The sequence below is a fragment of the Triturus cristatus genome, chromosome 3_1 (genome assembly GCF_964204655.1).
Source record: "Triturus cristatus chromosome 3_1, aTriCri1.1, whole genome shotgun sequence".
NCBI lineage: Eukaryota > Metazoa > Chordata > Amphibia > Caudata > Salamandridae > Triturus > Triturus cristatus.
Window position 1 is genome coordinate 1,133,041,790 of NC_140583.1, and position 72,089 is coordinate 1,133,113,878.

Below are 72,089 nucleotides of genomic sequence, written 5' to 3' on the forward strand. Positions count from 1 at the left end.
CTCGTCTTCAGAGTCTGAGCTGTCAGAAATCTGCAGTCTTCTTCCCAGAGAGACACGTCTGGGGACTAGAATCTGTTTTGGTTCATTTTCCCCCCTTTCAGGATTTTCTCGTGTTTTTGGTTCTTCTTTGTCTGATTCAGTACTTGACTCTGATTCGTCATAGTACTCTTTCTCCTTGCAATCCACTGGATTCGGTATTCTCAGGGTATGGCTGGCATGAATCCAATTTTTCAGTCCAGCGCACTTCACAGCTGTTGTCGTGGTCAGAATGACTTGTCTTGGTTTTCCCCACCTGGGAACCAAACAGTTTCTTTTTCTGTGGACCTTTATCCTCACCCAATCCCCTGGGTTTAGATCATGGGCTGGCTTCTTTTCAAGGGTGGTGGCATCCGCTCCAACCTGATGAAACACAGAATGAACTGCGTCAGCCAGGCCTTTACAGTACTCCAACACCAAGTCATCAGAAATCGTCATCAGTTTGTTGACTGGTATATAAGCATGCCTCATTGCACGTCCCATGATTATTTCATGAGGACTTAACCCTGTAGTTCTATCTGGGGTTGCACGTATGGTCATCAAAACTAGAGGCAAGGCATCAGGCCATTTCATTCCTGTGGCCAAACACATTTTCCCAAGTCTGTTTTTGATTGTACCATTCATTTGCTCAACCACACCAGAAGCCTCTGGTTGGTAGGCACAGTGCAGTTTCTGTTGTACATTCAATGCTTCACTGACCAATTTCACAATCTCATTATAGATATGCCCTCCTCTGTCTGATTCAAGGGTTACTGGGAACCCGAACCTGCGGATGAATTTTCTCAAAAGCAGCTTTGCTACTGTCAATCCATCATTTCTCCTTGTCGGGTATGCTTCTACCCATCTGGAGAATAGGCAGACTATGACCAGAACGTACCATAATCTGTTACATGTTGGCATCTCAATAAAATCTATCTGCATTCTGGTAAAAGGCCCTCCTTCTCGGCCTATAGTTCCTAGGCTCACCACTGTCTTTCTCCCAGGATTGTATTGCTGACAAATTAAACATCTCTGACATGGGCTCTCTGATATAATTCTGAATTTTGGGTTGTACCAGGTCTGCTTAAACGACCTGATCATAGCATCTCTCCCTATGTGTCCCTGGCCATGATACATCCGTGCCATGGTAGACAACATGCTATCAGGCATGACTGGTCTTCCATCTCGATAGACCCACACATGATCCTTTTCCCTTGGTGCACATCCAGCTTTTACCCACTGCCTTGTTTCCTCATCTCCTGCTACCTCCTGCAATTGTCTCACTTCTTCCCATGTCCCTACAACGTTAGTAAACATTAAGGAATAGGAAGTCATTTCTTTCTCCTTTGCCCGATTGACTGAATACTGATTTCTGGCACAGTACTGCACCATGTCATTGGCGTATCTGTTGCTGACAGTAACGTAATCTTCCCCTTGGTTATGGGCAGCACATTTTACCACAGCCAATTGTTTAGGCAGCTGTATCGCCTCAATCAACTTTCCAACCACTTCAGCATTCTTTATAGGAGTTCCACTTGACGTTAGGAATCCTCTTTGTAGCCACAACTGGCCAAAATCGTGGACAACTCCGAAGCCGTACTGGCTGTCAGTTATCACAGTCACTCTCACACCTTTCCCAATTTTGCATGCTCGAGTCAGAGCCATTAATTCTGCTACTTGGGCAGACTTTACTCCTTTTAGATAGGATGCTTCCATCACTGCTGAAACCGTGCACACTGCATATGCTGCACTCAACACCCCTTCTTCTGTTCTCAAACATGACCCATCAACAAACATTACATAATCATTTTCTGCCAAAGGTACATCTTTTATGTCTGGTTGTGGTTTCGTACAATACTCAAGCACATCCAAACAATCATGATCTGCTTCATCTCTCACTTCCACATTCTCAGCATCTAGTAACAACGTTGCTGGATTCACATTCACACATCTTGCAAGGCTCACATTCGTTGCACCTAATATGACTTTCTCATACTTAGTCAGCCGACTATGTGTCATATACTGAGTACGACTCCTTGTTAAAAGAATCGCCACATCATGAGGTACAAACACTTTCAAAGGATATCCCATCACAATTCCTTCACTCTGCTCCAAACTTCGACATGTTGCAGCTACTGCTTTCAGACAACCAGGTAAGCCTACGGCTACTGGATCAAGCATTGATGAATAATATGCAATCGGTCTCCTCAATCTTCCATGCTTCTGGATTAACACAGAAAGTGCACATCCATTTCTTTCACTTCAATATAACTCAAATTCTTTTTCATAATCAGGCATACTCAATGCTGGGGCTTCACACAATACTTCTTTCAATTTTCTGAATGCTGCTAATTCTTCCTTGTTCAATTCAAGGGGATCTTTTACATCACTCCTTGTTAGCCGTACCAGAGGTTTTGCAATCAGCAAAAAGTTGCTGATCCACTGGTGGCAGTACCCTACCATTCCCAGAAACTTTCTCACTTCTGTTTGAGTCATGGGGGCTCTCATTCCTTTTATGATTCTGATTCTGTCTATTGTTATTTTCCTCAGTCCTTTTTCAATGTTATGTCCCAAATACTGTACTTCTTTCTTACAATACTGCAATTTGGCTGGGGACACTTTTAATCCTCCATCTGCCAGGTGATTTAGTAAGGCTATAGTGTCTACCTCACAAGCTTCACAAGTTTTCGATGCCACAAGGAGGTCGTCGATATACTGTACTAGTACTGAACTTTCGGGCATTTGCAGACTTTCCAATGACTTTTTCAACAACTGATTAAATATTGAGGGGCTTTCTGTATACCCCTGTGGGATTCGGCACCATGCCAAAATACGGTCTCCAAACCGAAACGCAAAAATTTGCTGACTGTCGTGATATAATGGAATAGAAAAGAACGCATGGCACAAATCAATTACTGTATACCATTCTGCATCATGGGGAATCTGATACAAAATCACTGATGGATTTGGTACAATGGGCCAACATGGTACAACGATTTTGTTTACCTTTCTCAGGTCTTGCACTATTCTGAACTTCCCATTTGGCTTTTTCAGGCCCATTATGGGTGAGTTACATGGACTGCTCATTATCTCTCTCAGAATTCCTTGCTTGATCATTTTTTCAATTATTGGAGTTACTCCTTCAATTATTTCAGGTGTCAATCTATACTGGAGAATGTTTGGATAGCTAACTACATCTTTGACAGTAATTTTTAGTGGGTCTACGTTTCTCATTAGCCCTACATCTTCTCCGGTAAAATCCCAAACCTCTGCTTTTACAGACAGTTTCAATTCTTTAGGCAGTTTATCTGGATTAAATACTGCATATGTTCCAATATTCTCACATTCTCTGTTAGCTATGGTCATTTTATACAATACATCCTCATCTGGTGTTTCAAAAGCTATTCCATCCGGAGTACAAAATATAGTGCAATTCATCTTGCACAACAGGTCCCTACCTAGCAAGTTTACAGGACTAGTGTCACACACCACAAATCGGTGCATTTCAGAAAATTTCCCTATACTAACTTTTACGGGTTCTGTAAGGAATGTTTTTAACTGTTGGGTAGATACACCAACTACTTGGATTGTTTCATCCGAAAGAGGAAGATTCTTAACATCAGCTGATCTAACAGTAGATCGAGTAGCGCCAATGTCCACTAGGAAAATAATGTTATCATCATTAATCTTCCCATCTACAAATGGTCCTGTCTGGTCTACTTCTAGAGTTGCGCCAAGTACGCACTCTTCTTCCTCCCTTCGGCACCGTCAATAATCCATTTCTGAATCACTCTCATCATGTTGCAGACAATACTGCCAAACAGTGCGAGCGCGTGATGGTTTATTTACCTGTTCTTCATTGTAGAATCCCGATTCCTTACTATACTTCTGTGAGTTTCTGTTCTGTGGAAAAGGTGGTTTTGGCACCTGATTCTGGGAAGTAACCACCTGCTGCTGTTGCTGCAGTTGACCACCCACCTCTTTCTGCACCTGTGGATTCAACGATCGATTTTCAATATTAGTATTTGGAGGGTTTTTACACTCGGATTTCCAATGCCCTAACTCACCGCAATTGTGACATGGAAATTTCTTTTTAGCTTCTTCTATATTACCTTTCCCTTTCCCTGGACCAAATCTTTGTCTTGCTCCTGGATTGTTTGCTTGTTCTACCAACTGAGCTTCCAGTCGTTCGGCTACCTTTACCTGTACCCACATTGCCTTTTCTTTCAGTTTCTGCTGTTTTGCCTCAATCTCATTGCTGAAATATTTTGCATGTCTCAAAACTTCATCTATTTTCTTATTTTGCCAATCAACTGTATGCTGCTTTATCATATCACCGATTTCTGGGCGTAAACCATATACAAATCTGTATACGAAGTGACTCAAATCTTTATCACTCAGGTTCTCATCTCCACTGAACTGTTTAAAAGCCTGAATTAGCCTCTCATAATATGCATGCACTGACTCCTTGCTTTCCTGTTGGGTTCTGTCAATTTTTACCCAATCGGTCTCTTTAGGGGGTACCTTATTTTTCAGAAATGCCATAACCTGATCATATTTCTTCATTACTTCTGGATCAGGAGCTCCCGTCTTAGGGTCCCTAGGATACTCCTGAGTAGGCCAATTTATCATCAGCTTACATTCTGTCCACAAATCTGCTGGTACTATTATATCGAATAGACTATTCAAATCTATCCATAATACCTTTGCCAATTTTACAAATCTGTCTACCTGTCGGTACCACTCGACGGGCTTTTCGCGTAGTCGAGGGAAATCATTTGTGAAAGACAAAATGTCCTGTCTTGTCCATGGAACATGTACATACCCTCCTCCTGGAATCTCTCTCATGGGGTATTCCGTTGTTACCTTTTCTTTCTCTCTAACGGGAAATGCTGAAACTATCTTTTCTGTAATATTATCACGTCTTCTACACCACTTACTTCTCCATCTGTCCACATCTCCCCATTTTCTCAACAAACCGATTATGTCCTTAATTTGACCTATCCTTCCTGTGGTATTCATGTTCTCTATATCCTTCTCAGTGAAATCAACTCGATAGGATTTTTGCAATGCTTTTACCTTGTCAAAATCTATACCCATTTCGTTTGCAATTTCCTCTAATCTTTCATGCAAGTTTTTCGCTCTCCAGGTTGCACTCTTACAGAGAAACAACAATTCCTCATCCTGGTAGTTTTTCAATTTCTCAGTCGGGATAGTTCCTACTATTAATTCTTCTAATACCATTCGTAATTTGGCCACATCTATTGACTGGGATTCTTGATCCTTTTTCTGTAAGTCTCTGAGCCATTCGCTTAATTCTTCTACGGAAGTTCCTGCTGGGTTGTCTACATTATTTTGTTCTGGGGCCTTTTGTGGTTCTAATAATGTTTCCATTGTCATTCTGCTCTTTTCAGCATAAATTTGGTTTACAAATGGATTATTTGAAACGCCCGGTTCAAACATATTTATTGTCGGTCCCCACGGATTCTCAATTTGACTCCGTTCAGCATTTTCAATTAGATTTTAGCTTTTGTACGGCACTGTCAAACAATGTTCAGTATCTTTTTGTTTCTCAAATATGGGCATTACTGGACCTAGCGTTACTGGAACTGTTACGGCTTCTAGAGTTTTGGTCAATTCTCTTATTTTCTCGGTTAATTCTAGGGTAGTTTTGGCCAGTTCTACTGAATTCTCACCATTTACCCTACTTTCTGTCTGTTTCTCTATCTCTCTTGCACAGTAACTTTTCCCTAATTCTGGTGACATAGTCTCTGCTTTAATTATTCGTAATGTTTCTCTCGTTGGGGCACTTGGTGACAATGCTTCTGGTGCAGGTCTATACGGTGGTGGGTTTTTGTAAAACACCTCATCAAGAACATCATCTTCTGATTCATTCACTTCATACCCATTCAAATCCACATTACGCCTTTTCTCAGTTCTTTTTCTCCCTTCATTCTCTCCTACCATTCTCACAGGATACATACCCTCAGTCATACTTGCATTCCGCCACCTTTTCATCCTGTTGTCATGTGTCTCATGTCCGTATGATCTACCGAACATATATCGGTAACCCCTACCACTTCTCTGCTTTTCTCATTCATGCATTTCGTCTTCCCATTCCATCAATGCCTCAAACTGCGTCGGTCTAGGTCTTGGTTCTAAGTCTATAATTTTGTCTCGAAGATTCCTCAAAACAGCCAAATTACAGGAACCATGTTCTGGAAACGCCAGGACTCCGTCGTCCTTAGTGTATTTTACCCAATTATCTAACCAAATACAAGTATGATACCCATATTTCGCAATCATTGTAGATGCGGGTGTTTTCGGTGGAGGAAGTAATTGTCCTTCCCTAGTCTCAACTACTTTATCTTTCTTGAACCACCTTTTAATTTTCCCAAACCACGATTTCTTCTTTTCTAGTGGTTGGTAATACATTTTCTCGATTTCCGTGTACCGTTTAATCTTCTTACAATGGTACCGCTATTCTGTCCACTCACAGCGCGACTCTTACTAACGCACCAATCAGGAGAGTCTACGTCACTATCACAATCCTCCAATCTCAGCGCGACTCTTACTAACACACCAATCAGGGAGTTTCTACGTCACACTGTATTTCTCCACTCCTAGCGCGGCTTTACACTAACGCACCAATCCGGAGCGTTTTACGCCTCCAACCTACTGTCCAATCCCAGCGGGATTGTTCTGACATCAGCAGCCGCTGCGGCAGCTTCTGCTCTCCTCTCGTCTCCCCCTCCTTTACAAGACCGCTCCGTGAACTCTTACTGCAACTTTTACGATTCGATTAGTAACAACACTAAAACATCTCCATTGCCTGATTCGCTAACCAAAGAACAGCAAAAGACCTTTCTCACGAGAATCCCGCCTTTCCCGAGAACAGCTCTTACCTCTGTCCTACTACGGAATTAGTACTTTCGTTGATAAAGTAGCACATCCCTCTACTTCACCCTTCTATCAAGCATCAACTAACCGCTTCTCTAGGATTAATTAACACTAGAGTTTCGCCATTAATCAAAATTCCTTTTTCATACACACTCTGCCATACAGGGAAAATGTAGATCATTCATGCAGACTTCTGTCTTTCTCGAGAGCAGCGCTTACCTCTGCCCTACTAGAGAACATACCATTAGTTAACAAAGCAGCGCTTCCCTCTACTTTGTCCTTCTAGCAAGCTCAGAATATACCTGCTACCTTTTCAGTGATAAGCGTTATCGGTATGCCAATTGGTTTCCTGGTACCTAAGACCAAAATTTCACAGATAACCCTTTGCTAACATTCATACTTCTCTCACACGGAGAATATCACTAATGACAACACACGATGATGCTGCCGAATCGAACCCAGACAATGCGCCGTGCAACTTCGATTACTACACGTTTTCTTTCCCGTGTACCTACGGGCAACCACAATCCCGTCTTTCCCGAGAGCAGCGCTTACCTCTGCTCTACTACAGAACTGTTACAAACTTCCGACTTCCTACATCCCAGAAGCCGTGCAACAACATATAACTCGACGCAACTCAACATAGAGTGTTAGTACATAAACCAACACCAATCAATAATCAATAAGCTATTTACAAGCAATCGTCACTAAACCCAAAACAATAGCAAACCATCATTCTGCTACCAGAAAAACTGCTCCAGCGCCGAATACCAAGAATCCCCTCACTACGTCACAGACCACGGATCTTCTTCAACAACCACATTCATTCACTCATTCACCGGTGGGGCCCATAACACCAATCATTTATTCTACTTTAGATCAATGGTCCTCAAGAGAGAGAGAGAGAGGGGAATTCCTTTCACTTATTCCATGCGCTGGAAATGGGAGGCAACAACATACAAGTTCCCTGATGAGTAACACGTTCACCTATTCCTCCCTACCTCACCAGGGCCTCATACTTTTATAATCTAGCAGTTCCTCCCATACTATAGGCTATGGATCAGCCAGTTGCTGGGTAAAGCGACATCTTATTCTTCTAAACAATATACATCAAAACACTTCAAATAATAACCCGACACAGTTCTTAAATGAATTAATATGTTTATCTAATTAAGCATAAGAAAATCATGAAGCATTCAATATTTTGGTTTGCATATTTACCTAATCTGGCTAAATGGCGTCCTCTATGTCAAATTCAGATCTTTTGTCCCTTATGCCCATTAATCGATTAACCAGTTCGTAAATTAATTGGCATCTGATCAGTCCGTCAGAGTCTCTGGCAAGCAGCTGTCCAGCAGTGTCACTGTCCTCTCCGTCAGCATAACGTCAGGAAATCAAGTAAGCGACTCGCCTAAAAGCCTATGGACCTTCTCTAGTCTACTTCTTTTATAATAAATTCATCAACAAATGTTACAATATATGTTTTAGAACAAATCCGATTGGTGGAACCAGGATCATTCTTCCTGATTACCATGCATTCAATGTTACATTAGATGTAATTCTCAATTTATTAATAAATTGCAACAGTTTCTAGTCCATTCAGGGCATGTTCATTCCCATACGGGTTTGTGTCCATGGTGTCATCAATTATAACAGTTCTTAATTTAAGGATGTCCATTGTTTGAGGGTTGGCACTCCTCCCGGTGCGACCTTCACGAGTACAGTCTGCCTGGGGTCAGGACGAGGTTATTGTTGCTCATCTTTTAGCGCAGGTGCACTTCACTCAGTGACTTCTGTATCTCGTCTGTCCGTCAAAATAGGGATGGCAGCCATTTTGTGGCCACTCCAGAAAGGTCAACTTAAGCAAAGAGACACAAACGTAATTGGAAATGACTATTAAAATGTTATTCCCTCACTAAACCCTCTATGTGTATGTATTTATCTAGCAAAAGCAACACGCATTGCGGTTTATACTCACAATTTAAAGCACGATTCACAAATCACATCACAAAAGCAACATATAACATGCAAATTCTAAATATCTGACATTAGTATGCATACAAAATTAGTTTACATATTAATCAGGCCATGCAAATGCGCTTCCCATGTGTATTTTCAAATTAGTAATGTTGATTAAATCAAGCACAGCAAACCAATAATACTATTAATAATAGTCAATTATTCTTTTTAATTCAAAATAATAAAATGGCGGAGGTATACGATTCTTAGGGAAAACCTCACTCCAGCAAGAGCTCCGGCTCTTATTGTTTTGCAAATCAACCACTGGCCCATGGAATGCCTGCCCTGCTCAGAGTAAGGCAATGCAGTGATTTGCACTGTCTCACCTTCCTTTTTATGAGAGCTAATGCCTTGTGAAGGAGGCAGTCTCATCTGCCCTTTATTAACCATCCCATCCTACTTTCTGCCACCTCCCTGAGGCTCAAGCTAAAGTACCTCCTCATCCTCAGTGTTCATTGTTTCAATGTCCAAAGCAACACTGACACAGCATTTGGAGAACTGAACCATAATACAAGCAATGAATGATAGTAAAACAACCATAATAAGGGTTTAGTTTAGCCCTCACACCCCTGCCACTGCACCTACAGCATCTATAATACCTACTCCTCTGCCTACATCACTTGGCCATCACTCCTAGGCCTGAGGACCAAAGCAGGCTGTCTGCCTTTTTGTGTCATAAAACGGGAAAAAGCCCCACATCTCATCCCCGTTGCTTGGGACCTGTTCCCTGTGCAACAAGGGGGACTTGGGCACCAAAACTAACATAGCAACTGGCTCTCCACTCCCTTTTTTGCTTGAGGTCCCTCACACCAGTGTCCAAGTGCCAATACACCTACTGCACTAATGGTAGTGATGGCACTTTAACAAAATTGAGGGTCCTGTTTATCAAGAGTGACCTTACTGCACTGCATGACAGAGAAAGGGAAGGAATGCACCATATTTAACATTACACAGCACATTCCAGCAATGGTGCAAGGTTGCCTGCTTTGCAAGCAGGATTGTTTTTGTGTAGGAGGGGCACCTTCCTGCACAAAAACATTTGCCTTAGGCATTTTCGTCTTTCTTTGTGATATTTCTCCTCATTACGCACCTCCTGGTAAGGCGTAGCATTTTGGGGCATTTCCAGGTCTACCAGTAATGGTAAATCTGGATATGTGCCAAAATTCATGGGTGTTTCATGGGAGCACCCACGCACCGCCCATGGAATGCCTGCCTGTGGCCGAGTAATGCAATGCAGTGATTTGCGCAGCCTTGCATTACTCTGAATTTATCAAGCCACTTAGGGCCACTCATGGGGGTCTTGTGTGGCTTGATAAATCGCATTGTTGGGGTTGCATCACTTACGCACCACGTTGTGTAGTGCAAAAGTGATGCAACCCCTTGATAACTAGGGCCCTGAGTCCGTATTTCACAATACCTTCTTCAGAGAATCTCTTTGAGGAACTAGGGAAGCTGTCTCTGTCCATTTGTAAATAAAACAGTCCCCACATAACGCCCCTTTTCACTGGAAAATCTCTTTGACGTTATCCATGGATTTTTGTCTGTTCCACTTTCACCTGGGCCCTTACTCTGTGGCTCCATGTGTCAGGGTAATCCGGGATCTGAATCGGACCCTTTCGGCCTCCTCCCTGCCACCCCCTCAACTCTTCTGAGAGAAGACCTGGATGTAAACAGAGGTCAAAGTTGGCTAGTGTATAGTGCCCAAGGTGTGTTTAATTTGACAAAAACAGGTCTCATACATTTTGATAAAAACAACGATCTCTGAATTTTTACTGCAGAGCTGGAATCCGTGGAGCATGCTGATGGGGGACGGATGGTCTCTAAAGTGTTTTAATTTAAGGAGTCACTTGAAGTATTATGATGAAAAACATATAATATTTCTTAGAGACAATGTAGGATGCTGAATTCGGGAAAGTGTCCTTTTAATGGACGTATAAAAAAATCTGCACTAGGTACAAACCAGTTAGCTATTACTAAAATGTATTCTTGTATCATATACACTAAATCATCGTGCGGCAGCCTATCTTATACTATGTGTAATACCATTTTAAAATCATTACTTACATAGTCGCAATGCTTGCTGTTACTTGCTGGGACCTCATAGCACTATAGCAACACAAGTCACTTTGCTGCAGTGTACCAAGCAGGATTAAAAGCAGGATTCAAATCTGTGACTCTTTGCCTCTACAAAAATACATCTGCAGTGATCACATTGACCAATTGATGTTTCATAATGTAAACAAGGGCATTTCCCAACACATACTTTAATTTGCATGTATTTTTCATTTAAGGTGTGTGCATTATTTCAGTATCACACTTGCTAAAATTCTAATGTCCAGTACAAAAATTCGGAAAATCATCTAAATTTGGTGTTTTTTTCAGCTATGAGTACATACTTTAAATAGAAAATGTTAGTAGAAAACACTTTAAAATGTGTTCTACAGCTGCACCTATGATCACTGACTGATATTTAAAGTAAACAAACTCAGAAAAGCCATGTTAAGATTCAATACAGAGCAGTTCATATAAAGATCAACTTAACCATGTCTGGGCCTTTGCCAATTCATAAAACATGAACAGATATTTGGCATTTTTCTCTGTGAAAGGTGGCAACCCTAACTTCATTCGCTTCATGAAAATTGCGCTACCAAGCCATCTTTATTTAAAAGTGCTTACTGATGCATTTGTGCCCCCCTAGCACTGCTGCCATAGACCCAACAATTTGAAAATTTTCTTTCTATATTGTTATGTTTCAATAGTTGTGTTTACTGTTTGATACAGCAGCAGTTTGTTGAGTTCTAATTTTACACTGTGTTATTTATAGTTTTCTTTTTGTTTATTAGTAAGCATTATAGCTGCTGAGAACCCAGCAGATTTTTTGTTTGCTTTTTGAATTTGTCTACAAACGAGGCTCTGAGACTGTCTCTGCATCTAAGGTAGAGGTCCAAGTGCAAGATTCTGGTAATACATTTTCTGTCTGAGAGGAATCCAATATAGGCGTTGATGAAGTGCCTCATTTAGAGGCTGATGTTAGGTTTTGGGCCTTTCCTGCCATGAGTACTAGGCCTACTCACACAAGAGGCATAATATTTTTTGGGAGACCTGGGCAAAAACCACTTGGTAGGAACATTGTGGATCCCCATTGATTCCAGAACTTTCCATCATAGAAATGTGAGGAAAATGTGTATTTTAGGCACATTTTGCGTGGACTTCTGGGTGAGAAACTGTGGTGGAAGCCATGCAAGTCACCAGACACTGGATACCCCCGGGATAGGGTGCTATAATGCTGAGAACTCAGTAAGCATGTGAGAAATGTTCCTGCAGATTTTGTTGGTCACTACATTCATTTTTGTATTCTGTGAAGCTAACATTCATATTTTAAGCACTGGATTAGGACTTTACGATAAACAGTTTAAAATAGGTGGCCTGTTTACTAGTGTTATTTCAGTGCATTATTCATCTATGAAAGAGGGTATGGAGTTCCCTCATGTCATTGAACTCATCTTGTGGGATTGATTGGTACCAGAAAACACCTCCTGCACAATATTGTTTAGTGGGTGGTGTATGGGTTGCAGTCCAGCTGGGTTTCTAATTCGTATTGGTGCTTTGGCTAATTTCTTTTGCCAGGCAGCTATAAAATCAACTTCTACAATTCTGGGACGGGACCCTGGAATGTATCAGCATTTTTGTGTCACATAAAGCTAGCTGCACACTGCTTGCTGTGTCTGCATGCAGTAGTTGAATTAGAACCAAAATCCCTCATATCTCACCCATTTTGGCTGATATACCCAAAGCAGGGTCTTGTTTCCAAACCAAAAGCCTGCGCAGTATCAAGCAAAGCAATAGACCATATTACTGAACCGTTATTTGTAAAGTCAAGCAACAACGGTGTCTGGTAAACCAAGCCTAGTTAGGGTGGATTATTTTATTGCACATTTCCCCTTTACTGATTTTGCCAGACAAAGCTTCACCCTTATTTCCCTATTTGTACAGTGATATAATAATTCCCTTTATAGAGTAAACAGTTTGGTCCATCTTTTTCTTATCGTCCCATATTTCCTTTCTTCTCTCTTTTTCCTTTCTCTCTCTCCCCTCTTTTTCCTTCTTTCTTTCACTTTTTTTCCTTCTCTTCCTCTTTTCTGTTGTTTGTTTTCTCTCTCATTTTCGGTTAAAGACTACATAACTGAGGGTATGCAACAATTGAATTTTAAAGAGTGCTATGAAAAGGTACCTAGAGAAACAATTGATAAATCTAATGATTGTTACCATGAAATGTTGAACAAATGGAAAAAGCAAGGACTCATTGAGTGGGAGAAGTACATTTTCCTACTTAATGGATTTCCTAAGATAGGTGTATTCTATCTATTACCCAAGTAGCATAAGAATCGGGACAAACCACCAGGGAGATCAATTGTGTCATCAATAGGTTCTTCATTAGAACATACTTCTAAATATGTTGATTTCTTCCTACATCCTAATTTCTCTCCCATCATACACAGGTGTCAGTAAGGACTTTTTCTTTAAGATACAAGACATGAATTGGTAGTCTGATTACCTCTTGATCACATTGTGTGAGAGCAGCCTGCCCACCAGAATTAGATACGGTGATGACGTACAGGCTTGCAGATACATCCATTAGTCTTGTCCCTTGATTTATCTCCATAACACTGTAATGTTGATCTCGGTCATCAAGATCTGCCTTGAGAATAACTTCTTTCTATTCAAGATTTTTACCTACAGGCAAATACAGGTCACTGCGATGGGCACCTGCTTTGCTCCCAGTCACGCCAACGTTATGATGGGTTGGTTGGGAGCAGCAAGTGTCCAAAGGTCTTGAAGACTACAGTTCCCATGTGGTACTGTGGTCTTGGTACATCAATGGTTTATTCATTGTCTGGAAAGGAGACCATGACCAGGCACTGAAATCTATCTCAGATTTGAATAACAACACATACAATCTAAAATTTAGGGTCACATCAGCAGTATCCAGGTGGAATTCCTGGGTACTCAAATCTCGGTGGTTTGCAGCAAACTCAGATCTACATTACATCATAAAAGTACAGCAGGCAACACCCTACTTCATGCTGAAAGTAGCCATCCTACGAACTTAATTAACAGCATCCCCAACGGAGAATTTTTACAAGCTTGGAGTAGTTGCAACTCGAAGACAGTTTTCAGGATGAATGTAAAGTGATGACAGCACGTTTTAGGGAGAGAGGTTACAGGGACTTTATCTTCAATTTGGCCCTAGCAAAAGCGAGGAAGGTAAGTAGAGAGGTATCAGGCGTGTTTGTGCGTATTAGCCTGATACCACAAAAACTCCAACCATGAGATTCATTACCCCATATAACAAGTCAGTGGATGTAAGGAGGATTCTAAGCAAACACTGGGATATCCTTAAAACTGAAGCAAAATTGAAAGATGTGATAGGGGAGAGCCCAAATACAAATTTCAGGAAAAGTACTTCTCTCAGTGATAAATTGTGTAAGAGTGAAATCACTGAATGCAAGCCTGCATTGAGCAATGTGAATGTTTTTTCATGTGTACATCCTGCAAAGCCTGTAGGTACAGTAAGAATGTCAAAAAAGTGTTCTCACCTGTAACAAGTACACACTGAATTTTAGACAAACATCTGTTCTGCCTTTCAGACTATTTTGTATATATTCTCACATGTCCTTGTGAATAATCCTATGTGGGGAGCACCATGTTTCCAGTGAAGAAGAGAGTGCTAGAACACATGAGAGCTATCCAATAAAACGATAACCTATACCTGGTAGCACACCACTTTGAAGAGAAACACAACAGTAACAGAAATCTCCTATGTTTCTTTGCCACAGACCATATACCTAAACTCAGTAGAGGTGGGGATAGGGCAACGCACATATGCCAATAAGACTCTATGTACATATTAGAACTTGATAGCAAGGCATTCAATGGTTTGAACTCAGGCGAAGAATTGTCAATACACCTAGGTAAATGAGATTGATCTTGTTTACCTCTCCTGTACTGCTTCCCATTGTGTAATTTTAATATTTTGTTTATTTTTTCTATTTTGCTCCTCTATGATCTTAATGTATGACCAGTAGAGTGTTTTTTGATATATGCAAGGTTATCCCTCTTCTCTTCCCATTCTCCTCCCTTTTCAATTCTCCCTTGTTGTGTGTCCATCCTTTTCTTATCATCCCATATTTCCTTTCTTCTCTCTTCTTCGTTCCTCTCTCTCCTCTCTCCCTCTTTTCCCTTCTTTCTTTTAGTTTTTTACTTCTATTCCTCTTTTCTGTTTTCTTTCTTCTCTCTCATTTGCAGTTTAAGGTTATTTCTTCTTCTTTTTTAATCCTACTGCCCTCTCAGTAATTGGACCTCCTTTGCATTGTCTAAGGGAAGTTATCCTGGGAGATAGCAATGTATTCATTTTCTCTGAGGAATCGTTTCCAACTCAGATTGTAAATTTTGTTTTTAACTGGTTTATTTTTGTTTTGTTTGTTTCATATAGGACATGCCGTCAGATGGTTGACATCATGCGGTACAAATAGAGATCACTGCACCCAAATATTGGGGCTGCTAATCTTTTTCACCCATGCCTTGGAAGGCTGCAGAATGTTACCTCATTTAGCTTATTACTAGGATAGTATATTATCATTTGAGATCTCTGGTTTAGTTTGAGTTTAAGCATGTCATCATTATTATATTATTTACTGCAAGTTAACCAGTATTGACAAATTGGGACTGATAGATTTTGGGTTCCCTTTCTTACTAGGATGCATTCATGCAGGTACGTTTGCCCACTGGGGCAAATTGTGTTTTGATATATCTATCCACTGGGATTGTTATGCACTTTTAATTGTTGGCACCGTCTACCATTTAACCAGGGTTTGAGAGATTTTGACTATGCGGTATGTAAACATAGTCCACCTGGGCTAGAATGAACTATTTTGTATGCATTCACTTGTATCAATGCAATATTAAACTCCTGAGTATTTGTGCATAATGGTAATGCACAGTGAACATGAGCATATGCCCATTGTCTTTCTCCTCATTTAATTATTATTTATTTTTTAGGGCATTTAACCCCTGCGCCATGATTTTGATAATAGATACGCAATTTTGCTAAGCTTTGGATTTATACTCAGTTATACTTCATGTTCTGTTGGATTATTACCTCAGTTGGTAATTGTCGTTCACATTGTGTATGCAGCCATACTATGGTTCAGATAGCAACTCCTGTTAACAAACATATGCTAAGATGGCCGCCCACTTTCTGTAACCCTGTGGACGTCCTGAAGATGGTATCCTTCATATATGTGTTGTGAAACATCCTCATAATGTTTGTTTATCAAACCTGCCCTACCCATTAACAAGGTGTGTTCTATGCCAAAACATGTTGGGTTTGTTCGGCTGTATGGAATAAAAAATGAATATGTAATATCATACGGAATAACAAGCTTTCTTGGTTGATGTGAAAGACGAGTGCACACCCGAGTGTTACTGTGGGCAATACCAGAAGAGATTGCAAATATATATGTGTAGATATATATATATATATATATATATATATCTATATATATATCTATATATATATATATATGTATATATATATATATATATATATATATATATATATATTAATATATATATTCTACTGACGGTTGCCAGTAGATACTTATAGTGAGGACCATGATTCCGTAGGAAAAGCATTTTTGACTTTGCTATATCTTTGGTACCGGTTGATGAATCTTAAAAAAAAAAAATCAAAAAAATGTGAGGCTCACTTCAGCTCCTTTCTGGAAAGTTTCAGGGTGATTTGTGAAGTCGGGGTTGAGAAAAGGGAGGTGCCAAAACTTGTTTTCCTTATGTGTAATTAACATAGGGATTTTGAAAACAACTACAGTCTGAACTGCAAGTTGGCATAAATGTAGATCTTGGTCCAGAAAGCACACTTTTTGTGATTTGGTGCAAATTCATTCTATAGTTTTCGAGATATTAACCAAAATCCAAATTTGCATATCTAGGGGTGAGGACCCACGGTAGATCCACAGCTTCACGCAGCAAAGCAGGGCTGTCATTGGCTGGCCAAAACCTGATGGAAACGTTGTGGCTGCCATTTTATATATTGTGGAAATAGTCCACGGGCTGAGATCTTGCTTGAATACTAATTGAAGGGGTCAGGTCAGAGTTTTCCTGACCCCTTGTGTATTAAAAAAGAAGATAAAGCATGTGTACTGAGATTGGAAATGCCCACAAAAGGTTTTTTGCTATACACGAGATCCGTGAATCCATTGTAGGGCTCAGCGCAGCCCCTCATGTAGCTATGCAAGAGATTTGCAGATCTTGTGAGACTCAAAAAATAAATATATAAAAAAATATATATATATTTGTACACTCACTCTTATATTTATAGATACACTCTCACACCCACCCTTAAAAGAATATAAACACTGTCTCACCCACTCACATATCTATATAGACACTCACACCTACTAGCACACTCACTCACATACCCATACATACACTCTCACACCAACTCACACACCTATACAGACACTTTCACTCCCCAGATTACCCCACTGCACGTATTGTAACTGCAATCTGACTGGAATTAGCGCGATCTGAAAGTGAACTGTTTTAAAATTGTATTTGTTTTAAAATTGTGGAAAATAATTGTAATAGGTTTTGATCCTCCCAAAACTTGCACTTCCACTTAATCTGGCCAAGGTGAGCTGGTGTATGTCGCTTGTAAGAGCAGATCACTGAGCACACGCCATCTCGGTCAGCGTTCTAGTTGTTTCAGTGAAGAGGTTTCCCTCTCTTCTTAATTAGATGGTAACGCGAGCACAAGGACAGTAAGATTACCCCTCTGCATGTATTGTAACTGACATTCTGACTGGAATCAGCGCGTTCTGAAAGCGAACTGTTTTAAAATTGTATTTGTTTTAAAATTGTGGGAAATAATTGTAATAGGTTTTAATCCTCCCCAAAACTTGCACTTGCACTTAATCTGACCAAGATGAGCTGGTGCACGCCGCAGCACACGCATTCTTGGTCAGCACTCTAGTTGTTTTAGTGAAGAGGTTTCCCTCCCTACTTAAGGAGATGGAAACGAGAGAGCAGCTGGCCTTGCAGCGGGCACTTTCTGCGGGCACGCCACCGACGCCCTGCTGGCGCACCGAAGGCAAGCCCGTCTGTGCACGTCCCCGCACCGGCCACACACAGCTCCAGCATGCTGCCGGTTTGGAACACCATCCGACCAGGAATGTCAGCTACCATTATTCAAAGGAACAACTTCTGTCAATAGAGTGCAACCCCTGTGAAGAATATAGCAGAAAACCTCAATAGTGGCCTAGCCAATGTCAGATCCCTGGTGAAACATCACCAGGAGATATATATCATATTAGAATGTCACAATCTGGACGCATTATTCCTAACCAAAACTTGGACACGACCTAACTCAGAGGCTGACCTGGGGTTAGCTTGCCCTCCAGGCTATAAAGCTTTTCATAAACCACGGCCCACTGGAAGAGGAGGGGGGCTGGGAGTTATCTACAAAGACAAATGGAATTTCGCTCCTATGGATGTCGATGAAGTGGAGGGCACTGAACTCTTAGGGTTTTCCCTCAAGTATGTTAAAGGATAATTGCTTACCGGCAAAGTCTGTTATAGACCCCCTGGATTAATGAGCCCTCAGCATCAAGCGCTAATCGACATTTTCTACAATATGTCACTCACTCATTCCAGAATGATCATTCTGGGAGATTTTAATCTTTGGGAAAATGGGAATCTAGGCCCAGCCCTGAAAGATTTACTTCAAGCCTGCGAGAACTTAAACCTGCAACAGCTGGTGCTGCATCCAACACACCAGGGAGGCCATGCATTGGACTTAATATTTTGCAGATAATAAGGCTATAGAGGTAGAAGATAGACTGCCTCAATGTTGGATTGATCATTTCCTTATCCAATACTTAATATTGATTCCCAGAACAAATATTAAAACTGTTCCCACGGAAAACAATCGATGTGGAAGGGAATGGGACAAACTATTGAAAATAAAACCCTCCCCGGTATTTACAGGAGAATAACTCTTTTGATGCTAGTAAATCGATGGAGGAAAACTATCTTAGATTCTGTGATCAGATAAACCATACTCTCGACCAGCTGGCCCCAGTGAAAAATCAAAAAAATAGTTATAAATCATCAGCCCCTTGGTATAATGAGGAGCTAAAAATACTAAAGAAAGGCTGTAAACAAGCAGAACGAAAGTGTAGGAAACTTTATGTGGAAGAGGATAAAATAGCCTTAAAAGTAGCTTTGGGCATAAATAAAGGAATAATTGCCAAGGCAAAAGCCGAATACTATGCAAAAACTATTTTAAAGGTGCCCAATAGTGCCAGAACTATATTAGTGAATGACCTCTCCAAACCTGACTGTATAAAAAACAAGATCACCGCAACTCAAGACCTATGTGATGGGCTAGTAGCTTACTTCAAGGAGAAGACCACTAAAATCATTGGTGGTCTGGAATTCAACAAGGAGATTGAGACAGATGGTGGAATCGGACCATCTGAACCGATGACACCGGCGAAGCAGCGGGGGGAGTATACAAGGACAAGCCAGCAATACTGGATCACTCCCAAATTCCCACAGAGTAAGATTTTAATAAACTGGCTCTGAGTCTTTCTTCCGGGTCACCAACGCACGGTGTGGAGAGAATTTAAGGAAGAGCTATTTCCTTAGCTCCGTCAAATCCGTTGCCAATCATTGAGCAATGGAGTAGTGCCGGGTTGTTGGAAGAAGGCAATGGTGACAACTCTATTGAAGAAAACTACGCTGGATCCCCTATGTCCATCCAACTATAGACCCATGTCCCTGCTGCTCTACCCGGTAAAAATTCTAGAGCGGTTAGTTAGCAAAACTCTCTCACAAATTTTAGAAGATAATCATTAGCTAGATGACGCACAATTTGGGTTTCGTCCAGCCCATGGAACAGAAACCGCCTTAGTTACGGTCCTAGATGAACTCAGAATGAGAGCAGACACAGGCCAATCAGTTATACTAGTGTTACTAGATATCTCAGCTGCATTCGATATGATTAATCATAACATCCTTCTGAATAGACTTATGGATATCGGAATAGAGGGAATGGCACTGAATTGGTTACAATCTTACCTGTCGGGTAGACAACAGGCAGTGGCTCTACCTCCCTTTCTATCTAAACATAGTCTTATCCAGCATGGTGTACCTCAGAAATCCATGATCAGTCTAAATAAATATATATTTGAGCCCACTAATCCCCATCATCAAATCCTATGGAATTGAACTGGTGAACTCTGCAGATGATACACAACTAGTCTTCTCACTGGAAGGGAATCAAGCAGTATCACTTGACAGATTCCACGAGTATATGCAAAGAACTGCAAGCTGGCTTAGGGACAATTCCTTACAGTTCAATGGAGATAAGACAGAAATCTTGTACTGTACAGCAAATAAAGTCCCTCGTCCACTCTCGGCCAACTTCTGGCCAACCCCAACAGAAAAACCACTAATTCCATCTAAAACAGTGCTTAATCTGGGGGTGATGTTTGATGATAGACTAAAGCTAGACTCCCAAGTGAATAAAACAGTTGGAACCTGTTTTTCTCTGATAAGAGCATTACGGAAAATTCTTCCTATGTTACCAACTTCAGCCAGAGCGGTGGGGCAGAGAAGTGTTATCCTGAGTCGGTTAGACTAGTGTAACACTCTGTTACTGGGTGCACCAAATTCTTTGATAAAGAAGCTTCAAAGAATCCAGACAATAGCAGTCAAATTAGCTTTAAAGAGACAGCGTTGGTCATTTGCTTCTTTATCCCTTAAAGATCTCCACTGGCTGCCGATTATGCAAAGAATACAGTTTACGTCGCTCTGCATTGTCTTCAAGGCAGTACATGGAATGGAACCTAGACCACTGCAGAGTAAATTTACCTGGTATACCCCGACCAGAAGTCTTCAGTCATCAACAGCCAAGCTGGTGAGCACATCTAGATTTAGAAAAACCAGGATTGGAGGCAGAGCATGTAGCTCTATAGCTGCGCGACTATGGAATGAACTCCCGGTCGATCTCAGACAAACAGAGGATCTTCCTCACTTCAGAAAAAAGCTCAAAACTTGGCTGTTTCCTAGGATATAATGGATCCCAGACTCCGCTCTGAATTATTCTGCCTGGTCTGGTTGCTTATGTGCTCAGTGGAATTTAAGGTAATCTCAGCGCCAGTATATGCGTGGGGTGATAGTGCGCTTTATAATTGTGTTTTACATACATTACATTACAATACACTCACATACCCATACAGATGCTCTCACATCCAGCCACATACACAGAGATGCTCTTACACCTACTTGCACACACCTGCAGACACTGGTCCATTCCTTAACATACCCTACAGCCACTGTTGCACCCATTCACAAACCCACACAGAGACTCATACCCACAATTGCACTCACACAGATACTTTCACACACACTCAAATACCCATACAGACCCTCTCACATCCACTCCTACACTTATACAGACACTGTCACACCCGTTCACAAACCTATACTGACACTGCCACATCCATTCACATACACTACAGACACTGTGATACCCATTCACAAATCCATACAGAGACTCTCACACCCATACTTGCATCTATACAGACACTTTCACACCCTCTCACATACCCATACAAACTATCTCACATCAACTCTTACACCCGTACAGACACTGTCACAACCATTCATAAACTCATACATACACTGTCACACCAATTCACAAACCTATACAGAGACTCTCACATCCACTTACAGACACTCTCTGTCCACCCTCTCACACCCCCATACAGAGATTCTCACACCCACACTTGTACCCATACACATTCACACCCACTTGCATACCCATACAGACCCTCTCACACCCACTCTTATACCCATACAGACACTTTCACACCCATTAACAAACCCAGACAGTGCCACACCCATTCACAAGCCTATATAGACAGTGTTACACCCATTCACCAACCTTTAGAGATACGCTCACACCAACACTCACACCTATACAAACACTCTCATACCCTCTCACATACCAATTCAGACACTGTTACACCCATTCAAAAATCTATATAGAGACTCTCACACTTGCACCCATACATACGCTTTCACACCCACTCACATACCCATACAATGCTATACCCATCCACAAACCTATACAGAGCCTCTCACAGCCAGATGTACACCTATATAGATACTCTCACATCCACACTCCCTTACCTATACAAATACTCTGACACCCACTCGCATACTCCTACAGACACTGTCACTCCTATTTACAAACCCATGCAGACAGTGTCACACAAATTCACAAACCCATAGAGAGACTCTCACACTGACACTTACACCTATACAGACACTCTCACATCCACTCACATACCGATATAGACACTGTTATACCCATTCACGAATCCATACAGGGACTATCACTCCCACACCTATACCCATAAAAACACTTTCACATACATTCACATATCCATATCGACCCTCACACACCCACTCTTACACCCGTACATACACTGTCACACCTATTGACAAGCCTGTTCAGAGACTCTCACACCCCCACTTACACCTATACAGGCCCTCTCACACCCACTCACATACCCATACTGATACTCTCACACCCACTCACACACCCATATAGTAATTCTCACATACTCATACAGACACTCTAACACCCACTCTCATACCCAGACAGACACCATCACACCCATTCACAAACCTATACAGAAACCCTCACACTCATACTTACACCCATTCATATATCTATACATCCACTTTCACATCCACTCACACACCCACACAGAAACTCTCACACCTATTCACAAAGCCATACAGAGACTCTCACACCCACTCACATATGTATACAGACAGTCTTACATCCATTTACAAACCAATACAGATACTCTCACACCCACTCATATACTCATGCAGACAGTTGTACACCCACTCACATACACATGCAGACACTGTCATACCTATTGAGAAACTGATACAGATGCTCTCCCACTGAGACACATACACATACAGACACTCTCACAACAATACACAAACCCATACAGAGAATCTCACACCTACACTTACACCCATGCAGACACTCTCACACCCACTCACACACCCATACAGACAGTGTCACACCCACACTTACACATATATATACAATGTCACACCCACTCACATATCCATATAGATAGTTTCACACCCACTCATATACCTATAGAGACAGTCTTACACCCACTGAGATATGCAGGAAAGCTGTAAAGACCTGGTTGTTTAGGTCCTAGTAATTATGTGGTCTTGCTTTGTTCTTGGCTGGAACTGAATAGCTCCTAGACTACTCCGGCCAGTAGTGCACTTTACAAATCCCACTAACATAGCATAACATAACATAGCATAACATAACATAGAGGCACTTACACACCTAAAATTATACCCATATAGACACTATGATACCCACTGTGAGACCCATTTAGATTCATCTACCAGAAATATTGAATGTGCTCTTTTGCGTTAAATGTGTGCTTTTGGTTTGTGAATCCTCAATGGATGTACAGAGTCAAGAAATTAAAAAAAAAGATTTAAAATTTAAATTAACAAGTATTTGGGAAATAGGGTGGCTCTGAGAAGAGACATTGTGTTTACTGTATGTATCTGATGACTACATATATACGAGCAGATGCAGAGTTTAAAGTTCCTCAGAAGCACCCTGTTGCCTTCATCCATGGAGTGAACACCATCTCTTCTATATAGTCCATCCATGTCAAAGTGCAGGTTATTATTGTACATAGAGCCCATGATATGGTCTCTGAGGAAGGCTGAAACTGTTTTTAAACATGTTTCCTGGCTTTGTCTATCTGTGGACAAAATTCAGATGACCACTTCCATTTCCGCCGCTGGCATACTTTAAAGGACACCAAGGCAGTGTGAGGGAATTGTTTCATTAATTGTCCAACGGTACACTTCATTAGGATTTCCAGTCCTACACCCGTCAGCGTTTCCAGATCATTGCCACCACAGTGCACAATCATAAGGTCTGGATGTTGGTAATTAATAATGCTTCCAACCAATGGAAGCAATTGCTGCTATCTTAACCTTCTCTGACCAAGCCAAATAATACCCACATTAGGCAAAACTAGGTCCCTGTCAATGCCATGCTTTCTAGCATACTTTCTAGCCCAGAATACAAAGCTATGTCCGACAATCCACACTCTAACCATTATGAAGGATGGCACAGTAGCACACAGGAGAAGGCTGCAGCTGAATGAGGATGTTTTGAAAATAAAGTTAGTTATACCCTAGCAAGTAAAATTTAAAAGATCACATTTGATTGGATGGTGTAATTATAGCAGGGATTAAAACTAGGTTGTGGTATAAATTTAAAGTAACTTACTTGTTTGATCAGCAATGTGGGATATGTTTCTAATTACATGCAGTGAACCACACCTGCTGTATTCGCTTTAGGAGTTAGCATGCTGCTGTAGAGACTGTTGTGAACTTGTGACCTGTTGCTAGCAGAAAATGTTGCAATTTTGGTCAGCATATGAACAGAACTTCAGGAGCAGGGGGGAGGGAAACACGAAAGCCTACAGTGTAAATGTGAGGAGAGTGTGTTAGAAGAAATGGTGAAAAAAAGAATCTTTGTGTCTAAATTTTGGCGCAGACAATTTTTGGTTTTATTCATGTGGTCAATTATTGTCAAAGTGGTCCAGCAAATGCAAAGTTGTGTACCCCACTGCTGATCCACCAATGTAGGAAACCACCTCTCTGCACAGCGTAATAAATTGAAGTACACTATGTAGAGACTGCAAAAGACCCCCAAAAGGTAGGTAAGGGCAAAAGTAGATAATACTAACTCTCTTTTTGTAGTAGTGTGGGCGAGCATTTATGCTTCCGTGAGGGTAATGTTGAGCATTTGATGTACTCACAGAGTCAATGAATGAGACACACACTAAAGAATAAATACGAGACCCATTTGTAAAAGTAACATAGATTAGTATAAAATCTTTAAGACCATAAACACACTTCTATGGTAAGTACTGTCGGAGCTACAATTTTGAAAGTGCAGAAAATATTTCACTTTTATGGTCAATTACGCACCATAGGAAACAATGGGGAGAAAGCAGAAAAATGCATAGAAATTCAGGCAATGCTTTGCCAAAGTTCACCTTCTTGTTTTAGGATGAGGTCGGGACCATGTCCAAAGTTCCAGCAGGAGAAATTTGGGGGTATCCTGGTTTATCCTGGGGCATAAGTGCTGAGGTCTTCGAAGCTGATGTGCGAAGATGAAGGGGGAAACTTGAAAAAGCACTGCACGGAGGGACTTACAGGTAAGTCCAGTGGGTCTCCTTAGAGGGAGAGAGTTGCAAGGGCCTGGGGACCATGGGAGCAGGGTTGGTTGCTTAGTGCTGGGGCAGCTTGGATGGGAATAGAGTGAACATGTCAACGGGCATCATAAGCAGGCAACTTGGAGAGGCGATCTTGGGACAGCTGGGCCACTCAGGAAGTGGGTCTCAGGTGTATTGACGTTCCTCCATGGGAGCTTGCTTCTGGTGTTTTGGGAGTCCAGTACGCATTCTTCTTTTTGGTTTTTACCATTGGGGTCTTGTACCCTGGGTATTGATACGTTGTGGCACCGGCAGGTCCTGGTACCTCTAAATCTGGTGGGGAGGCAGATCTGGCCCTCTTGAGCTGTTGTACCTCTTCTTGCTTCAGTGTTGCATCAAGGTTATTGGAGAGCAGCAAGTCAACAAACCAGACTTCATGGGATCAATGCCTACAGTGTGCAGGGGAGTAATACCTTCACTCCAAGGGAGCTTCAGGGTGATTTCTTGAAGTCAGAAGGGGCTCCAAGGTTCTTGGAGACCTTTCAGGTTTCAGGATGATACAGCAGCATCGATTGTTAAATCCTCGGGGCAGCAGGCAGGATTTGGCAACCTTTTTTTCTGAGGCAGGGCTTAAGTTCTTGAGCAGAGGATTCTCCATGTCCTGGACTTCTCTTGCCCACCAAATCTGATGTTCAGGTCTTGGGGTGCCACCTAGATACTGAATTAATGGGTGTTACATGGGGAGACAGGTTGAAACCCTTGGCCCGCCCTACAGGTGGTGCAGGCTAAGTGGCGACCCTACTCCTCATCTAGCTAATTTTCCCACCTTTCCCCCCACCAAAAGTGAAGCAGGAAAGGAGGCCTGATCTCCCCCACTATCTGTAGGTTCCTGGGTTGGATTCGATAGTTGGAATTGCCTTTGAAGCTTCCCGCCCAGGAGGGCCTCCCTGTCCTGAAAAAGGTGTGCAGCAGCTCAGCCTCGAGCAGGCTTTTTCTCTGTACTCTGAGAGCATTGTCTCTCACCCCATAAGGCGAGAAACATCTCTGGTAGTGGCAGGCTGACTTAAACAAGTCAGGAACCACACCAGTGTGTGCTAGGTTTTCAGGTGGTCCTCTAAAAGGGTCTCCTGTGTGAATTTTTCTAATAAATCCATCACTAGCATCAGTGAGGATTTATTAATATAAGATGTTTGGTACCTGTTAGATTTGGGGGTCTCTAGTTGGCATAGGTAGGTACCTGTGACAAATAGGGACCCTTGCATCTAGTCAGGGTAAGGGGGTACACTCCTAAAATAACCCCTGCTCACCCCCTTGGTAGCTTGGCACGAGCAGACAGGATTATCTCAGAGGCAGTGTGTAAAGCATTTGTGAACACACACAGTAATCAAGTGACAACACTACAGATGGACACCACACAAGTTTTATATAAAAAATAAGTAGTCTTTATATAGATTTAACACAAAACCATGAACGACAAACATCCACAATACTTGTTACTTAAAAATGGTAGAATTTAGCTTATTTCTCTTAAGATGGTAAATGCAACACTCAGAGTTCTATGTACCTTGAGATGTGACACGCAGGGCAACTAAAGTGTTGCAAGGACAGTGATGCGTAGAAGATCTGGTGCAAATAAACAAAGATGGTGCTTTCTTCTTGATGCAACACGCTTCCCAGTGATGCGGCGGCGCCTGATGCGACGTCAATCCTCTTCTCCAGCGATGCGAGATGCTTTACACAATGCGAACTGCGAGTGGCCCTGCGACACGCTTCCCAGTGATGCGGCGGCATCTGATGCGACGTCGATCCTCTCCCCTGGCGATGCGAGTTGCTTCCACAATGATGCGAGCTGCGACAGGCCCTGCAACACTCTTCCCTTTGATGTGGCGGTGTCTGATGCAACATCGATCCTCTTCTCCGGCGATGAGTCGTGACAGGCCCTGCGATATGCTTCCCGGAGATGTGGCGGCACCTGATGCGACGCCAATCCTCTTCTCCGGTGATGAGCCGCGATAGGCCCTGTGACACGCTTCCCAGAGATGCGGCGGTGTTTGATGCGACGTCGATCCTCTTCTCCAGCGATGCGAGGCACTTCTGGGACCTGCGATGACTCAACGATTCTTCTGCGACACGCTTCCCGGTGATGCGGCGGCGGCTGATGCAACATCGATCCTCTTCTCTGGCGATGCGAGGCGCTTCGTGTTGTGAAGCGGCAGCGGCAGTTCGGTGACAAGCTTCTTGTTCTTGAGTCGTGCTTCCAGCTCCTTGCGACACGGAAATCCTCAAAAAGTCCAGCACAACTGCAGGCACTTCAAAAGAAATCTTGGGGAGCTGGTGGGTGAAGTCTGTTGGCCCTGAGACTTCAGCAGGAGGAAAGCTCTTTTCCAAGCTCATGGAGATCCTTTACAAGTTGAATAAAAGTGCACACAAAGTCCTTTCTCCTTTCTTTGGCAGTCAGGCAACCACTGCAGGCCAATCCCCCAAGCAGCACTTCAGCTTTGGGATAGTCTCTCCTCAGTTTCTTCTGGTTCCACTCCTCAACAAAGGTTTCTTCTTGTTTCCCAAAGTGATCTAAAGTTCTTGGGTTTGGGTCCCAATATTAATACGCAGTTTCTCTGTGTTCTCTGAAGGCAGAGAGGCCTTTGCCTAGTCCAAACCAGTTCTGGTCAGTCCTGGAGCGCTTTGTTGACAAGACTCCTTCTTGCCTTTCAGAGTGCAGGGCAGAGACATCAGACGCACCACAGGAGGTGGAGCCACCATTGTGGACGGAAGGCACAGCCCTATTCAGGTCCCAGGTGCAACTCCTCCCACCCATCTAGATGGAGATCTCTCTATTCAGCCCTGTTCTGACTTACCATGCTTCCTGGAATTTCCCCAGCCCCTGTCACTCAAACTCAATACAAGGAATACACAGCCTAGCAGAGGCAAGTTTGGATGGTTAGACAAGAAAATACCTACTTTCTGAAAGTGGTATTTTCAAACACAGAATGTTAAAACCAACTTCACTAAAAGATGTATTTTATTATTCTGAGTTCAAGCATACTAAACTCGAATTTCTACCATGTTCCCAGAGTCAGTTAGGATTATAAGATGTAATAATCAAACTGCCCATCCTAGCCTATGGAGAACAGGTAGCCTTGCAATAGTGAAAAATGAAAACGGCTGTAATTCACTATTAGAGCATGCCACACACACCAGGGCATGTCCTAGCTTACACTTACAATGCACCCTGTCCTTGGGCCTACCATAGGGGTGTCTGATATGAAGAAAATGGAAGGTTTAGGGACTGGCAAGTGGGTGCACTTGCCCAGTCAGCATGACAGTACCAGACTGTATGCAGGCTCTGCAATGGCAGGCCTGAGACACACTTTTACAGGCTGCTTCTGTGGGTGGCACAACCAGTGCTGCAAGCCCACCAGCAGTATTTGGATTACCAGCCCTGGGCACTCCTGGTGCACTGTACTAGGGTCTGACAGGTAAACAAAACCAATCAATCAAGGAATCACTAATTCATACATCAATTTACAATAGGCAGCACTTGCACTGTGGCACTGGACAGCAGTGGCACAGTGCCCAAAGCATCTAACACCAGCAAAAACACATGAGGCAACAGCAAAATAGTGTTTTAAATAATTTGATTTATGTGTGAATAATTTGTATACAAAATTTAGAAAATTATAATAACATTTCGAATGTTATATTGAATTTTAGGAGTGAGATGTTGTGTTATGGCGATAAGGGTGTGGAGTTTGATAAAAATTTGTAAAATGTTGGTAATATTGTATACAAACTATGTATAAATTTTGATTTGTATTGTACAATGTTAAATTTATTTGGGGCTTGGGATGTTGGCTTATAGGGGATAAGGGAGGGGAGTGTTTTAAAAATGTATTTGAAATTAGTAATATTGAGTAATTTATATTAAAATATAATATATTATAATATAATATTTTGGGATAAATTTTAGATTGGGGATTTGGATTTGTAGAGGATAAGTGTGGGAATTTTTTAATGTTAATTTATTCATAATGATTAAAACATATTGTTTTTTTATATATTTATATTTATATATTTGTATTGCAATTACTGTAAATAAATACATATTGGAGTGAGAATATAAAATTCATTAAGATTAGTATACATGATCTAGTGTAATTTAATATATTTATGAGTGGGAATACTAAATTAATTAAGTTTAGTGTTTTGCAACTACCATAATTAAATATAGATTTGAGTGAGAATAGTAAATAAATTAAGTTCAGTGTCCAGCACTTATCTTAATTTAATATAGACTGGAGTGGGAATAGTAAATTAATTCAGTTCAGTGTCCAGCACCTACCCTAATTAAATATAGATTGGAGTGAGAATAGTAAATTAATTAAGTTTAGTGTCCAGCACTTATCTTAATTTCATATAGACTGGAGTGGGAATAGTAAATTAATTCAGTTCAGTGTCCAGCACCTACCCTAATTAAATATAGATTGGAGTGAGAATAGTAAATTAATTAAGTTTAGTGTCCAGCACTTATCTTAATTTCATATAGACTGGAGTGGGAATAGTAAATTAATTCAGTTCAGTGTCCAGCACCTACCCTAATTAAATATAGATTGGAGTGAGAATAGTAAATTAATTAAGTTCAGTGTCCAGCACATACTCTAATTAAATATTGGTTGGAGTGAGAATAGTAAATTAATTGTGTTCAGTGTCCAGCACATACTCTAATTAAATATAGGTTGGAGTGAGAATAGTAAATTAATCAAGTTCAGTGTCCAGCACTTATCTTAATTAAATATAGACTGGAGTGGGAATAGTAAATTAATTCAGTTCAGTGTCCAGCACCTACCCTAATTAAATATAGACTGGAGTGGGAATAGTAAATTAATTAAGTTCAGTGTCCAGCACATACTCTAATTAAATATAGGTTGGAGTGAGAATATTAAATTAATCAAGTTCAGTGTCCAGCGCTTATCTTAATTAAATATAGACTGGAGTGGGGAAAGTAAATTAATTCAGTTCAGTGTCCAGCACCTACCCTAATTAAATATAGATTGGAGTGAGAATAGTAAATTAATTAAGTTTAGTGTCCAGCACTTATCTTAATTTCATATAGACTGGAGTGGGAATAGTAAATTAATTAAGTTCAGTGTCCAGCACATACTCTAATTAAATATAGGTTGGAGTGAGAATAGTAAATTAATTATGTTCAGTGTCCAGCACATACTCTAATTAAATATAGGTTGGAGTGAGAATAGTAAATTAATCAAGTTCACTGTCCAGCACTTATCTTAATTAAATATAGACTGGAGTGGGAATAGTAAATTAATTCAGTTCAGTGTCCAGCACTTATATTAATTAAAGATAGTCTGGAGTGGGAATAGTAAATTAATTATTTCAGTGTCCAGCACATACTCTAATTAAATATAGGTTGGAGTGAGAATAGTACATTAATTAAGTTCAGTGTCCAGCACTTATCTTAATTAAATACAGACTGGAGTGGGAATAGTAAATTAATTCAGTTCAGTGTCCAGCACCTACTCTAATTTAATATAGGTTCGAGTGAGAATAGTAAATTAATTAAGTTCAGTGTCCAGCACTTATATTAATTAAATATAGACTGGAGTGGGAATAGTAAATTAATCCAGTTCAGTGTCCAGCACCTACTCTAATTTAATATAGGTTGGAGTGAGAATAGTAAATTAATTAAGTTCAGTGTCCAGCACTTATATTAATTAAATATAGACTGCAGTGGGAATAGTAAATTAATTAAGTACAGTGTCTAGCACCTACTCTAATTTAATATAGGTTGGAGTGAGAATAGTTAATTAATTAAGTTCAGTGTCCAGCACTTATCTTAATTAAATATAGACTGGAGTGGGAATAGTAAATTAATTCAGTTCAGTGTCCAGCACCTACTCTAATTTAATATAGGTTGGAGTGAGAATAGTAAATTAATTAAGTTCAGTGTCCAGCACTTATCTTAATTAAATATAGACTGGAGTGGGAATAGTAAATTAATTCAGTTCAGTGTCCAGCACCTACTCTAATTTAATATAGGTTGGAGTGAGAATAATAAATTAATTAAGTTCAGTGTCCAGCACTTATATTAATTAAATATAGACTGGAGTGGGAATAGTAAATTAATTCAGTTCAGTGTCCAGCAACTACTCTAATTTAATATAGGTTGGAGTGAGAATAGTAAATTAATTAAATTCAGTATGTAGTGGGAGTAGTATGTTAATTAAGTTTGGTAAATAGCAAATAATAGAATTAAATATAGAGTTGAATAGGAACAGTTAAATTAATTTGTTTTAATTTACAACAAATCTGTAGATTTTAGTTTTGTTTGGATAAAAGATAGAAGTTATTTCAGAATGCAAATTCCAAATTTGTGTATAAAATAGTAGAAAGGAAAATAGGATTTGTTTTATAGTTGTTGGAATGTATATTAATTAGAGAGAAAATATTGTTTATTATTACGCATATTATAATAATTAAATTATTGAAATAAACATGTAATAACATAATTAATATTTAACATTTGTATTATTGTAATAATTTTTTTATAATGGATATATATTTGTTTAATGTATATTTTGGACATTAATATATGAACAGACAAAATAGTAAAAAAATAACAATTGTGATTTTTATAGCTGTTTAATATTTTTAAATTGATATTGTGTACTCTCAATATTTTTAGACTTTATTTGGATTTATAAGAAATTGTATGTTTTGAAATATATGATAAATATTTTTTAATTATTAATATTTATATTAGATAATTAATATTGAAATTATTTACCTTTGAGAATATTTCTTTTTATTTTTAGTTTTGGTATGTTGTAGATACAATATATTAATTATATCATGTTCATACATTTTTTTGGGTAATATATACAGTTTGATTATTATATTAATAAATATATTTTATTTATTATATTAATTTTTATAAGTTAAATAATTTTCACATATATAAAAAAAATAGGTATTTTTTTTGGGTATTTTATTCTAATGTTTTACTAATTTTTTAAGTAATGTGTAATGTTAAATAAATAGTTAGGGCATTTTTGGGGATTTTCTTAGTTGTTATGTTTGTTTGGGTCTTTTATTTAGTAACCGCTCGCTGTTGTTGTGGGTTATTTTGGTAGAATCCAGGTCGCGGTCGGGAGCTGTTTCGCGTTTGAGAAGGTAAGAGTCATTTTCTTTATTATTAAATAGTTTTAAGTGTTTTGTGGAAGTAGTAATGTTGTAATAAGTGTGTATGGATTGATGTTTTAGAAGTTAGGGTGTTAGTAATAGTTTGTATACGGTTTTATAATTTACGTTGTGTTCCGTGTTTGTGGCTTTGTTAGTGTTTTGTTATTTAGGTGTGTTAAAGTTTTATAGTGTTTGAATAATGTTTGTAGTGATGTTTTTAGGTGCATTATGTGTGTTTGTGTGTGGGTGGGAATGTTTGTTTCTCTTTTGTAGGTTTTACGGAGAAGATATTTTCGTCTCTTTCAAACACCTTTTTTTTTTTAAGGAAGTGTGGATTAGTAGTGTTTACTAATCTTTATTTTACACTTCCTTTATTGTTCGGGTTTCCAGGAGCGGTTATTTACCTTTTTAATATTTTTCGGGATTTTTATGGTTAATGGATAGTCGTTTTTTGGCGTAGACGTTTTTTTCCAAAAACAGTTGTATTTTTCCATTTTATTTGGATTTCTTTTTGATACCTATGGATTTTGAACTACCTGGATTTATTTGGAAGGAATGTTATTATCCCATTGGAACAACTACACAGGTAAGTTCATTTAAATATTTTAATTGTGGGTGGGCACATCTTATATATTTAATATTGTTGTTGTGTACTTGGTTTATTTAATTATGTTGTCTAAATATATGTAGATATAAATTATTTATATATTTTAGACCACATAATTAAATATGTGATTTAATAAAGTGGTTTATTTATGTTGTGATAGTTGTTTTAGTAGAATTGTGGGTTAATATTTTGGAAAGGGTTTAGAAGAGAGTTTGAGCTATTATATTTAAGTACTCAAGTCCTCTTGTGGATGGGTATAGCTGTACCTGTTGTTGTAGGTAATTATACATTTGAGTAGTTTGTCTAGATTGTTTTGATGTTAATTGTTGGACAGATTGTTGCATTCTTAATTCTTGGAAACTTTGTTCCTTTTGTATGGCAATTAGTAGTTTTTGTAGTGTTGGAGTTGTTCTCCCAGTAGAAGTTAGGAATGCATTATGCCAGCCCTCGACGGCGTTGTTAGTTTTGGCTTGTTGGTTGAGTGTACTTATATATACATTCCACCAAGGTATTTGGAACTTGGGCTGACGTCTATGGCCTGATCTGTGTAGTCTCCCCACCCAGGTATCCTCAAAATAATCTAAGAGGGGAGATAACTTTACTTCATTTTGTTTGTAGAATGGACTTTCTAATAAAAGATTGTAATGTTCTGCAACATCTGTGGTTGGTACATAAGCTAGGGCTGTTAGAAGTTTTATTTGATGTGCAAAACTTATGTTTGTGGCATATTCTACACTTAGTGAAGATTTTTGTAAATGTCTCCATATACATTGGTTTAGATGGAAGTAACATCCTTGGATAGCTGTATGGGGGTACAGTTTTAGAATGCAATTTATCATGGCTTGCTTAAAGTCTATGATAATTCTTTGAGGGTAAAAATCATTTGATTCTTGTTTTAGTTTTCCTAGCATTTCATTATATGTTGTGTTTTGTTTGTTAGGTAATAGTGCATAAATTAAAGGTATGGAAGTGTTGTGATATTGACCGTGTATTGTGTAAAGCTGGTAGAATGGTTTTGGGCATATTGTAAAGGTGCCATCCATCATCCATCTTTGGCATTGTTGGAGTTTAGTTATATTGTTTGCAGTAGCAAACATTATGATTCTTTTTTCAGTGCTTTTGTTTTAAAAAAAAAATAAAAGGTTCATTATTGTGGGTGATAGTTAATTCTGGTGGAATGATGATATCTTGAAAAGTTTTAGGGGATGGTATAGTTGTCGTGGTTGATTTTTTGGTCCTAGCAATTGTTCTTTTTATAGAAGTAATTGATGGTGATTGGCCTCTTGCTTCTTTGGGCACTCTAGGTAATAGTTATTTTAGGATTACACTTGTCGCAGTTTGTGAACCAGTGCTTAATTCTTTTATATTTTCAAGGGTTGATCTGACTTCTATTTCAGAGAGATTGGGTGGATGGTTATGCTCTCTTGTATATAGTACAGTTGTTTCTCTTGTTGTTGCTCGTCCGTAGCATTTGTTAGAATAATATTTAGAACACTTCCAGGTCACTTTTCGGTCCGTCTGCTTTTCTTGGGTGTATGTGTAACCCATGTAACACAATAGGAATTTTCCTTTCTGCGAAGTTATAAATTGGGCTTCTTCTGTTATCTTGATGTGTTAGAAATCTGGAAAAAATGTATATGAAAATATATGCAATTGTACCTTATAAATTTCTATAAAAATAGGAAACAAAAAACTATTTTATATATACTTACCAAGTGTTTTTGGTTGTATTTGAATGAAGATGTTCTTTGTAGACAAAATGCTGTTTAGTTGATGTAGTCTCTGAAAGTTAAAGAAGATATATTGTTTTGGTTGGTTTAGTTTTTTAAGTGGGGTGGTATTGCTGTTTGGTATAGACTATTTTTTTTTAGAAACATTTTTTATTGTTTTACAAATCAACAACTCAACAAACATTCCACTGCCTTCACCCGTCCCGGAAGTACCACACATTTATCATCAAGACCAATTATTCAGGAGAAGGAACAACTTCCCACCCAGTTCTCTATCCCCCCCTCCCCCACCCCATGTCAATGTACCCCTGTCCTCTACCCCTCTACCTATGTGCCCCTCCTCCCTAATAAATAAAATGCAGGAGCCCAACCTCGCCCTAAGCAAACGGAGCCTTCCCTAATGCCGAGTGGTATAGATTATAGGTGTTTATTTATACAGGTTTTTAAAAACTTAAAAAAGAGAACATGGATTTGTTTAGGGGTTTAGGATGTTTTGGGGTTTGAGTAGGATTTAATTAATATTTTATTAAGTATTTTGATAGTATACTTACTTTTTCGTGAGTCCTTTCTGGCAATCTTCAATATTTTGTTTAGCTGTTTTGAGTAATATCTGTAGTGGAAACATAAAGAGATGGAATATATAAGTTAGTTATTTATTTGAGTACAGATAAATTAGTGTTTTAGTTTAATTTGGTAGTTTAGTTAGAAAAGATTATTTACTTACGTTTTTAGAATAGTAGTAGGATGTAGGTTTCTTCTGTTTAGCAGAGTTTCTTCTTTGTTCAATGCTTTGGTTAAAGGCACAGTAGAAGACTTGTTTTAATTGGTTTATATAGTGGTTTTAAATTGTTTCTTGAAAGTTATTGGTTGTTTTCTGTATGTGGCCTTTCTATTGGATGGTTTGATTTTTTTCTAGTTAATTGGTTTCCTTTTATGGAAAATGCTAAGTAAGAGTATATTTAGTTTTAAAGGAGGAGAGTTTTAAATAATTATATATAAAACTATTGTTTATAATGTGTTTTAATTGTGTAAAATGTGTTCGAAATGTCTATGTGATAATTATTTAAGTGTTTTTTTATTATGTTGTTAAATATTTAGATAGTTATAAATGTAATGTTTATGTTTAAGTAGAATATAATTGGAAAATGTATGTTTTCGCAAAATATTGTATGTATGTTGTTTAAAGTATTGGTTTTATTAGTATTAGAATTGTCGATATATTTAAAAAAAACGATATTATTGATTTCTATATTTTGGTTATCGATATTTGTTACATTTGTTATATTTACTTACTTATGTCGATATTTAGTATTGCGATATTGATGTGTGCGATATTTGTGTGATCGAAATAATTGTATTACGATACTGTAGTGTCGATATTAGTGCAGTTTTTTAATTAAGTATACAATGTCGATAATTTTGATGTCGATATATTTGATGCGATATTTGTGTAGTTCGATAATGTGTCTTTCGATAATATGTCAGAGATCCGTGCCATGTTGATACAAGAGCCTTGGTGAGAGGTCCCTGGGTGGCACAACCAGTGCTGCAGCCCCAGGGGACCCTCCTCAGTACCCATGCCTTGGGTACCAGGGGTGCCATTTATTAGGGACTTACAGTTGGAAATTACATTACACATCAGACAAAAAGTGGGGGCTGACCATGTCAAAAGAGGGACATTCCTACATCTTCTAATTGTTTTGATGTATATATATATATATATATACATACACATGTATGTGGCAGGAAAAGGAAAGTGGAGCAAAAAGACCTTCTCAAATAGAAGATTAGTTAGTTATCAACCTCTCATCACAACAATTGGAAGATGTAGGAATGTCCCTCTTTTGACATGGTTATATATATATATATATATCACTGAAAAAAACATGGGTTTTACACGTTATAGTTAGGAATTAGCATTTAAAAAACCTTGCAAATTCACTGAAAAAACCATAGGTTTCACACATGTTATAGTTAGCTGTACATTTCACTCGTAAAAAACCAATGAAATTCCCCCGTTATAGTTAGTGCAGGCAACTATAACTCACGCGACCGCAATACTCTGCTGATGATGTCAGATATTACATCACTGATGACATATGTGTGTTTATAAAAAATAAATATTTGTAATATATGTATAGCTAAAGATACAGTATTAGCATCAACAGAGGATTGCGGTCGCGTGAGTTATAGTTGCCTGCACTAACTATAACGGGGGAATTTCATTGGTTTTTTACGAGTGAAATGTACAGCTAACTATAACATGTGTGAAACCTATGGTTTTTTCAGTGAATTTGCAAGGTTTTTTAAATGCTAATTCCTAACTATAACGTGTGTGAAAACCCATGGTTTTTTCAGTGAATTTGTACGGTTTTTTAAATGCAAATTTTTTTTTGTGATTTTTTGTAAACCTATGTATAAAATAATATATGTACTATATCCTGCATTATGGAAAGGTTTTTTTTTTTTTTTTGCATTTTTTTCCGTGCGCGTACGGTAAGCTGACGGTACGCGCTCCGTACGTCATAAGTACGGTGCGCGTACGTAATAGGATACGCGTACGGTAAGCTGACGCTACGCGCTCCGCACGTCATAAGTACAGCGCGCTTACGTGATATGTGCGTGACGTACGCGTACACACGGAAGCAACGTCGCGGTTACGCAGGGGCGTGTAATGCGCATGCGCGAGTGCATCTTACGTACGCGCTCCGTAAGCGCTCCGTAAGCGTCACGTTTGCGCATGCGTACTTGTTTACGAGCGCGTACCGTAAGCTTACGGATCGCGCACGGTAGGTCATGTGATCCACAAAGAACACTTTTCATTGGTTGAAATTACTTTCAGTTCCAGAAACTTCCCACAACACACCCATTCCCCTCATTACTGCTTGAAAGAACACTTTTCATTGGTTGAAACTACTTTCAGTTCCAGAAACTTCCCACACCACACCCATTCCCCTCATTACTGCTTGTGATTCTCTAGGAGCAGGAGCTGAATTGTCTTTGGGATACAATGGCAGAACAGCAGACCTCTTCTGAGAGTGAGGCTAGCAGCACCACCATCATCCAGAGAAGGAGGAAACAGAAGAATTCTTTTATATGGGAGTATTTTACTTTTCCAGAGGGGGAGAAAAAGGTCAATGCTCCACTGGTCACTTGCACACTTTGTGACCGTGTTTTATCAAGAGGAAATCCTAGGAAAAAGTATTCCTTTAGAAATCACTCTATGATGAGACACCTTAGGGATAAACATCCCAGGACCTTTGCTCGACATACTGGAGAATTCTCTTCAGTAAGTCACCAGAGCCCAGCCTCAGAAGCTCAGCCGAGTACATCATCGGCAGCTCAGCTGAGCCCTTCCTCTGAGGTGGGAGCATCACCTTCTTCTGCTCCTCTGGATGTTAACCCTCGATTTGGGAGGGTTGTAATGAGGTGTATAACATGTTCTGGTCTTATTGTTTTTGGGGAGACCAGTGTTCCCCTTATTAACAATAAGATAGACCAGCACGTTTGTAGATGCTCATAATATTCCCATTCTTTCTTTCCTCCATCCCTCTATGAACCCAACGGCTCTTTTAAGAGCCAACCTTACCTCACAATTTATTTTTTTTTTTTTAAGCTTTCCTTTTTGAAAGTTTTTTTTTACAGTGCGCGCATGGTACGCGTAATTTCGTGAATTTCGCGGAATTTTTCCGTTTACGCCGTGCGCGTACGATTTTTTAAAAAAAAATTTAAATTCATTTTTTGCCCTTGGGGGTCCTTCTAAGACCCCCTGACAAAGGCTAGGGGGTCAGGAACTGTCCAGCCTGCCCCCTTTTCACGTTATCCACCTTTGTTTTACACCCCCTCAGACTGCGAGAGACAAAATGGCGGCCGACACTTCCTGATTTCGACCGATTCGAATGTTTACTAAGATCTAACAACCAATCAGAATCGCGCCCGCGCACGGCACCGTGCACGTACGGTAAGCTTACGGTAAGCGCACGGAGCGCGCTTACAGATATATATATTGATTTAAATGCTATTTTCTCAGGACCTACTGAACAGATTTACACCAGACCTACAAAAGGCACTTCCTTGACCTGAGGACTACCTCTCTGCCAAATTTCAAGTATTCTATTCAGCCATTCGGGCTGTAGCTGTGTCTAAAGGTCCTATGGAAAAATGCATGGGGAAAACGCGTTTTGGGACCCCCCTTTTTTCTCAGCCCCCACTTGACGAATCCCCCCGAGACTTTCAGGGTAGGAGCGTAGCGCCATTAGTTTTGAAAATTTCGCGAGGATTCGTCGACCGGCGCCAAAGTTATTCCAAATAGAATGTTGCGGATTTCCTATGGAAACAGGGTCCTAACTATAACTATCTACTGGCGACCGCCAGTAGATAATATATATATATATTACGAGTGTTCCTCCGCTGACTTTCCCCAGACGGCTCTCCCGAAGGATGGACACAGACCCAAAATATGTGCAAAGTATTCCTTTATTCCATTGTCGCCATAACGCGTTTCGGCTCACCCGAGCCTTGATCACATGACAGTGGCATAATGGAGGTAACTCCCTTTTAAAGTGCAAATGCAAGTGAGCAAATGACCACGTGACAGGCATGACGTGTAGATTTCGAATGGACATAGACAAAAGCTTGACCTTGTATGCATTATGTGAAGCTTGTATAATATCTAAATGATATTTAAACATTTAATGCAATTTCACTATCAAAGGTGCACTTTAATGCCCTTTTACTTGCTTTAGTTTTCACTTGGTCATATTAATCCACTTCAGTACATCTAGGTAAAATACCGTCATTTTGTTCATAATATCCATTATTTGCCAATGCTTGTCTGAGTATAAAAGCTTCTTATAAATGTATATGTTTTTTTATAATACTCTAATACATAATTCGTGGTACATTAATTAAAAACAAAAACAATAAAAACGTTTGATAATTGTTTCTGTAAAAGTGCAAAGTGTAAAGTGCAAGATGTGTGCAAATATAGCCTAATAAATAAACCGGGTTTCAGTAGTTTATAGGACCATATGAATAGATTTCAGGAGTTCTTATAGATAATACATTATCATTTGGACTTCATTGTACTGTTTTAAGAGCTGATTTGTCATCTGTATATGTGGCGGGATTCAGAAAATGCCTCAAGTTGTTACAATCTCGTTTGAATAAAAAATAAAGATGTAAAAAATGTGCTTGTGAAATACCTAGACCTATATTCTAGTAATAATTACATTCGTTGTTAACAATAAAGTAGTTTTAATTTATGGTCATATCTTTTGTGCAAATCCTCTGTCTTGTATTGCTGATGGGTAGAAACCTTGATCAAATGCCAGGTATATCAATACTCATTCAAAATGAACCGACCGCACCTGTAAAGTGCATATGTGTCAGTGCCATTTAGTATGTGCAAAATATGCCACTAAATAGATAAAAAGGTGATTTAACCTCAAAATGATATCTATCAACCTATCTACATAGTCTCTCACCTAGATAGGTACCACTAAAGACAATTATGTTATAACCATATTAAATACAATAAAACTTTAAGTTACGAGATGTCGATAAAAACACCTTATAAAATAAATAAATAGTAAGATATCGTATTTTTTTTAAAAGACATAAGAGGATCTGTTGATAAAAGGTAAAATGACCAATGGTAAAAAATCTAAAACGAATTGTGGTAGGTATTCGAGAGCTAGGGTTGCGTCTGATTGACTTCTACTGTTTGTAAAAACATGCAAGTTTGTTGTTTCAGGTCAAACATGTATACAAGTCCTCCGTGGCATTAAGACCTGCAGGATGCTTAGTGTCCAGTTGTAGGATGTACCATGTTTCAAGTTTTCTTAATTTATTTTCACGGTCACCCCCTCTCCTGCTTGGTGGAATTGAATCTATGACAAAATATTTAAGGAAATGGTTGTCAGATTTATGTTGTTCCCTAAAGTGCCGTGCAACGGGGTACGTGTTATCCTGATTCGTGATAGCTCTTAGATGCTGGAGGATACGTTTAAAGACAGGTAATTTTGTGCTGCCTATGTACCGTAAATTACATGGGCATGAGAGGACATAAACAGCGTACTCTGTCTTACATGTTAGGAATTTAGAAATAGTGTAGTTGTAATCGCTGAAAGGGGTTTTGTATGTGCTGGTATTAACTCCCTGAATGCATGCCTTGCACGTTTTACATCTAAATAATCCTTTGACCGATTGTATCCAGCTACTGTTATTAATCACTTCAGGACTTGTGTGGACTAGTGTGTCTCTCATTGAGGGCGCCTTACTGTAAGTAATGGGCACCCTCTGCGATAGCAGGGGTCCTATTACTGGGTCACTGAGTGCCAATGGCCAATTTCGCTGAATAATTTTATTTAGACTTTTGGATAATCAGTCGGAATTCCTCTTTCGAATTTGTACTGTCTGTATTGTCCTGGGTCACATTATCAGGGTTGGCTTTCCTAGATTTATCATAAGATTTCTCATCAATTGTTTTTGTCCTTGATAGCTTCCTCCCTGCTCCAGGCCATAGACTTTTTAATAGCATTGTCAATAACACTAATTTTGTACCCACGTTGCAAAAAACGGCTCTTACTTTCATCCTGTGCCACCTTGAGGTCCTGATCATTACTACATATGCACCTTATGCGTAGCATTTCCCCGTAGGGGATACTGTTGATAAGGTGCTTAGGATGCGCACTGGATGCATGAAGGGTAGAGTTACCCGCTGTCTTTTTCCTATCGGATTTCAATTTTGTTTTTACTAATGTGGACTTGGGTATCTAGAAATTTAATCTGAGAAGGACTGACTGTGGCGGTGAAGTGCAAATTCATGTTGTTAACATTGATATTCTGAATAAACTCATTTGCTTGTTGTAATGTACCATGCCAAACTACAAACAAATCATCAATGTATCTGAGACAAATTTTGACATTGTTCATGACATTATCACCAAATTTCTTTTTGAGGACCAGCTCTTCCCATCTGCCCATGTGCAGACATGCGTAGCTGGGTGAAAAGCTGGCCCCCATAGCTACCCCTCTGGTATGCTGATATAGCTGACTATTAAACATGAAGACGTTATTGTGCAAACAGAATTCGATCATTTCCACAAGCATTTTGCTGTGTTCTAGATGTTGTGTGGATCTCTGTGCAAGATAATGTTGTATTGCTGTTAACCTATCCATATGTTTAATACTGGTGTATAAAGAGGTTACATCCAAAGCCATCAGTAAGTAATCCTCTTGCCATTCAAAGTTCGAAATTTTTCTAAGAAAGTCGCTAGTGTCCTTTACATATGACGGTAGATTCTGTACATGCTCCTGTAAATAATAGTCAATATATCTTGTTGTGTTTTCCATCAGACTATTTTTAGCACTGATTATTGGTCTTCCAGGAGGTTCATTATAGTTCTTGTGAATTTTTGGAATAAAATAGATGGTCGGTGTTGTAGGATTGTCATGTTTTAAAAATTTGAGTTCATCATTGCTAATCAGTTTCGCATTGTTCCATTTGACGAGCTTGTGATGGAATTCCTTGTGTGTGATTTTCATATTGCTCGTAGTGATCCTTGTGTAGCAGTCACGATCATTGAGTTGTTTATAAGCTTCTTTGTTGTATAATGTTATTGGCCATATTACAATGTTGCCGCCCTTATCGCTGTTGCGGATTACAATTTCCTTGTTTTTCTGCAATTTAGAAGTTAATAATCGATATTGCTGATCCACTTTATTGTAATGTCTGGTTTTGGATTGTGTCTTTTTGTGCAGTTCCTTTATTTGTGTGATTGCTGCTTCATGAAAAATGTCGATGGAATCACGAATCATTATTGGATTGAAGGAGGATTTAGGTTTGAATGGACTCACTTCCGACGTTTGATTTGTATGATTGCTTTCGTCGTTTAAATCTTCCAAAATTTGTAAAAGGGGTGCATCAGATTGTGTCAATGTCGTTGTCCCTTGTCTGATATCAGTTGTAGGAGCTTGTTTGTTAGTTGCTTGATTAAGTGTGTTGACAAGAAAATGCTTTTTCAATTTCAACTTTCGTACCCCTTTATATAAGTCCAGTCTGGTTGCTGCATAATCAAAGTTGTTTTGTGGCGCATATGAGAGGCCAAGTCTCAGTATGTTTATTTCTTGTTTCGTCAACACAACGTTGGACAAATTGATGATGGTATTTTCTACTTGTTCATCCATTATTGTTTGTTCCTCCAGTATCCCCGTCCTCTCCTTCTTGTTGGTTTTTGCTCGTTTGTTGCTGGCTTTGCGCCTCTGCCGCCGTTTGTAGTTGGAGGTTCTTGACTTGTTGGAGGTCTTGGACGCAGAGTTTGTCTGCGTTCCTGGCATAAAAAATTGAGTTCCTCTCCTGGTGATGGCTTGGAGTTAGGTCCCGCCATTGTGGGGTTGCGCATCTCCGATTCGGATTCGCTACTTCCCCCTGAGCTGATTTCCGATTGGGGGGAATTTATCCTTGGATTACATTGGCCCTCGTTGTGTTTAGACATTGTTGCTACTCCGTCAACATTGCGAAATTTCGACCTTCTCAGTGCGTCATAGCGCTTGGCAAAAGTGAAGATTTGGCACAACTCATAGTCCGTTCTATCTCTCTGAAATTTAAATGCTTTCCTGGTTTTGTTATATATATAGGCCTGGGCTAAATTTCCGTTCCGCTCGCGGAAATTGCGATAATTTGACATTTTCGCGTTCCGCGGAGAGCGCGAAAATGTCACATTTTCCGCATTCCGCAGCTTAGCGATAATTTGGTTCTTGCTCGCGCTGTAAAATAATACATTCTCGCGACAGTTCGCGCCCGCAGTAACGTCATGCGTTGCGCGATCACGTCTTTCTTCTCGCGATCATGCACCGCGAGAAGAGTGAAAACAAGATGGCCGCGCCCGCAAGCAACCGCATGGGTAAGTTGGCGAGCCGCGAACACGCAGAAAATACCGCGAACGGGCGGGAAAAAAACTCCTGCATCTTCGCGATATTTCCGCGTGTTTTAAACATTTTCGCGATAATTTGCAAAAGTCGCTTTCGCAAATTCCGCCCACCCCTATATATATATATATATATATGTATATATATATAGGCAATGAGCAGGATGATGCAAAGAGGCTATACTGAGAGGACTCTCAGGGAAGCCTACAAAAAAGTTGAAGCCATTCCCAGAGATACATTGCTAAAAGACAAATCTGCCAACATGAGTGCTGACAATGTAGCCAAGGGATTTGACAATGTATTGACAGATGCACCCCGTCTCATTACAACTTTTAACAAGCAGCATCAGAAAATCAGGGCCATTGTTAACAAAAATTGGCCGATCTTGCTCACCGATGGTGTTTTGGCCCCAACACTACCTTCTAAACCAGTACTCACGTTCAGAAGGGCCAAAACCATGAGAGAGGAACTCATGAGACCAAGTACCCCAAGCCCTGTTAGTAGTTCATGGCTTAAAGCTAAAAATTGATTTTTTAAATGCACCAGTTGCAGGGCCTGTAAATTCGGCCAAAATACCACTCAATATTCAGTTCCGTTTAGTCCTAACACCAGACAAATTAAGGGCCATTTTACCTGCAGATCTGATTTTGTGGTATATGTCCTTTACTGTACATGTGGGTTGAATTACATAGGGAGCACCAAACTGCAAGCCCATGTTAGAATTTTACAACATTTGAGGGCAATTGTGAACAATGACCCCAGCTACCCTGTAGCGAGACATTTTAAAAAACAACACAATAATGATCTCAGTTGCCTGAAATACTTTGTTATCGACAATATTCCTGCACAACGGAGAGGGGGTAACAGAGAGAAGTTACTCAGACAGCTCGAAACCAAATACATACTCGAGTTTGATAGCAAAGCACCCACAGGATTAAACAACACTGAGGACTTGCACAATTTCATTTAAGTTCTTGTAGTTTGCAGTTTGCAGTATACTATACTCACTCAAACCTTAACAGATATCTGAAGATATTTTAGTGCTAATCCATGTCATGAAATTTTGTTCGTTGTCTAATGTTAGGGGTATATTTATATATATACATATATATTATTAATTGCTCTGTCCATTTTCTGAATCCTTATCCTCATCTCTTTTAATGGTATTTGTACAGGGTTTGCTTGATGAGTACTTTACAAGAAAATCCTGGGTTTACAGCGTATAGTAATTTGTTGTTTTCTTCTCTTTTATTTCTTTACATAAAGGTAACAATCTTCCTTTTTCTGATGGTGGCGAGTTCCGGTTCCTAAAGTTAATGACCTACTCAGTTAGGCTTTTTTGTTATCCTTACCAACTATTCTCTTATGTGAGATTTTCGTAACCGGATCTGCCTAATTTTTTATCTCGTCATATGAATGGTCAGGTGGACTGGTAAATGTAAAATTCAAGGTTTAAACTTTGAATATATATACTGGCTCATTCTGTATATTATTACTATATATACATATACGTATTCTTATTTCTTTTCTCCTCTCCTTTTTCCTTTTTTTTTTTTTTACCCTATTATTATTTACACTCCTTTCACTTTAGATAAAGTTCTTTTGATGTATACATATGTATATGATTTCAACCGTATCCTGGGCCTTTTTCGATCAGTTCTTCCTTCTGGTTTCCCTGCCATATAATGGAGAGTTATATTTGTTTGATCTATTCATTGATGAACTACATGTATTAGACTTATTACGTAGTTACTATGTGCACATATTATGTAGTTTACATCATTATTGGAGGGCTGAAAATCTGCAACAACCTGAGAGACACAGCACCCATTTGGGCAGGTATTTTTTGGCACACACTACAGATCCCAGAAGGCAATGCTCATTAGAGGGCGGGGAATTAATTATTCAAAGGTGTGTCAGCTTGTGAAACTCAGTATTGAGCCTTTGAGAAAGGAGCAAGGAGCTCTGAAATGCATCAGGCTGGAACTTTAATTGGAATGCAGGTTGCAGTTTTTGTTGAAATAAAGGCTTTCACAAGTAAGCTGCTGTTCGAGTGCATCCTTGCTCTAGGGGCAACTTGTGGAACTATATATATATATATATATATATATATATATATATATATATATATATATATATTACCTACTGGCGGTCGCCAGTAGGTAGTTATAGTTAGGACCCTGTTTCCAAAGGAAAACCGAAACATTCTATTTTGAATAACTTTGGCGCCGGTCGACGAATCCTCGCGAAATTTTCAAAATAGGTGGGGCGCTACGCTACGCTCCTACCCTGAAAGTCTCGGGGGGATTCGTCAAGCGGGGGCTGAGATAAAAGGGGGGTCCCAAAACGCGTTTTTCCCATGCATTTTTCCATAGGACCTTTAGACACAGCTACAGCCCGAACGGCTGAACAGAGTTCCTTGAAATTTGGCAGAGAGGTAGTCTACAGGTCAAGGAAGTGCCTTTTGTAGGTTTGGTGTAAATCTGTTCAGTAGATTCTGAGAAAATAGTCTTTAAATCAATATATATATCTGAGCCAGCTTACGGTGCGCTTACCGTACGCGTACGGTGACGTGCGCGAGCGCGATTCTGATTGGCTGTTAGATCTTAGTAAACATTCGAATCGGTCGAAACCAGGAAGCGGCGGCCGCCATTTTCTCTCTCGGACTCTGAGGGGGGGATGAAAAACAAAGAGAATAAACATGTAAAGGGACTGTTTAGACAGCTCCCAACCACCTAGGCTTGCTAAATGTGTCCCCAAAGAACCCCCAAGGCCAAAAATTCATTTTTTTTTTTTTTACGAAAATTCGCCGATTACGCTTACCGTACGCGTACTGTAAAACAAATTTTTTTAAAAAAAATATCCACACTCTCCCCACCCCGTGTGCAAATGGTGCCCGAAGGGCACCATTTGTGCATGAGATATGATATATATTGTAAACTGAATATAAATGTTTATCATTCACAACGAAGCGCATAATATGTCCACCACGTGCGCACGGTGCGCGAAGCGCATCGAGCGTACATGGCCCATCCACGGCACTAACTGCGTAAAGTGGGCGCGCGGTGCGCGAAGCGCACCGCATGCTCACTGTGCGCGCACGGAACGAACTGCGTTAAGTGGGCGCGCACGCCACGAATGGCGTAAAGTAACTTAGCATTTAAAAAAACGTACAAATTCACTGAAAAAACCATAGGTTTCACACACGTTATAGTTAGGAATTAGCATTTAAAAAACCTTGCAAATTCACTGAAAAAACCATAGGTTTCACACATGTTATAGTTAGCTGGACATTTTACTGATAAAAAACCAATGAAATTCCCCCGTCATAGTTAGTGCAGGCAACTATAACTCACGCGACCGCAATCCTCTGCTGATGATATATGTGTCTTTATGAAAAAAAAATATTTGTAATATATGTATAGCTAAAATTTAATGGAAGAAGACATAGGCAAATAAGTGTCTAAATACAGTATTAGCATCAGCAGAGGATTGCGGTCGCGTGAGTTATAGTTGCCTGCACTAACTATAACGGGGGAATTTCATTGGTTTTTTATCAGTAAAATGTCCAGCTAACTATAACATGTGTGAAACCTATGGTTTTTTCAGAGAATATATATATATATATATATATATATATATATATATATATATATATATATATATATATATATATATATATATATATATATATATTGTCCAAACTTCTCCAAACTTAAGAAAAGCAATCGACGCCGTGTCTGTGCTGAAAGTTATTTATTGCCAGCTGAAAAAGCTAGACGCGTTTCGCCTGTCCTGCAGGCTTGTTCACTAGCCTAGGCTAGTGAACAAGCCTGCAGGACAGGCGAAACGCGTCTAGCTTTTTCAGCTGGCAATAAATAACTTTCAGCACAGACACGGCGTCGATTGCTTTTCTTAAGTTTGGAGAAGTTTGGACAATATTTGTGACCGCGTTTGGGAGGACTCTTCTTCGACGCGCCCTTCGTTCTGGAGGCAACGGGTGTTCCCATCCATTTGTGGATCATATATATATATATATATATATCCACCACAGCACTCCCACAAAAGGAAGAGAGGTCGCACTCCAAACAGCTTTTGCACCGTTTTTAATCCTTCATAATCGCAGAACCACAAATCCCAACGCGTTTCGGTATACCATATACCTTGTTCACAGTTGCTGTTTGCTCAATACATGTGAAATTCTTTTTGAAAATGTTCTTTTAATAAAGTAAATTGAAGGAAGTTCTCTGACATCATCTCCTGATGCCTTTCACCCATTCACCCTTTGGATTATGGGTGATGTAGTCATTTTTAAACCAATTGATTCTTTCTCTTATTTTGAATGTTCATATTGATTCCATTATCATTGTATTATTTCAAATGATGTTTCATTTCCGTTATATGACCCTCTTGTGGATTTTTCGAGTCCTTAGTTTAAAGCCCTCTGGTGGGCTTACGTTCATGATCCCTGATGGGTATGCTTATGCGTTTTGAACGCCATGTTTCTGGCCCTCCAGTGGGCATGCCCCTTGCAAATTTTTATTAGTATTTATTATGACTCTTTGAATTTATAATTTCAAACTTGATTTGAGTCTGTATATACCGGATCTATCCTTTGTCAACATGGTTATATTTGGTTCATAAGTGTATATACAATTCTTCTGACTGATTCAACCCGAATGGAGTCATGGATCTCAAGTTCAAAATATGCCGAGATTCTTTTTGGCGCAAAATTTTCTCCCTGTTACCACCACGCACATTCAAGGGTACTGATTCAATACCATAAAATTTCAAAGATTTCCAATTGGCATTGTGATGTGTTTCCATGTGCTTGGCTACTGCGTTGTTTCTGTCTTTATTTTTTGTGGCCCGTACATGTTCCAGTATTCGTTTCTTTAGATCGCAGATGGTAGATCCCACGTATTTTAGTGGGCAAGGGCATTCTATAACATATACCGTGTATTGACTTTTGCACGTTATTAGATTTTTAATTTGCCAAGTTTTTTTATTTGCCATTGTGACTTCCGTTGTTGGCTTGGTGATCTCACAAACTTTGCAATTATGACACTTTATGAATCCCATTGTATGTAGCCATGTTTCTTTGAATTTTTTGGTTTTGAAGTGGGTATGTCCCAAACGATCTTTCAGATTTCTTGCTCTTCTGAACGTTGTCACAGGGTGACCACCCATTTTATCACCGATAGTTCCATCTAACTGGAGAATTTTCCAGTTTTTCTTCAAGATATGTACGATATCTTTTGATTCTTGGCTGTAGTCCATAATGAGTCTTATAGGTTCTTCTGTGATGCAATCTTTTTTATCCTTTGGAGTTAAGCACTCTGCTCTAGTTTTTTGATTTGCTCTGCTCCAACATGTGTTTACCGTATTCCTGGGGTATTTTCTCTGCACAAATCTTTTGATCGTATTGGCACTGTGTTTTTGCCATTCTTGCTCCTCACTGCAGATTCTTCGCAGGCGGAGAAATTCTCCATATGGTATGCTGGATATTAATGATGGCTGATGAAAACTGGTTGCTTCCAAGGTGGCATTAGTTGCAGTGTTTTTGCGATGTAACGTAGTTTCCAAACAATTGTTTTTTACGTAAATTCCGCATCCAGGAAGACAACTCGTTCTCTGCTGAGATCATATGTGAATCTTAAATTAGGTGTGCTGGTATTTAAGATTGCAAAGTGCTCCTCAAAGGTTTCCTCCTGTTCATTCCATACAATAAGGAGGTCGTCTATAAACCGAATCCAGCTTACAATGTGTCTCGTGTATTGATGGTTTTTCGGGTTCCAAGCTACCTCTTGCTCCCACCACCCCATTACCAAACAAGCGTAACTGGGGCTGAAAGAAAACCCCATCGCCGCTCCATTCTTTTGACGATATAGATTGTCCCCAAAGGTAAAGACATTATTTGTTAAGCAGAGTTTAATCATGTCCAATAACATCTCATTATGTTCCTTATAATGAATATTCCTCTCTTGTAGGAAATAATCACAAGCTTTCAATCCCTGTGTGTTATCAATTGTGGTGTATAGTGATACCACATCCATTGTGATGAGGCGATAGGAGTTTTGCCAGGTTATGTCTTTCAGAACCCTAAGACAATCTGAAGTATCCTTAATGTATGATTTAAGATTGGCTACATATGGCATTAAAAAGTGATCAATAAAGTTTGCCACTGGTTCCATGAGCGAGCCCTTTGCTGATAGGATGGGTCTCCCCGGTGGTTTTTTAGGGTCTTTATGTATTTTTGGGAGAGAATATATGGTTGCTAAGATCGGAAAATCCACCATTAGATATTTGTGTTCATCTTCATCGATCAGGTTGTTAGCTACCCATATCAGTAATTTCTTATCCAATTCGCTCTTTATTGTTGTTGTAGGATTGTTTTGCAGTTTCTCATAGTATTCAGAATTATTTAGTTGTGAAAGGGCTTCTTCAATGTACATGTTTCTGTCCCATAACACAATATTGCCCCCTTTGTCCGCCATTTTGATTTCAAAATCATCTGCGTTGGATAATTTTAGTAATGCATCTCTTTCTGTTTTACTCAGATTGTCCTTAAATTTTTTGTGTTTCAGTTTGTAGAGGTCTTGAATGACCGCCTCATGAAAGAGGTCAATTTTATTTCCTGGGGTTAATTGTGGGTAGAATTTTGACCGTGGTCTTTTTTCACTTGATCCTGCGCCCAGTTGCGGGCATGCCGTGTTAAGGGTGATTTCTTTTCCTTCTTCTGCATTTAAATTGAGTAGAGTTAAGAAGTTGTCAGCCTCTTTTGCCAAGAGTGTTAAGGTTGGCTGCCCAAATTTTTTCACCAATTTGGGTTTATTTTGATTTTCCAAAAAGTATTTAGCAAGTTTAATTTTCCGAACATAAAGATATAGATCAATTCGTATTTGTGCCAGCTCCATTCTCTGTGTAGGGCAATAATTAATGCCACGTTTTAGTAATGATGTTTCTTCCAACGATAGTTCTTTTTCAGTTAGATTTATGATCTGGAGTTCATCTTTTATTGATCCTTCCTCAGCCTCATGCTCCTCGTTTTTATACCACTCCTTTCTGTTGAGGAACTTGCTTCTTCGTCCCCTTCGTTTTGTCCGTCGCATTTTCTTTGCTGCCAGGGTTTCCCCCTGCCTCTTCCTCGTGGTTGACGTTGTGATGTTTGATTTTGTTCCCATTGGCGTTGTTGTAGTACCAGACGCATGTCCCCTAAAAAAACCTTTCTTGCGCCCTCAGGGGTTGCCTCATTCTCCCCTTCACTCTGTCCAGTTGAGGCCAGAGAGGAGAAACTGCTGGAAGTGGTTGAGTAATTGCTGGCTGATGTTTGTTGTTTGAATGGATCGTATTTGTGTGCAAAGGTAAATATTCTACCTTCCGCGTAGTCCTCGGCATCTCGTACAAATTTGCTGTGTTTCCGTTGCCTTACGATATCCTCATGTTTGTCTATTTGTCTTTCCAAATCTTCTTTGAATTTTGACATTTCTGAGTTTAATTTCAGGGATTCTAATGGTACGCAAATACGATCCATTCAAACAACAATCATCAGCCAGCAATTACTCAACGACTTCCAGCAGTTTCTCCTCTCTGGCCTCAACTGGACAGAGTGAAGGGGAGAATGAGGATTGGTGCAAGGGCTCCTTTGTCAAGCACCATCTTCCTTTAAGGTGCTTGCAAGTGTTTTAGTGTTTCTCAGTTCTGCTGTATACCAGCTAATTTGTTTGGATGGATTCTTGAGTTTGGTGAAATTGAAGGGGGTAACTCTGTAGGCAAAGTTGGTGATCCAAGTGAAAAGGTTCTTAAAGGCTTGATCTAGGTTGGTGGAGGTGTTAGGGTGGGTGGCAGTTATGGCGTGGGTCCACTGTGTCTCAGACACTTTTTTCAGCTGCACAGTCCATGCTGTGCAGAAATGTGCACTTGAAGTCCCATGGCAGTGCAGTTTAAGGATCACATATGAGCCTTTCTAATGCACTGCCGCAGTACCGCCATGCCGCCCACCAGACCACGATTTAACTCGTAATTTGGTGGGCAGGCAACGGTCCTGTTTGGGGGCACTGTCGTAGCGGCCCACTCCAGGACCGCCAAACTCGTAAGCAGCCCATAAGTGCTCTGCAGGCAAGTACTATTTCTTTTTTATAAATTATTTTTATTGAAGAATTATTTGAAAACAACAGGTTTTAGTGAGCATTGAGCAGGAGGAACATTATAGGCTGCATGCAGGGGGCCTCTCTATCACTGGGTAAGTTTGAGTTGAATAATCCCCCATCCCCAAGCCTAACCTACTGGATTGTGTAGCAACTTGTCATTAGCCTCATTTTGTATCCCAGGAACCAGATCCCTCACCAACCTCCCCTCTCAATCCTCTACATTAACTCCCTCGTATTGCATCCATGGTCTCCAAATCTTTTGGAATTTGAGACAGGCAAGTACTCTTGATGATATGTTTACTTAGACTGAGGTAAAACATGCTATTGGATTGCTTGTGTCGGACAAGGTAGCGGAAGAGGGAGCCTTGCTATTTGAGTTTTATAAAACATTCAAAGATGTATTGGCTCCTGTGCTGCTTAGGTTTTTTCTCCATTCTGACCAAGGTGGGAATATACCAGACTAATGGAATTATACCAATATAGTTATTTTTCTTTAATAGGATAAACCAGCTGAAGAGAAAGGGTTGTATCGCCCTATCGCATTAATTAATGCTGTTGGCAAGATTTACACAAGAGTACTGGCTAAAAAGCTGGTCTTGTGTATTCATGGTTTGCTATGTCCACAACGGCAGGGTTTCATCCCAGGTAGGGACACTACCATTCACGTTAATGCTTCTGTAGCATTATTTGATACCATTAATAGTTTGGGTAGTCATAGGCGAATATAATTATTAGATGCTACTTGCTGAAAAGGCCCTCAACCGGGTTTCTTGGCCTTTTTTATGGGCAACTTTGCAAACTAAGGGTTTCTGTGACAGGTATATTGATCGTATATAGAGTTTCTATCGATACACAATTGCTTGGATTGCTTTGGCTCGATATTGATCTTTGGCATTCAAAATTACACCTAGTACACGCCAGGACTGTCCAGTCTCCCCTCTCTAATATGCCCCTTATTTAGAGCTCTACCTACTCGGATAATTCCTTTAGATATGAATAGAGTAGGGATCAACAATAGTGCCTATGCAGAAGATATCGTGGTGTATTCTTCAGAATTAGTCCATGCATCTAATTCAATGTCAAAGAGGCAGAGAGATATCAAGCTATTTCTAGATACTGCTTGAGCCTTCAAACACCTCAAACCATCCCTAATTTTACTCCTGCCTCAAAGGTGCTTAGTGCTGTGCCTGCTGCTGCCTATTTAGGAGTTAAGATTACCTCATCTGTTGCTAAGATAGTTAAATTAAATTATGAACACTTACTTTTCCAGTCCATAATAACAATGCGTTTATGGCACCAGCAACCTATCAGCATTATTGGGCGATGTAACATTATCAAAATAAATATTCTTCCCAATTTTTTATATCTCTTTCATGCCATCCCGCTCTGTGTATCTAATACTTTTTTAGGCGTCTCGAAGGAGGCAAAAGTAGCTTCTTGTTGGGTAATAAAAGGGCCAGGCGGTCAGTCCGACTTTTGAAAATCTTCTCCAATCATGGGGGGGAGGGGGCTCCAGGCTATCATCTGGAAAGAGATGTTTTAATCTCCTCCCACCATAACCAAAGCTGAAATCTCATAGGTTAAACATTATTTTTGGGATTTTAGGGAGCAGGACCAGCAGAGTAAATCAAGTTTGCGAGAGTATGTAACAATGAAAAGGAGAAGTAGCTTTAAGCCGTACCCAAGCTGGGTTAAGAGCCTTTGGAGAGAACACTCTAAGCTAAATTTCGTTTCGGGGCAGTAAGATCTCTACTTTGTTTTCCCATGGACCAATAAGACAAGAGCTCGGTTTTTGTCTCCCCCTGCAATGAGTCTGCTGTGCAATCCCTGGAGCACCTTGTCTTTTTGTGCAAATACTATGCATCTCTTCCAAAAACATGTAAATCCAATTTTAAATATGCATGGATTCAGACAACATACACCTGCTATGTATTTTTTATGAGTTACACAATATCCAGTTCTGTTTTAATGTTGGCTGTTTTTGAAAGTCAGACATTTTTAAACGTAACTGCTTACCCATTCAATTGGTTGTGAGTGATGAATTGTATTGATTCAGAAAATGCTTTATTCGATTTTAAGTACTATATAAAATCATAAAAGCCAAAAATACCAGAAACAATTCATATGTACATTATATCTTTTAAAAGTGCATTACAAAACCAACTGCCCCCATGAATCACAAATTGTTACAATTATTAAAACAGTTAAAAATGTATGCTTTTCCTTTTTCTTAATATACATTTTAAAAAACCAGTCATGATTCCAATAACATACACATTTTCCAGTATTTGTAAGAATAAAAGGGCCGGATGACACTGCCGCCATGCTCCTTGCTTTAAAAAAGAGATAATCCATCTTGCACGTTCATTAGCATAAAATTTACAAAAAAGAATCACATGCGTTGTACTTTGAGGAGACAGGTTATCACACGGACATGGGCAGAGCTGCCTACACCAATCATTTGTGGCTGGGAAAGATACTAGATGATGAAAACAGTCAAACCTGAACCTGGTGTTTGTACCACTTTCATGAATGTTTCCTAATATTCTAATAATGTTTAGTTGATTGATTAATTGATTGAGATGTCTCCTTACTGACTAGTGTCAATCAGACTGTAAGTCATTTGCATATCAAAGAGGAGGCCGGGCCTGACTGGTCATTTTGACTGTGTCAATATTCGGACCCTAATTAGAGTACGGTTTAAGGTGTTTATTGATGTCTGTAGGATGTGGGGAGATATTTGTTTGGCTTTTCAAATCCTTTACATTCCTACACACCTCCTTATTGACATCCACACCTATCATCTATTTTTCAGGATTCTATTTTCAGATCTTGCAATACCTGCAGGATCAAAAAGGTAGGGCAGCTCTTCGACCATTAGGTCTTTAGCAACTTTGCAGGACTTCAGTGTGAATATGGCCTTCCTTATAATGAGTTCTCTAAATATCTCCAGGTTCTGGAATATTTCCAATAGAATGTTGTAAGTTAGACCATTAACAATGAGCTGGGGCTCCTCTCATATACATATTCAGGTTATAATAAACTTATGATTTGGATACTCTATCATTTAATGACTGTATGTATATATGGAGGATGATCTTGATATCCTTGCAAAAACGTGGAGCTCCAAGAGAAGTGTACCCATTCAGGTATCAGATATTCATGGCTCTTTTAAAATGATCTACTCGTCAGTGCTTTCAGTTAACTTAAAGCTAAAACAATATTGGAACTTTTGCATGATGCACTCTGCGCCCAAGAGGGTAGCTAAAAGGGCCCGAAATAACAATGGTAATAGATGTAGCTGCCCAAGGTGTGAAATATGTGCTGCAGATATTGGCAAAATGTTTTTTAGCTGTCCATGCAATATTGGAGCAATGTGGCATTATATTTATCTCAACTTTTGCAAGTTGAAGTACAACTAACCATCAGAAATATTATGCTGGACAGAAAAGATGACATATCTCAGAATACCTCTGCAGCTATCTCTGCGGCAATAATTGTTTCCTGACTATATATTGCGATGGAGTGTAAGGTGGCTGTTGCTATTACAGTCAATCAATGATGGGCACTACTGGGAAAGGTCAGAGAGACAGAGGTTAGCATTTTATGTCTTTGGGAAAAAAAGGGTTTGAAGTACATAAATCAGATTTGGACTCCTTTCTCCTGATGTTAAGTGTTTGTTAGGTCTGTACCCATTCCCTTATTTCTATGTAGATGTTGTCTGAGCTATTGAGTTTTATATTAATATGCAATTCGTTTTGGGGAACATTGAATCTTTCTGGCTTTTAATTGTAATACTGGGTTATTTTCCTTTGTTCCGTTGAACTGACTGATTTCTTCTTCCTTTTCCCGAATGGACCACACTACTGCATTCTGTCGTGGGAGCCCACAATCCTTTCTTCCCTGCCTGTTCCAGCGGGCAAGGAGTGCACCTGTATGGCGGCTGCTCACTCTTCCTGGACATGGGCATGGGGAGTGGGGATGGGCCTGCCAAACTTCCCTTTCTTTCTTCGGGCCAAGGGATGAGTTCCTGTGCCCCATTACTCTTGTGAAGTGAGTGTTAAAGTGCTCCATTGCCTGTTCCATCTTTCTGGGCCCACAGACGGGGTCCAGGGCCCCCTCCCGCCTTTGGGTGGGAAGGTGCAACAGCACTTCCCTGTGTTTTTCCTGATCTTGAAGTTGCCTCTGGGCTCTGGCCCGCCCCAGAGGCATGATTAATGATGGCGGCGGAGCTTCACACTTTTTGTCACCAGCTCAGAAAAGATCAAAGGTTTCCCAGCTTCAAATGGCCATAACACGGGCCCATTGATCTGATTTGGATGATTGGGCGATCTTTGTCTCGTTTTTCTCCTGGTGGCAAGCCCTAGCCCCTTGGAGCACTTCTTCAGGATTCTTGGCCTCAAAGGGGACAAACTTTGCAGGGAGCTTGGTTCACAGGCTCTCTGTGCAAGCCTTTCACTTCAGTTTTCCTCTGTGATTTTCTCTTTCCTTGAACAGATGCCCAGTCTTTCCCCCAACTGGTCCACAGGGGGTATAATTAGACCATCATCCCTGGTCCTGGGGAAGTGCCCCACAGGTTCTGGGGTCAATCAGAGGCAGAGACATTCATCCAGATGGCAGTCAGGGGGGTTCTTTCTTCCAATTGTCCATGGTGTCTGCCTCCAGTCCTAGTGTCCAACAGAAAAAGAACAACCAAGAGAGACCTCTTTCACTTGCACAAACCTTTAAAGTGGGGGTAGGAGTCTTCAACAGGACTGGGCATCTGGTTTATCCTGAGGAGCCACATCACCTTTTCTTCCCTATTTCAACCTTCCTGCACAGCCTTCTGGAATACTTCAAGATGGCGTCACCCAGGAGTCACTTGCCACATGTGCTCTGGGGGTCTCAGGTCCACCCCTCGCTGACATCATTGCCAGGTTCTACCACAGCAACCCTTCAAAGGAACCCGCTCCTCATTTAGCTCCAGCATCTGGGCTTCCTTAGTTTGTTTAGTGGGCTTAAGCTGGCCCTTTTCTGCAACAGGATGACAGCTGGCTGATTGATGCAGAGCAGTCTTTCCCACTCCTTCCTCCCCAGAAGCTGAGCTAATCAAGGTTACTTGCTCCATTTGTGGGGTAAGGCCTTTGTTTCTGCAGCTGGAGAGAATGTAATTAACCCAGCCCAGCAGGGTGACAAAAGGGCTGGCTATGATCCCGAGGTGAGCAAGTGAAACATGACATTCCTGGATGGCTCATAAGCTACAAAGTTATAACTTTGGACTTTACAGCATTTTTCTTTTCAGACAGATTACACTGTGCACTGTACACTGTACATTGGTATGGCCCAGGTGTCTTTACACTAAGAGGAAGTGGAGCTGCAGTCTAAGCCAATTTTCCCCATAGTGTATAATGGAGTGTCACTGAAGATCAGACAGTAAAGCACACTGACTTTCCCTATCTGTGTACACCAACCTTATAAGGCCTATCCCAGGTCAATACCTAATCCTGCAGAGTCCCTTCTGCACCAGGCTACCTGGGCACAGTTCCCGGACTGCGCACAAAAGGAGTCTCCCATGTGCAGCACTCACATATGTGCAAACGCGTGTTCACTTGTATCCAGTCAAGAACCTCTTACTCTTGCTGCATTGTAACAACTTCATCTTAAAAGGCAGACACTGGCTATAAACATTCATTGTCTATTTTACCATGAGTTTGCCATGGGTGAGTCACATGTTATGAGGCTACTCCCACACTAAAAAGTAAAGAAACATGTAATCAAAAAGCAAGAAATACTGGTGTAATAGATTGTCACAACCACCTTCTCACACACATTATGCCCAGTGCAGGATCTCAGTGTGGGATATTGGGTTGTTGGTTGACTGGGGTGTGAGCTCTAGAGAAATAACTGCCACAGTCTCAGGTAGGTTAAATCACAAAAAGTCACTAAATTAACCTATGCTCAACCCCGGGTAGCTTGGCAAAAATGCCGTCAGGCAATTTAGAGGCAATGTTTGAAGTATTTATGCAGCACACACAATGTAATGAAGCAAAACCACCACACAAGAAAAATCAAAAACCATTTTAGAATGATAGAGTACATTTTAATAAACTATTTGTCACCAAAATGACAAATATCCAATCAGTTGAACCAGAGTTATACATTTTTTATGTTTTTAGTAGAAACAAACTCATAAAAGATCAAAGTGCCAACCACTGACATCTAGCTGCATGAGACCAGGTCAAAGTTGAAAGTTATGGGTGACTGTAATGGAGCACGGTTCGAACAAAACAAGTGGAATAGGCCCAGTCAGTGCTTACTTTTGGACTTAGAAGAAATTCTGCGACAAAGTGTCTGAGAAGGTAACATTTAGCGGGGCAAGGCTGCAGGAGGTGTTTAACCAGGGAGTGTCATCAGCAGATAGCCTTGAGTCGAAGCTGCGTTGAATATTTCTACTTTTGAACTTAGTAGTCGAAATGAAAGTCCAAAATCTTCAGCCGGACAAGGCAGTGGGCTGTAGCAGAAGACAGTTCCACAAGGTCAGATACCCCTTTGGTGAAGGACCACTGAAAAGGATTTGCTGCTTTCGAGAAGAAGGCAGCGGGAGAAGTCACAAAGTCATACCGACTGGGAATGCACCTCAGGCAGATAGGCGAGCAGGTTAGTCTCTGTCTCCTCCTGGTTCTCAGAGCATTTTTGGGCCAAAATTTGTCAAGGCCTCAGTGTTGGTTTGTGACCATTTGGACACGTTTAACACCAAAACCCGGATCCAGGACTGGTGGTTCATCTCTTGGGGTTTCAGGCCTCATCCAGGCTGGGTCGCTGTGCAGGTTCAAGATGGTGGGAGCCTTGTATGTCCATGTGGCTTTAAACAGGAGGCCAGCAAGCTTGCCCTTGGAGTCACGTCTGGTAGTCCTGGGTGCAGGTGAAGATGCAGGGATCAGCAGCAGGACTGGCCTTCGGTGGTTGAAGGCAGGCGACAGGCAGCAGTCTGGAACAGAGCACAGCAAGTCACTATAGCAAGCAGTCATCTGGGAGTCTGCATCAAGCTCCATGAAAATAACGGTGCACAGGTCCGCAGGGGCAGGCAGGTTGCGTTCATTAAACACATTCCTATTTGCAGGAGCGTCTGCCTGGGATGTGTTCTAGCTCACACTCTTTTTGCTCTGTTCATTTTTAGGTCTTGCCTATTTATTTGTATTTATTTTGACGGTTTTGTATAGCGCGAACCATACCCTTGCGGGTATCAGAGCGCTTTACAGGGTACATACAGGTGAATGACATATACATATACATACAATGAGTTATGCAAATACATTACTGGTAGCTAATAGAGACTAGCACATATCTACAAGAGTGTATAGATAGTTCAGGTGAATTTGGACAAGAGAATCGATTTAACTTCTTTTTTGAAGAAAGCAGCGGACGGACTAAGTCTCGTTTCTGGGGGCAAGGAGAAACATTGTGGTTTAAGTAGAAGATTATCAGTACTCCCAGTAGATCTGTTACCACCCGATAGTACTAGCTTCTCCGCAAGGTATCTCGGAGTTTTGTGGTGCAATGCCTTATGTCTAGGCAGCGTTTGCTCTGTCTCGTTGAGACATGCAGTATATACTATAGCGTGGAAGCTTCGTTTGAGCTCCCGCCCACTTTCCGCCCATCTTTTGTATTGGCTTAGGTCCTAAATGCAGCCTTCCCTTTGGTTTTAGGCTTGTTAGTCCCTCCTCCTGACGGCCACGTTGTCAATTGTGTCCTTCCATGGCTATTGGCCCATTTACTGTAAACACTAATTTGTTCCTGTGCCTCCCTCTGTCCCCTCCCGCAGTCCATGACTTCTTAGGACACCTCCCCCTGCACTCCCGTTTGTGCCTTTTTGCCCGCCGGTACTCACTTTTAAAATGCAATAGGACTCGCGTAAATGCGAGTTCTATTGCATTACAAGTGCTTGTTTTTGAAGTAGTGCGAACCGATGCCTTACATTGTACGCATGCGCGCCAAAAGTCAGGTAGCAGTTGCCTGTTTGTGGGCGGGGATAACTCGGGAAACAGGACAGCAAACAGAAGCCAGGCATGGCTGCGACTGGTTATAGGTAGGGCACACTTTCGCAAGAAGGAAGGACGTCAGCCCACCCCGTATTGATGCCACTGGAAGCGGGAGCCTACCCCACATTTTCTTTTTGTGGAAGACGCTGCTGCCGTCACAACCCGAGTCAGAAATTAAGCAGACTGCCTGAACATAGGCAGGGCCTTGCAAAAAGACGATGGCCCAAGAGGAAGCCAGGCGGCTGTACCTGGTTGGGTGCTTGGCCTAAAGCCCCGAAGCAGAGAGTCCCACATGTGGCTGGGAGAGCGATGTCCGTGCAGCTGACGAGACACCGGTGTCCAAACAGTGGAGTCCTGATTGCAGGAAGATCCTGAAGCTTTGTGTCCTTGCCTATAGAGAGCCCCGGTAAGTGGGTCTGAGGCCGCAGCCACAGGACACAGCCCCAGAGGGGGCTGAGTGCTTGTATATATTGTGGCTACCTGTGAGATCCCTGGGCACAGGGAGATTAAGTGGTTTGCTCAAAATCAGTCTACGCAGCATCTGATCCTCTCAGCAGTCCCCTCTGCCTCCAATTAGCATCTCCGCAGTGTCCTGCACCTTATCAAGCCTTCACAGTGTCTACTGTCTCTAGCCCATGTCTGTGCAGTCACCTGTCTTAACACAGTCTGTGCACCCTTGATCCGTGTCTCTGCGGTCGGCTGTCTCTGGGGTGTCTGGTTTGTTTCAGTGGCATCGTTCTCTCTGGTCTCTGTCACTGTCCTAGCGGTCTCTGGTCCGTGATACTGTCCTAGCGGTCTTTGGTCCGTGCCACTGTCCCAGTGGTCTCTGGCCTGTGATACTGTCCCAGCGGTCTCTGGCCCGTGCCACTGTCCCAGCCATCTCAGGTCCGTGCCACTGTCCCAGCCATCTCCGGTCCCGGTCACTGTCCCAGCGGTCTCTGGTCTGTGTCACTGTCCCAGCGGCCTCTGTGGTAGCCGCCTCGGGTCCACGTCTCTGCTGTCACACCCCTTCTGCCTTCGTTTGTCTCGATGCCTCAGTTTCGGTCCCTCTCTGCTGTCCCGGATCATTGTCTGTGCTGTGGTCTTTTTCTTATCGAAGCCTCTTTTTTTACTGTATCAAAAGTATTTCTCTGTCGGCTGTATCATTCTCTGATCCACATCTCTGTAGCCTCACCTGTTCCTGATCTGTGCTTTTGCGACCCCAGTCTCTGGGCTCTGTCGCTCCATTCACACCTGTCTCTCTCAGGTCCCTGTCTTTGTGCCTGGCTTCTCCTATTCTTGTCCTCGTCATCAGCTGTCTCTGTCGCTCCTATCTACAGTCTCCAATCACTAGCTAGGTATCTCATGCTTTGGATCTGTGTGCATAGATAGGGGTACTTGCACTTGTTCAGCTGGAATGGAAGAGTACCTGCGCTTCTCAGCAAGCCGGAACAATACTTTTAATGCGCGAGTACTGTCCTTTCTACTGAGCATACTGGTACCCCGGGGTGAGGAGTAACATCGCTGCTCTATTTTCTTATTATGCACCTTTTGTCTATGAAATTTCCCAGCAGCCGCCTGCTTCTTAACACGGCTTCTATCTCTTGCTTCTGATGGAGTCACTGCAATCTCCTGTCTCTAAAGTTAACAAGCTTTATATTGGAAGCACAGCCCTTGATCCTAGGCACCAAGGGCTGGATGGGTCAGCCGTCAGAATAACACAGCTGGTTGATCTATGCTCCAATCAGATGCCAGCCCGTATGCCATCCTTGTGAAGGGCGTGCAAGCTCTGTATATGTGATCTCAGACAAGCAATTGAGTGGATCAGGCACTGTGGGTGTATTTTTATCTGAACATTCGCTCTCCTAACAGAGCTTTGGACTATACTATTCCCTGCTCAAAGGCAATATTTCTCTACATGTGTCCCCATATCTGGCATGCCACGCAATTTGGTGCTTACTTTCCCTCCATATTAAATAATAGTAGTTGTTTCCGCACCCAGGCTAATATGCTGCATTGCTAAATACATATAAGGTTCCAAAGGTGACACCGATGCATTGCAAATGCTTGTTGATATTAGCAATGTACTTATAATCTACATGGATGATTCGCCCATACCTGTTGGTATAGCAATTCTTACCCTACTCTTCGCTGAAGATACCTTGTTAATTTTGAGAACCCCCATTGGACTTCAGAATTTCTTGGTTAGGCTCAAACCATTTTGTGACTCGAAGAACCTTGAAATTAACACCCACAATTCTGGGATAATAACTATTAGCAACAAATGTACTTTAGACAGGGATTGCAGCTGGTGATGCTTGTCTGGATAGAGTCACCATGTTCAACTATTAGGGTATCAGAGTCAATAATAGATTATATTGGATCCCTTACATGAAGAAGAGGGAGGCTATAGTGGCCTACAAGCTGCAGCAATATTAAAAATCATGGAGATACAATATCAAAATGTGTCTTCTCCCCATGAGGTTTATAGAGCTCACAGTGCAGAGTGCAATCTGCCACCCTGTACAGAGGCATAAGCTAGGGATTTGAAAATGTCAAGCTGGGCTTCTAGCACTTTTTATTTACACATAACGGAACAAACTAGAAGTAAGTCTCTCTAAAATCTAATTGATCAAATTTACTAAGAAGATCAGATCATCAGGTACAATGTCTAAGATCTGGTTGTTTTATGTAATATGTATGTACTGTGGTATTTAAATTTGTTTTTTCTTTTATATAAATGTCTTGTTCTGTTGTAATTTTATGATATAAAGTGATCGAAATAAAGTCCTTTGATTGATTGGCCCTTTGGTGGCACCCATCCTGTGTCCTCAAAGTACAAATACCTAGATGTGTTGTTTGACTCAAGAGATTACACCACTCATTGAGGCCACCAAATTGAAAGTTGCTTCTTTAAAATGTGGTCTCTTGAAGCTAGCTAAAACCCTGCACTGTTCCATCCTTGGACCACTACAAAAGGTGATGGCAGTGACGCTACTATCTGCAATAGCCTATGGCTCAGAAATTGAAGGAAAACAAATGGTAAAACCCTCAGACTTATTAGTGGCCATGGCTTACTGGATAACATTAAAATTCCCATTCCACACCACACAGGCCCAGGTAAGTCTGGAATTTGACCTAATGAAACAAAGCTGAGCTATTAAAAGTGCCTTCCTCAAAATGTGTCATGGATTCCGTGAGGCCGACCCCAGCACAGTGTCTGTCTGTGTCTGGCAGGAAATAGGCACCCCTAACTGCAAGTAGGGATACAAAAACCATCAAAAAGATGTAATTACATTTCTTCATGTAGAAAATGTGTGGAACCTGCAAACCACAAGTAATAGGTTTAAGAATCCCGAACTGCAAGATCACTCTATTTATAGGAGGATTAAGTGATCCTGGCTATAAGACATCTGCCTGGCAAGTTATTAACTCATACAAACACCTAAATTCCCAGCAATGTCTTGATCATGAATACCCATTTAATTTGAAATCTAGCAATCATGCTTCTTTGCTTCGGAGTTCTTCCAACTCTGGACCAGAGTCCATCTTGGTCAAGATCCTCTAAAAGTGATAAGTGCAGGCTCTGCAGGAAGGGTATGGAGACAATGACCCACATCCTATGTGTTTGTTCAGTGTTACTTCTGGAAAGAAAGAAATTGCTTAGAGGCCTGTTTATCCAAGCTGGAATAAGAACCTGTAGACAAGCACTTTTACACGGCATCAACATCAAGCATCTATGCCTGAAAGAAAGGGTGGTTACATTTGTGCAGTTATTTGCGGCGAAAATAAGTGCTCACACTTAGGGGTCAATTAAAGGCTTCGAACAGCATCCAATTCATTCAAGTTTGATTCGGAAGCCTTGTTTAGGACTGACTCAGATACATTTCCGGATGACTGATTATGATGTCCGAAAACCGTTTGAACTGACCGACTCTGTTCCGCATGGCATTTGGAGTAACAAAGTCGGTCAACGCCAACTCGTACGGGTATACTGGCTGAATTTCTCAGCGAGCGATTAGGATGTTGGATTCGGACAGTTTTTCTGATTTGTTTGGTCCAACACAGATCGGTTGTCGAAATCTGACTCTTGGAACCCGTATAAGGTCCCCTTCACCCTGGGTCTTAATCCGGTCCATTAGGGCACCCATTGGCCCCCTCCATTTCCATTCATGCACAGTGTGGCAGGCACGACAGGGTGCTTACCACAGGGTGCAAGCTTTTCCCCGTCCACCCCTTTTTTCAATGGGAGCCTATGTTCTCATTTGGAACACAGGCTCCCATTGAAGTAAATGGAAGTCCGACCGAACAGTGTTTGGACACACTGTAATCTGTTGGTTGGACTCCCCGAACCTAAGTAGTTCGGAAAGCATTCCACAACCGATTCGGTTGGACTGCTTCCTGGACGACATCGTAATCGGCCCCTATAGAAGCCCAAATGTTAAACAAAATGAATTTTAAATTAAGGAACCTGCCTCCAGTTATCAGACATTCTCCAAAAAATTTACATTTATAGTGTAATTCGGTGACTGTAGAAAATGTTGTTTTAACTTTTTTATTTACTCATTATAATTGTAGCGGCATTATGCATATTTACGCTTAATGGTTTTAATTAGCTATGCCCTTTATTAATAAAACTGAACCTGAACCACTAGAGACATTTTGTAAGGCTATATTGACCTTAAGAAACACACAAGATGATCAATATAATTGTTTTCGTTTTATTAAGCAAATTTAGTAGTTCTAACAAAATCCTTCAATATTTTGTTTTTTTTAAGTTTTAAAATGTTTTTGTAGTTCTCTTTTTTTGGGGGGTATTAGCTAAAAAAAAGTGCAAATAACTGGTCATTACAATCCGGTAAATCAAAAATATGTTTTGCCAATGGCTTGATGTAGAGCCACCATTATTCCGTCAAAATATTGAGTTAAAAATATTGAGCTGCAAAAAATATTGTTGACAAAAAAGTTGATTTTTTAAAATGTGAAATAAAGTTTTAAAGTCTAAATAATTTTTTAATTGTATATGTATGTTTTATATTGCATTAATTGATTGTTGTCAATGTTTTTTAATATAGTTTGTAATTGTAGGTTCTTTATATTTTTTATTTAATAGTAAAATAGTAAATGGTAGTGTCGTAAAAGGTTGTGAGGTTTGCAGGGGTACAGGGTGAGAAATTAATTAAGTGTATTTAATTTATAATTTTATGAATAAAAATATGTATTTGTTTATTAAGTATGTAAAGTGTGTAAATAATATTTTTGTATCGTACATTTAGGTGCCGATTCCGATCCTGTAAAACCCGGGTACAAATGGTCGTAAGGAGCGTTTTCTCCGTCCGACTCGTACCCGGGAAAAACACCTTACAAACTCGCAAGTACGATTCGCACAGAAATACCATTTCCGTACGAGTCGTACAAAAGACCGACCGGCAAAAAAATACATACAAATGTGAATCTGGACGGCGCATATGCGACGTCCGGACGGAGTCATGCAGCGTTTTACGGACCAGCAAGTACGATTCGTGCCTACGTCACTCCGCACGTAGCATTTTTTACGGGAGCCAAAAACTGCCGGGAAATTGAGGACGACGCGAAGAAGGAGCACCGGTATGCGACGGACAGCGATGGACCCCAACCTACGCGTCATTCCGGCCCTCATAGCCTACGACCTCGAGTTCAGAAACCGACGCAGATGCCGCAGAAGGTCAGAAAAACCCCCAGGGGCAAAGGGGGGGGGTGCAAGGGGCAGGAAACATAACCCACACCCCACAAAAAACAAATATATCCTGCACATCAATTACCTCCATGGTCTGGTCACTTCGGGGGGCGTGTCCACCAATCCCATGTCCCGCCGCAACGGAAGTGGACATGGACGCGTACCCGTCACCACCACAATGGTGGTACGGGACGGACCCACGCCCCTCAGAGCGTGGGTACGGTCCGTACCACCATTGCAGTGGTGATGTAGGGGTACGCGTGTACGGACCGTACCCATGCCCCCAGAGCATTGGTACGGTCCGTACCATGCGTACCCCTACGTCACCGCCACAATGGTGGTACGGCCGGTACCCACGCCCCCCAGAGCGTGGGTACGGGCCGTACCACGCGTACCCCTACGTCACCACCACAATGGTGATACGGCTCGTACCCACGCTCTGGGGGGCGTGGGTACGGGCCGTACCACGCGTACCCCTATGTGGGTGCAGAGGAATCCCAGCAGTGGACAGGGACATGTGAGGGGTGGGTGCCCATCACTCCCAGCAGTGGACAGAGACATGGGGGTGGGTGCAGAGGAATACCAGCAGTGGACACATACATGGGGGTGGGTGCAGAGGAATACCAGCAGTGGACACAGACATGGGGGTGGGTGCAGAGGGATATCAGCAGTGGACAGGGACATGGGGGTGGGTGCAGAGGAATACCAGCAGTGGACAGGGACATGGGGGTGGGTGCAGAGGACTCCCAGCAGTGGACAGGGACATGTGAGGGGTGGGTGCCCATCACTCCCAGCAGTGGACACAGACATGGGGTGGGTGCAGAGGAATACCAGCAGTGGACACAGACATGGGGGGGGGTGCAGAGGAATACCAGCAGTGGACACAGACATGGGGGTGGGTGCAGAGGAATACCAGCAGTGGACAGAGACATGGGGGGTGTACATCATTATCAGATGACCACAACTCCATGGGTGAATGTACGTATCCCTAACTTTGGACAATGATGATAGTGCCATAACAACACATCACTGACAGCAGTGTCTCACTCCCAGGAGGATGGATGTATTTCCCCCACTGCATGACACACCACATGTGGGTGTGAGGACAAATAACACATGCATACCCACCCCTGGCAGATGCAGCACAATACACACACTGAGATCATGCCACAAGACTGTATAGTCATGTCACTGCCTAATAAACTAAGACAGCCAAAGAGAACACACACTGTCACGCACATCCCAGGACTGATAGGAATGTTCAGGTGCTGGGCCAGCCACCAAGATGTTGTCTGTCATGGAAGGAATAGGGTGGAGTTCCCACAGATACATTGGCCACAATTGTGTGTCAGGTGTTCAAATACCCAGCAGAACAAGTACCATATGTGTACTAGGCTGGGATTACACACATGCATTGTGCGAAAAAGGGACAATTTCTCCATGAAGGCATGGCAAAATACTCTATACACAAGTACAGTGAGTACCAAGGATGGCACAGACGATGCAGCCGGAGACATTGCTGAGCAGGCATGGGCAGAGTTGAAGGGATCCATCACCAACAAAGAAAATGTAGACACAGGGCAACACAACAATTGTGCAACCCTCTGCAGGGGAGATGTCAGGTGCCACAGAGGAAGGAACACTCCTAGGGACAATGTCTCCAAACACAAAGAGCAGACACGACCAAAGATTCTTTGCAGAGACCTTGTGAGGGCGCGCAGATACCAGGTTCCACCCCATGAGATGCAGACTACAACATATCCATGAAACATAACACATTCCCACAACCCCAACTCCTGGAGCCTCAGCATCAACATCAATACATGAAATGCAAGACTTTTCTAAACGGAAAACAAAATGCTTTATTCAGCATGAAAAATAAGATGTAGTAAAGAATACTATGTACAAAGGCCAATGGCCAGTCCAGATATGAAGTCCTTGAGGGGGGACACATGGCCACGCGTCTCCCCTAGCTTGCCTGCACATACTAAACCTCTGGTTCAGCGACTGGGGGGGGCATCATGTGGGGAAGGACCAGGCACCACAGGGACAGGAGGGGGAAGGGTAGGTGTGGTGGGTGCAGGGACGGACGACTCCACCACAGGGGGTGGGGCAGCGCCAAAGGTGGAGGTGAGCTCGGCGCTGCACACTTCTGCCAGTTCTTCAAGCGTCTACCCGGAGAAACAACAGGCCCCAAGGAGGGGGGGGGGGTCAGAGGGATGGGTTGCAGCGCTACTGGGGGAGGTGGTGGACAGGCTGGGGGACTTAACTCCCCTACCCATGGAGTGCCTTGACCGTTTCCGGCCAGGTGAACTAGTGGGGCTGAAGCCCAGCCCAGCAAAGTAGGCCTCCTTCTCCGAATCTGGGGCAGGGGAGCCAAAGGGAGTGACATCGGAGGGACTGGAGAGTGAGTCATGTGGACGAGGACTGTGGCTGCGTGCCTGCCTGTGTGCCCCAGACCCAGTGGGTGTGTTTGCTTCCCCCTGAGTGTGCGTGTCAGGAGGTGTGCGCTTGCCCTTACGTGGTGGTGTGCTGCTTGTGTCTGGTGGGGTGCGTGTGTGTGTATGTCTTGGTGTGCTTGGGACAGGCATGGGTGTGGGACTTGTGGATGGGGCATGGGTAGGGGGGAGGCAGCGCTGCAGGTGACTCACTACTACCGTCAGTGACGAGTCCAGGGACCTCAGCAACATCCGTTGGTCAGACATCGCTGATGACATGCCCTCCATGTACGACACCATCTGGGTCAGCAGTCTGGTGTGGCCATGGAGGACAGTCAGGATCGATGTCTGCCCAACTTGCAACTGCCGCTGAATGTCCACAGACTCGGCAGTGAGGGCAGCAGGGGGGACAGGGGCAGGGGGTGCGGTGCCTGGCATGAAGGAGACACAGTGTGGCCTAGCATGGACAGAAGGGACCCGAGCAAGTGGGAGGGCGGTGATGGGAATGGAGGGGGCGGCGAGAGATTTACTGCTGCTTTCAGCTGTGGGAGCAGCCTCCGCCCCCTCTGGGAACTCAGCCTCGGACCCGTCTGCCTCGTAGTCAGTGTTGGTACTGGGCAGGTCCTCCGCCTCACTCCCCTCGCCCTCCGTGCCACTAGATTCCACTGACTCCTCAGCAGTGGTGGCACCACTGCTCGATCCCTCCTTCACGTCTGTGCCGGTGTCTCCCTCGGTGTCCTCCGATGATGCTGTGGGCAAGGTGAGGAGACAGGAAAAAATCAGTCACCTGTATACATCTGACACATGAGTCCAAACAAAATAGGCAACAGTGCATATCAGGAAAGGCATCATGAGTAACATCTAGAATACTCCCCACATATGTAAGCCCTGCACTCACCAGTTGGTTGACCCACCATGCCACTTGGAAACAATTAAAATTAGGACACAACAGCAAATAACTTGAAATCACAAGATCATGGGAAGCTAGTGTCTGGGATCAGTTGAGCACAGCAAGACTATGAAGGCATGCCACCTCTTGTTCACTGTGAACCAAACAGTATTGTCGCACCCAAGGCCAAATACCACATGCCAATGCAGAAGGTGTCCCCACACTCAGAGACCTGTGAGTACTTTTGACACCCCAAAGAAATACATTGTGACTCCTGGAGAATCACAACCCTTTACACAATGGACATGTCTAGAATGTGTGAATGTGGCACTCTGTGAACACAACACACATGTGTCTGTATAGCAGAAGTCACACAAGGAGGTGCACACCAAACTACATGTACACAGTCATTGTCTGAGCTGCCAGACTCATTCAAATCAGCCACTGTTAGGCAGAAATGGCGTATCAGTAAGTACATATACATGGCACCACGGTGGTCTGGATGACTTGACACTCGTAAGTTGGTGTCAGCAACAACCAAGGACTAACCCAAATGCTAGCCCACTGTGGGAACATGTATATGTATGAACTCCAAACAAGTTTTGTTCAAACTGTGCCTTACTTTAAAATGTGCCAGCGTGTCCCTGGAAAGTGTAAAGGTGGTGTCTTGTGCACTTCCCTGGGAGACATCTGTCATGCAGGCACATCATTGTCCTTCACAACAAAACAACAAGGTCAAGCATATGAAACATTGAGACATGTTGACAGGTGTAGTGAGTGCCAATGGACATTTCCTCTGAGTAACAACTTGAATAATGTCATTTGTCACATGGCTATCCATCACCTGATCACACAGTTGGCTACACATATGACCTACTGACTGTCATCTGGAGTGGCACACATGTCCACACCCAGGACAATGCATACGCTAATGGGCCTCCAATTGTTTAGCAAAAAAGCCTAGCTGTACTGTGGGTTCCCCCTCATGGCAAGCCAGAATGTACCCACAGATGTCAGCACACAAAGTCACAACTGTGTAGCATCTGAACCACACACAGGTGCCAAAAATGTACAAGCAGGATACATGATTGTCAAAAACTGACACAGGCTATGAAGCACAAACATTAAGCACTGGCCAACATCACAGGGGCACTGCACGATGACTTTCTGTACTGCGAATCATCACACACAAGTCAGAACTGGCAATGAAACATCAGGGTTGAACATGTACGCCCCTCCCGCACACACCCACCCATACCTGAGTCAATGTGACTGATACCGATCAAGAAGTGACACCTCTTAGTCAGGGTTACAATAACTGTGCTTGAAAACTAGCTTCATTAACACGACATCACCTTGTAGGGATGCCAAATCATATTGGTCACAAACAAACATCAACAGATTGTTGTTAATACCCACACAGGCACTGCCCAGTGTGAGTATGCACAAGCAAACTGGTGTATCCCTGTCCAGTGGACAAATGTATTACACATGTGAAAAATACTACCTAGGCCAGGGAACAATGCCACAGAGGCAGAGCCATGCTGAACCCACAGTGAATGTGCACAGTGTTGGATGACACACATGAGTAGGAGGGCAGGCTGTGTCAGCGGACTGTAGTGGGCACACTGCTCCATGGTCCTGGAATGAGCTGACTGTTACAGGAGCAACCGTCCCGGCACTATGCATATATCCCACTCATGCACATTATGTCTGAGGCCACAACATTGGTAATGCATGCTGCAAGTCTGTTCATTTGAACCCTCACACTCCTATGTTGAGACTCTGCATCAGTGCCAACAATTATGCACCCCCAAATGACTGAACAGGACAGGGCACAGGCAGACCACCCCCACACATGATGCTGAAAGCAGTGTGCACCTTGATAAACTGGCAGCCTAGATGACCATGTGCAATAGTGATAACACACAGACCAGGTAACACATGTCAAGGAGGGAAAGGGAGGAAGAACAGCACAGGTTGACTTGGGGGAACAGGATATGCACTGCACATATATAGCCTGGCAGTGTATCCAGGCGACTGAGCAGCTACAAAAGCTGGCGACACACAACAAACACACATGTACCTACCCCCTTCCTGCTGCTGTAACTCCTGTATCCGCCTATCCAGGTCAGGGAAGACCACCGCCAGGACACGCTTCATCTGGTGGGTCAGGCGCCGGAGCCCGCCATGCTTGCGAGGAACCTCCTCCTTCAGCATGACCCGGGCGATCCTCCGGGTCCAGCACCGGATGACCTGCCATCTCTTCCTCACTTGTGGCAGGTGCCGACTGCGACCCTCCACCGATTGCACGGCCTTGACGGCATCCTTCCAGATCTTCCCTTTGTGGTAGGCGGTTACCTGTGTGGATGACAAAGTGGGACAACATCACTACACCTGCACCATGTCACCAAGACACACATTTGAACATCTTTGATTTGTTGAACAGGGCATAGTATGTTGGCAAGTAATAGCACCTTAGTCATAGGGACTTTTTCCACTGGGGACGCACCAATGCACTACATGGCATAGTAAGTACACAGATGGCATGAGGGGTGCAAAACAATCCCTGATCATGGCACACACTGTGCATCCCAAGCAACACAAGGCTGATGGACAGCACCGCAAAGCAGTCACATGCCCCAGGCCACTGACGAAACATCAGCAGAGTACACAGACACACACAGGCACACATCAATCACCTGCCATTGGCAACAGTGGATACAAACCTCACTCTGCACATGTGCCACTTGCCAGGGGGGGTCACAGGTGTGGGGCTAGTTCAGCAAGTCAGACACACAGCACGGCTTACTTCTCACATCAGATGGATTGAGCAGTTGCCTCCTCCATGCAGCTGCGGTGCAACACTCCACATAGACACTCACAAATGCCGAGAAATATTCACACACATCAATGTTCAGGGGGCGTACACATCATTTGGACACTCTCACCACTCTCACCACAGCTCCACTCAACTCTCACACACATCTGTGGATGCAGTCCCCTGTCACACCAGGGTGAACACTGAATCACCGCAGGACAATAGAACAAGAATGCCCAAGAGGATTAGGCTGGCTGAATGTGCCATGCACTATGCAGTGAATGTCACAGTAAGCAC